Source organism: Adiantum capillus-veneris, chromosome 3, assembly GCF_014529385.1.
Source record: "Adiantum capillus-veneris isolate H3 chromosome 3, ASM1452938v2, whole genome shotgun sequence".
Lineage (NCBI taxonomy): Eukaryota > Viridiplantae > Streptophyta > Polypodiopsida > Polypodiales > Pteridaceae > Adiantum > Adiantum capillus-veneris.
In genome coordinates this window covers 99,611,099-99,683,187 of record NC_140933.1, presented here as the reverse complement: position 1 = coordinate 99,683,187, position 72,089 = coordinate 99,611,099, and the positions used below count along the sequence as shown (strand labels likewise).

Below are 72,089 nucleotides of genomic sequence, written 5' to 3'. Positions count from 1 at the left end.
GTGGAATCATCTATGAAAGTCACAAAATAACAAGCTCCCCGTAGAGACTTGGTTGGCATAGGATCAGAAATGCTGTTATGAATAAGTTTTAATGGCTGCAAACACTTTCTATTAATGGCATTGAAGTATTCTTAGTTTATTTTCCATAGATGCAATACTCACACACAGAAAAATCGGAATAACTTTACAGAAGGAAGTGACCAAAACATTTTAAGGTTTTAATTCTGTGTTTCTTCATATGGCCCAGCGAGCTATGCCACAACTCAATAGATGGCAACTCGGTTATGGACATACAATTCTCTTTTACACACAAGACAAACATAGAGTAAAGTGTTCCATACTTTTGACCTCTAAAAATCACAAGATTTCCCTTCTTGGTTGACCATGAACCATTCATGAAGTGGTTGTATAACCCAAGTTGTCAAGTTGACCAACAGATAACTCTTTGCTAACTTAGAGACACATCTAACATTGTTTTTAATGAATTCCAAGCAGTTATGCAAAACTAGTTTCATGTCTCCAACACCATGTATCTCAAGCTCATAGGAATTGCCGAGCTTCACTTTACCATGATTTTGTGCATACATATAGAACCATTCTCTACGAGGTGTCACATGGAAACTAGCTACATAATCTATGACCCAATTCTGATCAAAGTTAGCATCTTGTGCAACAAGAGCATTTGGACTAAGATCTAGTGTAAAGAATAGAATATCTAAGGAAGTTTGGACCTCAAGCATATATGCAACCTTAGGAGACTCTAGCACATTGAGCTCCCCAATATTAGCTTTGTCCTTTCCATTGTTGTCAGAGAACAGCAAATCTCCTGGCCATCAAACGAAATAGGACAACACCAATGAGGATACTCATTTATCTCTTTTCACAATCATTGCAAAGAGAATAGCAACACGGGTTTAAATGGGGACAATAGGAGCTAGTATTAGTGGAAGCTTTGAACCCCCTAAGAAGAACCAAAAGACAACGGCCCTATTGAATTAATTTTGATCAAAACAAAAAAACGCAAGAAAAGTCAACGGAGGGACAAGGCCAAGGGGCATCAATAGATAAACCCATCGATCTACCCCAAACTCCACCAAATACTTAACAATAGACCACTCAGACACAGTAGGCCCCACTAGTGGACACAAGGGGCAAAGATGCCTCTCAGACCCAATTAGCTCTTCCAATGCCCCTAGTTCAGCAAAGGCAACTGGATCACGTCCAATGCCTTCAAAAGAATCCGCTACATGGAAGGATTGTGGTGCAACAAGCAGATAAAGCACTTGTGCCTTGCCCCACTCCTTTCTTTGCTTATGAAACCCCCATAGACAGACCTAGAGGCCATAACTGATGGCTATGTTGCCACCATAATGTTAAGGTGGAGCACAATAATCAACACCATGGGACTATTGGTTGAGGAATCTTAGCAGAAGGCTCTTGGCTTAGCAGTAGTAGCCCTTCAAACAGAACTCCAAGAGACTAAGGCTGAGCTAGAGAAGGCTAAGAGTGACCTGGTTGAACTCAGATCAAAGATGCTAGAGATAGCCATTGAGCACAACAACGATGCCAGAATCATGGCTGCTCGGCAAAAAGCTATAATAACACTCAAGAACAAAAATCAACGATCACTGAATGAAAATCAATTTGTTGAAGAAGAAAAAGAGGAGTTTTAGGGTAGGCTAGAGGAGAAGAAAGATGTTTTGAAGTCACTAATAGCCAACCATCACATCCTTTGACAAGTTGTAACTAAAAAATATATCTATCTGGCTCTAGTAGATATTATCAATCCTGAGGGTAACTTGACCTTGAACATGGAAGACCTGCAAAACTTGCTTGAGTCCATGAAGTCTGACTTAGAGGAGAAGTCTGAGCAATATACAGGAGCACTTGTCAATCATGTCCTAGTTGAGTACATCAAGATTTAGGACGTTGATGAGGAAGAAGAAGACCAAGAGGAGGGACCAGACTAGGGTGAGGATATAAGAGCTAGTCATGATGATGATGATGATGATGAGAATGATGATCCATCACCTCCTAATTCAGCAATTGGGGGAAATTGGTCTACTCATAGCACTGGTCCCACTAGCCACACTGAACAGCCTGATCACCAGACTCAACAACAGGATTAGAGTCAGTTTGGACAGGGTGAGAATAAAAGAGAAATCTCACACAAAAGGCATTGTTGGTTCTCAAAAGCCAGTGACACAGTAGACCATTGTTATACATACCTCAAGGAAGCAGACTATTGGTCAGAGTCTTCTAGTGGAGTCAAGCTTTGACTCAGAATTTGAACAAGGTTGCTCCACTAAAGTGTTAGCATTGAGTAAGACAACGAGAAGACAGAAAGTAGTTTAAATTTAAAAATTCCTTCATGATGAAACAACCTATTCTAATCTGGAGCGCTTCAAATGTTGTTTGTGGGAGCCAGACGTATTGTCAACAACTAGAAATCACGCAACTACCACAATCAACAACTTTGTCAGTTTAACACCGCATCCTAATACGTTCAAGTGTTGGAAAGAGTCCCTGAATGATTCATTACAAAAGATCTTATGGTTAATCCTCATTTGCAGAATCCCTCCACAGTAAACTTGAAAAGCCTTGGCTTAGAATTGGAGATGCTATTAGCCAGCATATAAGTGGATGAAGTATATCAAAGTGCAAATCAAAGAAGTGTTGATAGAGCTTCAGAGTACCAGAAAAAACTTGGATTATAAGATTCAGCTACTTCTAGAAAATAATGCCACCAATGGTAGAGGGTTACGAACAAGAATGAGCCTGGGAGAACAGGAGAGTAATCTCAAGAGCCTCTTCCACCTAGTACAAATAAATTAAAAAATGATGCGATAAAAGAACCAGACGGTGATGAATTTTATAAAATTTGTCTTAGATTCTCCTGCATTGATATATGCCCTTCCTACTAAAGAATCTGAGCTACCAAGGTTCTTTCCAACCTTGTATCCAATCTACCCAAAGCTAGATGACCAACAAAGCTACATCAAAATAGTAGATGAACTCAAAAATTGGTATGACGGAGCAACAATTGAGTAGACACAGACTCGAACCAAGCATTGAATGAAGCTTTGAAGATGGAGGCCGGACCAAGCTAACTATCTAATTAGAGCCCTTCATAATTTCAAGCTAAAGATGGGCCAGTGGAGAGTACAAATTTGTAGGCTCATTAAGATTACCAATCAGCTATTGCAATTCATAGTAGAGACGTCCAAGATACCTAAAAAGGAGCTAGCTAACAAGACATCCTTTAAGCCTCGGTTCGGAGAAATGGCTGAAATACTCTTTGAAGCTTGAATCAATTGCAACCATCCTTTACCACAAGAATGGATACACACTGCTTCATACTACCATAAGCTGGAGAGAGCTCACCTAAGCAAAGGCAAAAGAACCTTGTACGACCCTAATACAAAGACCTGGAATGCCCTCACTCCGTATGAGTTTGAAATGAAGACAGTTCGGAAGGATCGACTAGAACAAGATGTTGGTCCTAGCAAGCCAGAATCTCCTAGAGTCTTGTACCGACCCCCAAAGAAGAAGTCTCTAAATAAGAAGAAGCAGGATTGATGGGCAGATAATGGGATGACTGATTCATGGTTGCTGAGAAATTTTGATATACACCAAAATTCAAGAAAAGGGAGCAAGATGGTGGATGGCAGGAATAGCTGCGTAGCTATGGTAGCCATGGTAATTTCCAGAGACTAGTAACTGGTACATTGCACAGTCGTCTAGAGTCCAATTGGGAGTCTATAAATAGGGGCAACTACTTCATTTTAGGGATGAATATTCTTGGATCCTAATCCTTATATCTTGTACCTTGGAGCGGTTATGCTCTTGTAATCTTAATTACACATTGAGAATGCTTAACTCATCATTGTATTTGTCTCTTGATTTGAATAAACTATTCCAGTTTTAGTTCCCAGTTCCAATCTTCATTCTCTTTTCTAGTTCCAGTGTTCATTGTCATTCATAGTTCCAATATTGTGTTTCATTTCCAGTGTCTTCTGATCTAAAGTCTCACGCTGATCTAAACTAACTCTAACTACCAACCTAGAATAGCTATCTAAAAGTGTGCAACTCATTCCATGTATTAACCTTACATGTGGACAAATAACTAATCGTGAAAATCTCACTCTTTGTATGGATTTCAAATGGGCACCAAAGTATATTGAAATGGTTGAGCAAAAGTTATGGATGACAAAGCTTCAATATGATGCACAATTGAAAATTAAATGGGAAGTTTTCAAGAAAGTTATTTGTTCTTATGCCAAAGAGTCCATAAAGCATGTCCATAGTCTCAAGGAAAGTAGTTCACACAAAAGGTGATTTGATGAAGTGTTAAGATGCTCAAAAGTCCTTGAAAAGTTAGATGTAACTATGGACAAAGATAACTATCAAGTCATTTCCATACATGCAAGGCATTGATTTAAAAGAAGAGAAGAACATGGGAAGTCAGGCATCAATTGTTTCAAGTCCAAGAAAAGGCACGTGCATGTGGAAGATTTTGGAGAAACTTGAAGGGCAAGCAGGTTGAGAGTTTTGATAAGTTGAGTTTTATGGATATGTGCACTCATTGTAGGCAACTATATTAGCAACCAAATGCTGGAAAGATGCCATTTTATAGTTCTCTCCCATGTATACCCTCTTTTTTTTACTATTAAGGATATGTGCAGTGGGCTTGAAAAGTTTTCCACTCACAAAGCGAGACATGTTCAAGGTATCAAGCAAGAAATGATTAAATGGACAAGAGATTTTGCACATGATTGGATGTGTGATATGTTCAACCTTTCAGTTCAATATGGTATGCCTTGTGATTGGAGCACTAATTGGGTGGAGCCTTCACATAAAAGAGGGGATGTAAAGAATATAAATAACTACCATACTATAATGATCTTGTCTCTTATGGCAAAGTTGTTTGGGTGCATAATGGATATAAAATTTATTGATTGGATTGAAAAGAATGGCAAACGTGCAAAAGGAACATTGGTGATATCATAGCGTCATTGACCATATTTTCACTCCTCATGTTCTCATGGATGAAAGCTGCTTGACATGCAAGGGATTGTATTGTTGCTTTGTGGACTTCAAGAAATCCTTTGATATGATTCTATGTAACAATTTGTGGAGAAAGATGGAAGAACTCTACGTGCCAAGTGAGTTTATGCTTGCGGTTTCTCGAATCTATGAGAAGGTGATATGTCAATTCTGCATGGAAATAGGAATTTTAGAATTTTTTGCAAGCACTGTTGGGGTAAACAAGGATGTTCATTGTCACCAACTCTCTTTGTCTATGCTTGATCAATTGGAACAAATGGTACTTGACTTCATGCAACAAGAAGGCATTGAAGAGGTTACTATTTGCAATGCAGTAATCATGCTTTTGTTGCATGCAAATGATGTAGTGATTCTATCACGCTGTCACGGCTAGGGACTTGCTACGCGCCGTGTGCGAGCCACAAAGGCTCCTAGCACACAGTCATACAACAGACAAGCTCACAAGGAAGAATGGTGTGTCACTCACCTTCCTGCGTAGTTGCGAATGAAGGATTCCCGCGCCGCGAAGAAGAGGGAGACGCCGCTACGTCGCGCTCAACCGCCTCGCCGCCGTCGTGCCGCCACAACGCTCGATCACACACACACTCTCGCACTCTCTCTCACACGTACACACACACACACACACACACACACACACACAAGGAGATGGTGAAGGAGAAGGTGGAGATGGAGCAAGAGCGGCTTCTATTGCACAATGAGAGAATGAGTAAAAATTAGGTTTAGTGGCTTTTATATGAGCTCACCCCATTCACACTTGGGCGCCCATACTTAGCCAACTAACTCCTTGAATATTCCAGTTAGAGTGCGCCTGTCATCGGCGATCACCCTTACCCTGTTCCTATTGGTCCGACAAGCCCGGTACCTGACTCTAAATAATACAACGTTTATAGATCATAGGGTGTCCGTGTGCCGTGAGGGTTAACATGCCCCCCTTCCTGATGTAGATTCCGTCCTCGGAAGCTATCCAGTTGAAGCTCGTTCGTCGAGATGGGAGAGCAGTCGACATGGATGTGCGTAGTCTTCTTCAATCACTGCAAAATCAAACAACATTGCCACAGTAATTGCATTCTTATATACAATTAAAAATCATATGCAATAGACAGACAAATTGATTGGTAACAGAATTTTAGACAATTTGTCAGCAATAAACATTAAATTGCAATATAATCAAATGCATAAACAGTTGTAAAGGTAAAAAATTAAACAAGTCCAGGGTCGCTAATTTAACGGTCAAAAGGCACTAGAGCTCGACTATTAATACCATGGGTAACTTCTCAATTTTTTCTGGTCAATTAAGTTGTTTAATCGCGAGAGCCAAGTATTTGATGTTCGAGGGCTGACTAGAGGCTATACCTAGAAGACCTTGTAGTCAAGCTACGATAAAAGGAATTTCTCATGAAATCATCGCCTGACTGATTACCTTTTCTTTGACTCCCCAAAGTCTTTTCACATTGATTCAATTTTGATGTGTGTGCTTATTTTGTATGCCTTGGGTTTTTTGCTTTTCAAGGAAAAGCGCCCACACTGGGAACCTCTAGGGCTCTAGTACCATAGGCGATACATGTGAGTGAAGTACCAATTTAAGCAGGGATTTCTCTTCCAGCTTAAAATTTTACATTGTGGCACTTTGATTTTTTGTTTGTTCATTTTTAGCATTTTAATTTTGTAACTTTGGGGGGTCATATAACATTGTTACCCTCCCTAAGCTCATCACATTAGTAAACTCCCTTTATAATACTTAAGCTAAAGGTCAATAGGGTTAAGCCCACTAGAAAGCCCTAGTACATTTCACACAATGCTGCCTAAATCGGATTAAGAACCTAAGTAACCATTGCTTATTAGGAAGGCATTCCCCATGGTATTAAGAGAAGATTTCTAATACCTAGCTTGGTCAAACTAGCTTAGTCGGACTGCTTGATTTTTAAACCTAGACAAGTGATTATGACAAAACATTACATTGAATTAAATGTTTGATACTAAGCAAATGCGCTGAATATTATGCTACCAATCACAATCAAAGCAGACAAACATGGATGCAAAAAGATAAGGGCAATGCTAATGGACATAAAACACCTGTTTGTGTTGATGGTCGCGCTTGATTTGAAGTGTGAACGAGAGAAAGGTTCCATGAAGGTCCAAATCCTATCAATAGCAACACGCTCCTGTACACACTAGGAAACAAAAGGAATACCTCCAGGAGGCACATTAGTGGGAAAAGGTACCAACACTTATTGAACACAACAAAAAACATAAGAAACCCTAACCTAATTATTTGCACTCCCCCTAAAGAGTCAAGGGAATAGGATATTGTAGAGGTTGGGGGGAAACCCTAAGGCTAAACCCCTATCCTCGTCGTCGAGATAAACAAAGTCATCATCCATGAGACCATATGTGCCATCCGTGTAGTCATGTAAATTTTCTTCTTCATCATAGGTGCCCATGTTTACTAAGAAGGTCACTAGACGTCTATAGTCATCTTGGTCAAAAGGGTAGGCTTGTGCAATGGGAGAAACGCTCTCTACTAAGTATGGATCAGACGTGGTCAAGAGACGTATCAGCCATTCTAACTCCTCAAAATTCCTCTCACATGCTAGCGTACCTATCAAATCCCATTCACATGCAAGCACTGGAAAGACCATGTGAAACATTTGTGAAAAGTAACGAGGGTACCTCTCACCCAAGGCAGGAGTGGATGACTCTAGCGTACTAGCCATATCTGTACATGCAAATAGATGATGGTTAGAGTGCAAATATTACAAGGGTCATGTTCTTCTGCATAATTTGTTTTTATGATTTGTGTGATGGCTCTTGCTCTTTTACTTTTTTATCTTGTTTTTGTGAGTATAAGGCTTTATATATACATTCCCTAAGATCGGAGATTAAGAGGTCAGGGAGAAAGGTTGAGAGGGAAGCAAGTGAATGATGGATGTCCACAAACACTCCCCCCTTCCTTGGGTAGATCATACCGTTTGAAATGAGCTTGTCACCCTTTGAAACCAATTGTTCCAGTTGGTAATAGGTGAGGATTTTTGCCAGTAGTTTTCTATTACCCTAGGTGCCTCGTCAAGTTGCAAGGGTGGTAAGGTACTCTCCCAGGATCAAACTTGAAGTGGTTTATCAGGTGATTCTTGAACACTAGGAGGTGTGGATTCTTTTGTAGCTTCATTGAGGTCCATTACTATAGATGGAGGCTTTGTAGAAGCTTTTACCTCTATGGATGTATTACATGAGGAGCTAGAAGCTTCATGGAACTCCCCCCTTCCTGAGCTAGGTGGAATAAATTGGGTTTGCCTTGGAGCCCAAACTAGCTCTGGACTAGGTGTGTAGCATTCTGTGATCTTTCCCTTCCCACGGTCTGCCATTGGCTTTAGCGTTACACTGTTTGACTCATATGGGTTTGTTGTCGATAGGGAAGGACACATCTTACGTTTAGGTACCCAAATTTGCTCATTTCCATCATAGTATCCTTGGGCTTTTAATAGTCGTTTAGGAATCCAGCGCCACGTTTTCTTACATTTCTTGGAGTGAGTGGGACGTTTCTTACGAGGCTTCCGTTTTTTTAGCATCAGCCATGGTTACTAAAGAAGCTTTAAGGACCCACTTGTATGCTTTCTTTGTTATATTAGGATGGTTCTTGTGTGTCTCAAGCTTTCTTTCAACTACATCAGTTGAAGATCTAGAGAGTTGGGCTATGGGGACGTATGGTTCAACCTCCTGGACATGCAATGTCTTGGGTTTTATTTCCTTAGGAAATATCTCAGGGACTATGGCTTGAGTGGTAGGGATAAGAGTTGGTTTTTGCGTTGTGACACCCCCAGTCCCCCAATAAATAGTGCATTTGGTGGCTATCATCCACGTGCGTCCTAGGTTTATATTACCCTCCATAGTTCCAGTAGGCATGACCAAAAAGTCTTGAGCTACAATTCCATTGTCATAACTGACAAAAGTGTGCCAGATTCCAAAAACCGTAGTTTTTTTCTTGTTGACACCCTTGACTTGGATAATACTCTCAGATAGAGGTGGCTTCCCTAACTGACACCACACCCCATAGGATAGCAGATTATATTTAGCACCCGTGTCCAATAAGGCGTTATATAGCACTTTTCCATAGGCACTATTTAACTCAATAAGGTATTGTAGAGGTGTGTCAGAGTCCAACCAATCCTCTTCGATTTCCACGTGGAATGCATTTGTGACTCCAAGGTTAGCCTCTCGTTTTTGTCTTATACGTTGTTGTCGCTCCTTAGCCTCAGCTTGAGCTTGTATCTTCTTTAACTCGGTTTGTGCTTTGGCGGCCTTCTTTTGATGAATGGCCTGTAGTTCTTCTTGGCTTAAAGGATCATAATATCTTTTGAATTTACTCCCATTGAGGAATCCAATGGTTTCAACTCCATCAAGAGTTTCCACACGAAGGGTACCTTGTGGGGTAATTTCACATACTCTATATGGTCCTTTACCAGCATATTTCAACTTTTTCTTCTCTTTACGTACTCCATACATAAGGACTTTATCACCAACTTTGATGTCCTTGTCCTTCACATGGCGATCAAACCACTTCTTTCTCCTATCCTTTTCCACAAGAGCATTTTGCACAGCCGACTGTCTCTCTTCGTCTAGTTTTTCTAAGATATACAAACGCTCGGTTAAGGGGTTACCATTCCATCCTTCTTGCGAAGCTACCCTAAGACTAGGAATGACAAACTCCCAAGGCATAACCGCTTCTTGGCCGTATACCATTTTGAATGGCGTACAATTAATAGCCACTTTATAAGCAGTACGATAAGCCCATAGAGCAGATGTCAACTTCAAATCCCAATCAGTGCGATGAGCTTCTACCGTCTTGGTTAAAATAGAGATTAGAGTCTTGTTGGTGCTCTCGGCTTGTCCATTAGCTTGCGGGTAATAAGGTGTAGACTTATGGTGGGATATCATAAAGGTCGTGGTAAGCTCTCTTATTACCTCATTTATAAAATGGGTACCATTATCACTAACAATTTCAAAAGGGCAACCAAATCTTGTGATAATGTTCTCAAAAAGAAACTTAGTTGTTGTCCTCGCGTCAGCTTTTTGTGAAGCCTTAGCTTCAGCCCACTTTGTTACATAGTCCGTAGCAACTAGAATATATCGAGATTGAGTGTTGCGAGCTGCGGGACTAATTGGACCTACAAAGTCTAAGCCCCATTTTTCAAATGGTTGGGTTACTTTAATAGGATGTAAGGGCATTCTGTCTTTGCGTTGTGTGGTCTTGTAACGTTGGCACTCATCACACCCTTTTGTAAAAAGTGATGCATCCTTAAATAAAGTTGGCCACCAATAGCCTGATTGCAGCACCTTTCTAACAGTCAGGTCTCCTGAAAAATGTCCTCCTGCTAAGCCCATATGTGCTTCTTGCAAGATATACAAATATTCATCCTCGCGGGCACAACGCCTAAGAATATAGTCCTTGCCTAGTCTATACAGAGTTCCGGCAATCAAACAATAGGGTTCACATTCTTTTACTAGCCTTCGAGCGATATCCTTACGAAGTTCCTTGGGTGGAAAACCATTAACTAAAAAGTTAACAATGTTCTCACTCCATTCAGGCATAGTCTCAACTATGAATAGGGAAGTATCGGGTAATTCATCATCAACTCCTGTAGGGGCTTCACCATTGGGTATGCGAGACAAATGATCAGCCATGACGTGCCTTTTACCGGGTCTCACTACAATCGTGAAATCAAACTCCAGAAGAATTAACAACCATCGTGTGATTCTTCCTGTGGAGCATGGCTTGTTTACCAGATACAGCAACGCTTGATGATCCACATAAAATACAAACTTGTTTGCCAGAAGGTAGTAGCGAAATTTCTTTACTGCATAAACCATTGCTAAACCTTCTCGCTCTGTAGTGGTGTAGTTCCTTTCAGCATCGTTCAATTGACGGCTTGCAAAGCTAATGGGATAGTCCAATTTATGTTCTCCTGGTTGAGTGAGAACACACCCAATAGCAAAGTTTGATGCATTAATATGCACATGGAAAATGACATCCCAGTTAGGTGTCCTTAAAATCGGAGCACTTGCTAGTGTTTTCTTCAATTGTTCATAGGCCTGGTCACACTCTTCAATCCATTTAAATTCAATGAGAAGCTTGTACAAAGGACATGCTATCTCAGCGAAAAATAAAATAAACCGTCGATAATAACCCACGTGTCCCATGAACCTTTGAACTCCCTTGTAATTGGTTGGTGGTGGTAACTCTAGAATCACTTTAATTTTGCTCTCATCGGTTGAGATACCATTCTTAGATACTATATGTCCTAAAATAACTCCATGCTTGACCCAAAATTGGCATTTGAACGGGTTCAATGAGATACGATATAACCTACACTTTTCAAATACCTTCCGCAAACATGATAGATGTTCTTTCCAAGAAGAGTAAACACAAAGGTCGTCTAAGAAAGCTTCACAAAACTCTCTCAAATATTCTTTAAAAGCAGTGTTTATTAATCGTTGGAATGTAGCAGGGGCATTTGTTAAGCCAAAAGCCATCACACGAAATGCAAACACGCCAAATTCTGTGATGAAGGCAGTTTTAGCTTGGTCCTCTTGCACTATCGTGATTTGGTTGTAGCCTGAGTACCCATCTAGAAAGCTATAAGCTTCCTTGCCTGCAACTCTTTCGAGTACATGTTCGGAATATGGTAGGGGGTAATGGTCTCTTCTAGTAGCTGCATTAACTTTTTTGAGGTCTACGCACACCCTGAGTTTCCCATTCTTTTTTGGCACGATAACTATTGGAGACACCCATTCAGAGTGTTCAATAGGATATATGAACCCACATTTGATAAGCTTTTCTAGTTCTTCTTGAATGATCCTTGCGTACTTAGGATTCATCGGGTAGGGTCTTTGTTGTATGGGCTTCGCAGTGCTAATCATAGGGATTGTATGTTGGACCACAGAAGGTGGAACACCTTTCATATCATGGTATGTCCAAGCGAATATGTCCTTGAATTCCTTGAGAAGCTCTTTGAGGACCGCCTCTTCAACTTCTGTGAGGTCTTGGGCAATAAAAACAGGTTTTGATTCTTCACCGGGGTCGGCTAATTCTATTTCTTTAACTATTGCCGGACCATCATAGATTCCATTATTCCCATCGATAGGTATTCTTTGGGCTTTTGTGTACACAACCTTTGCTTCCCCTGTGGTGTAAGATTTGAAATGTTCTAGTGCAGGATGCAAGTCTGTGGATTCTGGTTGTGCTTTGGTCTGTGCTTCCATTTCTGCTTTCTTGTGTTGTCGAGCTAACTCTTGGTTTTGACGCCTCCTTGCAGTGCGGCAACTTTGGCTTGTCTATGATCTCTAATTGGGCTATGTCATGGGGTCGTGGTCTACACCACATAACATTTTGGAGATATTCACCCCAATCGTCTACCAATTTTCGATGAGCATCACATGCTCCTATATAACTGAGCCATTCTGCTGAGGATCTCTTCTTTTTTATCCTAGCACGTACATTGGCTCGATATCGACGCCTCTTAAAGTTTTTCTTTTTCTTATTTGAGACCTGCTTTTGATTTGCATTTAGATCTGGCTCACTAAAGGAGTCCTCGTTGGTGTCCTCTTCACTCTCGGAGGAGCTATCATCGGTTGATGTGCTCGGTCCTTCCTAATGTTTTGACTCTGAACTTGCTCCACTCTTTAATTCATGAGATTCAGAATCCGTTTCACTCTGGGAGTCCGTGTCTGAGTCGTGTTGGTCAAAGTCTTCTATTGAGCTATCGGTGTCACTGTCAGATTGGTCTACAATTGCCTTGCCCTTAGAAGATGCATGTATGGCACTTATCATGTTCAGAGGTGCAATTTGTGGTACCTCTTCCCCCTCTGGTGTGACCCAAGTGTTTCCTCTATTTCCCCAGGTATCTATGGTTGCAGCTAGGTGTACCCAGTCTACGTTGTCTGATTCCGTCATACCCGGTAACACATCCATGTAAGGAGAATCTTGGCCAATGTCTGTATCCTTCTTACAAGTGTAACAATATTGTAGTGGGGCCGAGTGAACTGTGGTGTCAGAGCGATGATCAATAATGGTTTTACTCCCTAAGGGGTGTACCTTACCAGTCACCAAATCCACTCTAAGGACAGAGTCTTGGAATTGCAAATAGACATGATTTTTAGACCAATCATGAACCATTTGTGCTTCCCTCATGAATGGTCGTCCTAAAATCATTTCATATGACATAAGGTGTTTAGAGAAATCCATTACAATGAACGTATGTCGTACCTTGTGTCCTAGAACTTTGATCTTAAGATCCTTGAGCATCCCCATAGGTTTGGCTATGGTACCATTTGCCATCTTTACCACAATGTTAGTAACACTGAGGCGGGGTTTTCCCATGGATTCCCAACAATCTTTTGTAACGATGCTAACTCCCGCACCACCATCAAGAATTCCCTTTATAGTTAATCCCTTGGTAGTGATGGGTAGGGTCGCATTAGACTCGTCGCCTTCAAAATACTGCCCTAATTCGTTAATGGGTACCTCGATCACAGACTCGTGTCCATCTAAGTCAAGTGATTGCACATGATTTTCCTCATCAATCATAATCGAGTCAGGCCTATTTGGTTGCGCAAACTACGGTAATCCCGTTTGTAGCTCTCCGTTAAGGAATACTCGAAGTGCAAAGAATAACTCAGGATCTCCATACAGTTTTGCTATGATCGTGGTTCGGACCTCAGAAGACATGAAGTCCACTAGTTTGGCAACATTCATTGGCATTTTGCAGGGTGTAGGTCCTTGACTAGGAACTGGTGAGGATGGAATCTCATATTCCTCAATGGGATCAGGTATTCCTTCGTTAAACATCCTTTCCAACAAGAAAGGTGTATGCTCACTTTCTGATGTCCCGTCCTCACTCCCTTCTTGGATGATACTAGATATGGCTAACGGTCTATGGTTCATGTGGGGTGGATGAACTTGCGTGGGAAACACTGTGTCATGAATTTTGACATGCATGGGTTCTGGTTCTAGTTTCCTTTGAGTCTCCTCCACTAAACCTCTTAGATGTTTCACCTGCTCAATCTCGTCTACTGGGTTTGGGTACATCCCAATCTTCTTTTTACGATTCTTCCCTTTTTGCCCCTGCGGTTTATCTTGGGGGTCTTGGATTGGATTTGGAAACACTTGTGGTGTTTTCAAAGGCTCTTTATGGTTTTCTCTTATTCGGTTTTCATTTGGTTCCATGTTACGGTTTTCTTTGTCGGTCTTTCCCTTTGTGGTATTGGTTCTAGTCTCCATTGTCTCGATTGAATCTGAATCATCCTCGAGGTCATTCATATACACGGGGTCATCTCCTGTTCCTATGTTTGTTTTGGAACTTGGCTTTGAATTTCCCGTATTGTGCGACCTCTTCCTTCGTGTCTTCTTTTTCTTTGCTTGGATAACTGACGTGGTATCTCTCTCTTCGAGGATATGGCCTGGCCCTTGAAGCATGGACCGTGTAATCGCATAAGCGGGTGCGACGGGTGGTATTGGCGATGTCACACTAGCAATTTCGACCAAATTTAGGGGTGTGATTTTAGGCGCATTTGGGTTATAGGGGCATTGGGCAATCAAGTGATCTATGCCACAACGATTACATGTGAGTATTGGCATTGCAGACGTGCTCCCTTGATTCATTTGCATCTGTGCAGCATTCTTTTGCAGCCTAATAGGGCACTCCGCTGCCCGATGTGGTCCACCACACTCGTAGCATTGAAGAGGTGGCCTCCTAGCCTGGGTGTTGATATTTTGACCTCTGGATGCGAGAGCAGCAGCTTGATAAACCGGCTTGACTTGCCCCCAACAATCTTCCATGTAGTATATAGGACACTCTTCCAATGTATCAAGTCCGTAGGCAATACTAGTGTCTATTTCCTCCTCACAGCCATCTGCATAAGCATTAGATGGCTCGCAACCCACTTGATTCATAGGGGCGACTCTTGGATGCGGGGGCTACGGTCCTAGCACAGGAGGTGGTAGCGGTGTAGCTTGTACAACATTTTGAGATCTAGGGACCATGTGTTGCGGTAGTTGCTCAACAGGTGGAGCAGGCATCAATACAGGAGCTCAAGGTGCATCCGTCCAGGCTACAGGTGGTCTATTTGCCATCATACGTTTGATCATTAAACAATCCTTAGTTTGGTGACCATACCTACCACATGCGTTGCAAGTTCCATTAAATTTTACTCTAAACGTAGGGCACTCACTAGTGCTATGTGGACCTAAGCAAATGGAACACCATTGTTGCTCCCTTCTTGGATACATGTGACTATTTTGAGGGGGTCGATTATCCTTAAGAGACTCTTGGATTGCCTTGGTGAGGTCTATCAAGAATGTCTCAAATACCTTTGGCTCATTGGCAATGGGCTTTGCAGTCATGGGTTCATACTCAATGGCTTGTGAGCTAGTGGATCTCGTGTCAGTAGACACCCTCATGCCTACTATCATCAAGTTGTCCTCTAATTGGATTTCATTGGCAGTGACATCTTCCCAGGTTGTGATACCTCTAATCACTAGTCCATTATAGATTCCTTCATTCCTCAACCCTCGAATGAATAGATCAAGCAGTTGGTTATTGTTGAAGCGCTCATTTACAGGGCAGCGAGAGTTTAAGTGCTTTAGACGACTAATGAAGTCCCTTACTGACTCTCCTTCCTTACGTTCGGCCTTCTGTAGCTGAGATGCTACACCCCAAAGCACACCTTCTCGTATATACTCCTTTAGAAACAACCTTCGAAGGGTAGGGTAGATTGTTTTCTCGTCCACCCTTAGGGTTCTATACCAATCTCCAGCCTTCCCACTTAATGTCAAGCTTAAGGCATTGCACTTATGTAGTTCGTTGCGTTCCCCTAAGGAATCACATACTTGTTCAAACACTTCAATGTGTTTTCTAGCATCTTCGTCCCCATTGAATTTTTGCGTGAGTTTGGCAATTTGTACTGCCTTACTTCTAGGCTCTCTATCAGATGCATGACACATATTTTCCGCGATAGATCGACCTATGGTTTGAGCAAACGCTGCCAAGTCACCTATGTGAGGAGGCAGGGCCGGTGGAGGTACTCTTGGAATCATATGTGGGAGAGGGACGGGTACCGGTCTTGGCATATGTGTGGATGATGCAGGATATGGAACATAACTGGGCATAGGTCCACTCGGATAAGGGCTAGGGAACGGCACTCGAGGAGCATAAACAAGTGGTACAACTGGAGGTGTGGGGGCCATGTGTGCATAAGGGGCTAGAGGCACATACGGTCGAGGCCCCATATTAGGTACTACGACACTAGGTAGTGGCACTGCGCTAACCGTAGATGTCATCGGTACATTCTTTGTCAGGCCTATCCCTGGAGTGAGCACTGTGTTTTCCTTAATAGAGGGTTGAGCCAATTTAGGGAAGCTAAAGTTGTCGCTCGGAGGCTCAGATTGCATAGAGACCCCAGGTGAAATGACGTAAGATGGGTCCATGGGACTCATTAGAGGAGTCTCCATTTGTGATAAAGTAGGCTGTTGAGGCTTGCACGTATCCAGAAATCTCATGGGGCCAGTTGAGAGTATATTTACCCCTCGGTTTTGCCTTTCTGATTGAATAATGCCATGGATAACATTACATATCATTTTCTGTTGATCTTCGATGCTTGTGGCACTAGAGGTGGATTGTACAATCTCTATCCATCCTACATGGTAGGCGTGGCCAGAGTGTAGATCCGTCAACACCTCAGTGTGGAGGTCGTATGTCCAATGATCATTAATGAACAATCCTTCTAGAGTCGACGTGTTAACGGTTTCTTGTGAGGTAGAAGCAATGTTGCTCCCCGTGGTTTTACTTGTCACCAACGGTACTCTAGAGGGAACTTCTGAAGGAGGCAGCTCAACAGGGCCTTCTTGGTAAGAAGTTGGCAGGATATCCACATGGACACTCTTTGGTGGTGTGGGGTCCACGTGCGATGTGAAAGGAGAGTCCACTTCCCCACCCCCTTCGTGTGCTTCATTTGCATCAGGTTCCGAGCGAGTAGCTCTACCTAATGTTTCCATGAAACGGCTAAACATACTAGTACTAGGCTGTGGAGCTTCGGGAGGTGCATGGCCTTCTCTCTCAGTGTTTTGGGTAGGGTATGCTTCCATGATTTCTGAGTCGGAGGAGGAATCACTAGCGGCTATTTTAGGGTCTTGGGTGGTGCTACCTTGTGTCCCCGCTGAGGGTCTAGAGCCTATCATGGATGGGTAATGGGTGTCCGTATGAACAGAGGCACCCTCAATATGCTCGTGTTCTAGCACCCGCCCAGAGCGTAAGTGCATGTGCTTTTGATACCCTCAGGTGTCAAAAAGCTGCTCTAGGAGGCCTTGTGACTAGTTTTTTGCGTGTTTTTTGTTTTTTTTTTTGCTAGATTTTTTAGAGCGTGTCGTGGAATGGGCCGTGTGATAGCTCGAAAGGAGCGTATCGCTAGGAGGGACGCGTTGTGCTTTACAGCCCACCGTTTGGTTCTATTTTGCTCCAGAAAAGCCCGAAACAGTCTTTTCCTAGCTGGGGAACTAGGCTCCAAATAGCAAGTCTAAGGGTGCAAGTGGGAAGAGAAGGGAGGAGAGTGGAGGACTTGCCCCACGTGCTCTCATTCCCTCTTGAGGGGGTAGGGTATATATATAAGAGTGAGTCTAGTGTATATCATAAGACTGAGGACTGAGGCCTGGGCCTAGGCTTGGGCTTGGGGAAATGATCCTGATCCCGATCAAAATTTTAGTGATCCCCCTAGTCACTCACGCTTAAATATTTTCGATTTTTTCCCGTCCGTTTTTATAACCTCCCCCTCACTCACGTTTTTATTTTTAGTGATCCCCCCAGTCACTCACGCTTAAATATTTTCGATTTTTTCCCGTCCGTTTTTATAACCTCCCCCTCACTCACGTTTTTTTTTTCGTTTTTTTTTTAAAATAATTTTTTTAAAATTTTAAGTTTATTTATTTTTTGGATATTATTTGGTACGCGTTTTGGTGCGCGTTGACCTCACCTAACTATTTACTGTCTCACCTACCTACTGGCCTGCTAATCAGTGGTTCACCTAATTACTAACCTACTTAATTAACTAATTGTGCGCCTAACTGTGCACAAACCAGAAAACACAGAAAATGCAGAAAATTGAAACTTGACAGAACTGTGCAGTGCAAACCAGAAAATGCAAAAAACGCAGAAACGCCAGAAATGCTAACTGTGTAAGCTGAAATCTGAGCTTAATAGAACTAGCAAAACAGAGCTTAACAGAACACAGAAAACTTGAATGCAGTCAACAACATTGTGTCTTTCTCTACTGTTTTTGCATAACAACAATAATCAAACTTAAGCCGCGCCTTTCCTACATAAAAAATAGCTTCAATATAATTTACAGGTCGCCATTGGAGCTTCACGCGCAGCAGCTCCCCGGCAACGGCGCCAAAAATGTCACGGTTAGGGACTTGCTACGCGCGGTGTGCGTGCCACAAAGGCTCGTAGCACACAGTCATACAACAGACAAGCTCACAAGGAAGAATGGTGTGTCACTCACCTTCCTGCGTAGTTGCGAATGAAGGATTCCCGCGCCGCGAAGAAGAGGGAGACGCCGCTACGCCGCGCTCAACCGCCTCGCCGCCGTCGTGCCGCCGCAACGCTCGATCACACACACACTCTCACACTCTCTCTCACACGTACACACACACACACACACAAGGAGATGGTGAAGGAGAAGGTGGAGATGGAGCAAGAGCGGCTTCTATTGCACAATGAGAGAATGAGTAAAAATTAGGTTTAGTGGCTTTTATATGAGCTCACCCCATTCACACTTGGGCGCCCATACTTAGCCAACTAACTCCTTGAATATTCCAGTTAGAGTGCGCCTGTCATCGGCGATCACCCTTACCCTGTTCCTATTGGTCCGACAAGCCCGGTACCTGACTCTAAATAATACAACGTTTATAGATCATAGGGTGTCCGTGTGCCGTGAGGGTTAACACACGCACTTTAGAGGATGCACACAAGCTTATGGTTGTCCTTGAGAGAATTTGCTTGCATAGTGGGCTGATCGTGAATGAATCCAAAACAAAGGTTATGCTTGTGAAAATTGAGCATAAGAAGAAGCCATGCACTAAGTACAACAATGAGACAGTTGAAGTTACTGAGAGCTTTAAGTACCTTGGCCTTGAGGTTTTGGTCAATCACAAGTGGCATGAATGTGCTATGCATTGTTTGGAAGATGGGAAGGGAGCATACTATGCATTTAAGAACATGTGTAATGCGGGGGATGCGGGGGATGTGTAAGTACTGAGAGCTTTAAGTACCTTGGCCTTCAGGTTTTGGTCAATCACAAGTGGCATGAATGTGCTATGCATTGTTTCGAAGCTGGGAAGGGAGCATACTATGCATTTAAGAACATGTGTAATGCAGGGGATGCCAAATGTTGGGCTCTTAAGAAGTACCTGTTTGACACATTGGTGACACCAATTCTTTTTTATGGAGTTGAAGTGTGGGTCAGGATCATCTCAAATTCTACTTGGTACCTCAATACAATCCCAAGTAAATGAAGCACTTATAGAACACCAATGCATTACGGCTTGGGAGGATTCCGGTGGGTCGCGCTTCATACATTACACTATGGATATTTCCCCTAGCTGCAAAACCATGTTCTTTGCCAAAAGAGAAAACCGTACTCACTATCATATGATTGAGCCTATCCCCTTGTTGGTGATATGCACTATCATATTCATTGGCCTAGCTCCCTTTCCCTTTGATGTGAGACGTGGCATTGGGGCATTGGAGAAGAGTCAAATAGACTCTGCACATTATGCTCATTACAAGTTCAAGAGTCTGAGTACCACACACTATTTGAGTGCCGAAATTTTTCTCACATCCAAACTTGCTTCTCTCAAATTTTCAGCCATGACTTAGACCTACACACTTTCCTCTCCAAGCCAAAGTGTGGACTTCTCCATTATAACTCTCATCACCACAATTCTGGAGCATCTAGAATTGCTTATCAACCCCATACATACTACATCATAGATGTATCTTTGGTCCCATAAGTCATATTTGACCTCCGAGGATAATAATAAAATCTCTCTCTCTCTCTCTCTCTCTCCCCCCCCCCACAACCTCCCCCGAGGGCCACACACAGACACAATGTAAGAGCTTGTTATTACTATGGTGGTTTTATATTAGAGTTTTTATTTTATATTGTCATACTCCTCATTAGTACAAGATGTTTCTTAACGAGTCCACCAATAGTAAAATGAGAAGGTGGGAGTATGTGCTCCTCCCTTTCCACATCAAAGTCATTGTGATTAACACCTTCATGATCCCATATATCTCATTAGTGTCTCTGAATCTAAAAATGGGCAAATGGAATAGGAAAGAATCTAAAGAGAGGGCAATCCGCACTCAACGTACATCAATAGAGTGACCACGCATAAGCAAGCGCCAAAAGAGTTGCAATCTGGAAACTTGATCAATGCAAAAACAATGCTCTCAAGATTGCTCACCGGCACTTGAAAGTGCTCGCCAAAATGCATGTACAATGGACATCAACCATGTGCCATCACCATATGCAAACCATTCGCAAAGACCATGAATCCAAGCACAAAATCACTGCCAAAGTATCATGTGAAAACTTGTGAAAGAAGCTCCACATGTGTGCTCCTAAAACCGTGTCTCTCAAGAGACCACTTCGATGGTGTGTAAAAGCCTCCATAGTTCATTGCCCAAATCTACCAAAAACCCTCCAACCACAAGCTCTGTGCAAGCCGAAATTGCATCTTTGGCTCATCATTTCTGTACCTAACTTTGAGCACCTACCGTGCTTCCAAAAGTGCATCAAACTCGCACACTATGCGAAAACAGAAAACCTGCAATTTCTGTATATAGTCAGTCTGAGCTGAATATCAGCAAAAGGGTGAGGAATTTGCAAAAAGTTTCTTCTGCAAAGTTGGAGACCACATCGAAATGGACGGGCCTCACTTCCATTCTAAAAGGAGAAAAACGAATCTGAAAACAGTACTACTACGCACATGTTTTTTAGGGCAGCACCTTCACTTACACACAATCTTTCACACTCCTTTCTGAGCTTCCACAAGAGCATACATCACTCTCAATTGAGCTCACAAGCTCCCATTTCATTCTCACAAAGCTTCCAAGCTTTCTTGATCTCTCTATCGCCACCAAGCTCAAGCTGCCATAGCCGAGCTCCATCGATTCCATCTCGTCGGAAAGCCGTTACGCACGTCGTTCGCCGCATCGCAGCTCTGGTACCATTTGTGAGTGCACGAATGCGGTGCGTGTGGAGAGTGAGAAGGGAGAGAGAGAGAGAGAGAGAGAGAGAGAGAGAGAGAGAGAGAGAGAGAGAGAGAGAGAGAGAGAGAGAGAGAGAACACAGGATGTGGGTGGAGCTCCCAAATCTCATTGTATGAGCACAGTGTGAGAATGAGTGAGAGCTCCTTATTCTAAGGAGATAAATGTAGGCGGCCAGACACTTCCCGGCGGACAAGGACAAAGCATGGTGAGGCACACCACCTTTACCTAACAGGTCAAGGCAAAGGTACTTCAACGGATAAGTACATTGAATTTTCTAAGACCCCCACCATCATCAACTGAGAAAAAGAAGACTATTGAAAGTGAGAAAATTCCATCAGCTGACACTAGAAAGAATGGTACATCGCAGTCTTAGTTAGCCTTAGTCGCTCCTCCTCCAGTACAACCAACTCTCTCTGCCACTCAGTTTGCTCTTTGTCCATCAGAACAATAGTCGGGTCTATTTTTGTCAAAGAAAAAATGTTCTTTGCAACTAACATCCTCTCAATTTTCTTTGTTCCATATTTCTTGTTGCAAAGCTCTTATGGACTTAGAGCCTTTTCCTAGCTTCTTGCATTATCTATCTTGATTTGAATTCTCCTGCTAGATCCTTGAATTCTCAGTGTTTGGTTGGCATAATCATACACTGCACCAACATTTCTAAGCCATGGTCTTCCTAAAAGAATCCCATATGCTCCGTGTACATCTAGAACTAAGAAGTTGGTCTTGAACTTCTCCTTTCCTATTATGATTTGCATGTTCTCAATTATTCATGTGGCTCGGACAACCATTCTCACTCTGAATGGTGCTGGTGTCAAATTGTGAATCGCTAGTTTTTGCCTCAAATTCTCTCCGTCGATGTTCACACCTGTAATGGTAATTGATAATCATCTATTTGACATGCATGTGGAAAAAGAGTGAGCATCTAATGGATTATGCAAAAGGATATTACAATTTATGTATATTTGATTATTCAAGTGTTCCTTATGAGCTTTGGTCATTTATGACCGGCCGGCCAGTTTGTACTCACTTTGAGCATTCAAGAAATCTATAAGTAAATACGTGCAAGACGGAAATGCTCATTCTTGCAGGGGGGAGATTACACCCATGTTTGCATTGTTCTTCTCTCCTCTCTTCTCTCTCGACGTGCCAGCATAGCACTCTGCTCTAGGAGGTGCGCTTGCACGTGCTCTCTCACTCTAGCTCGCTCTTTGTCTCTCTCTGTTCGCGTTTAACTCGATCATAATTTTGTGCGAGTCATCAAGTATGCATATTTGTTTGTTTATGGCTTGCAGTGTGCTATTTTGGGTATTTTGCAGGGCTCTTTGCGTCTCTGTTTGTAGCAGTGGTATCAGAGCCTAGGGTACACTCCAATGACTGAAGAGCTTTATAATCAAAAGCTAAGTACTTCATCTTTTTTTTCCCCTTTTAATTTCACATGTCTTTAATTAATTAAACTTCTAAAAATTAGTGTTGATCATACATGAGCACAACTGGGGTTTTTTTTTGGATTGATTAGAGTTCCTTTCCTTCTTGTGGTAGTATGGAAATTAGTGAGCGTAAGAAGTCCCTTATGCCTAAAGATATTCATGGTATGGCTGCAAGGGATTATAGAATAGATTAAACCAATCAAGCAGTCTTAAATGTGGTAGGGACAATCACGAGTGACCCTTAAAACAATGTCTAAGATCAAAGGGAGAGAAATAGATGAATTAGAAAGGTAAATGCTTAAAGCAATAAGAAAAAGATGGGAGTGGAGCCTCATTGAGATAAACCCAACATCGTTTTAACAAATATATCATAGACTCACAAATTTTTACTCAAGAGGTATCTAATCAAACCAACCTATTAAATCTTGGAACAAGGGTAGGGAGGAATCAAAATGTCTCTCTCTTATTGTGAGAAACCACCCCAAGAGACCGTAAAATCAAAGGAAATATCAAAACTCTTTGAAAGTAGCGTGAGCATGAAGACAAAAAGCTTCCAATTTTGACTTAAAAACTAAGAGAATTTTGAGTTTTCCCTTATTTTTAATGGTTAGGGAAAATGTAATTTTCTAGCCCTATATATATAATTTGTTTTGGTCTTGTCTTTGACTATCTACCATTGTTTTTATTGGGTCATTACATGGAAGTCTTATGCCAACCAAAACAACAAGTTGAACTTTTTGACTCGCATCAATTTAACAACTACGGCCTTGATTTTTTGTGGCATCACAATTAAAATTTTAAATACTACTTTACTTCAGAATACCCCCTATTGGTAAGAAGTTTCATCAAATGTAATTCGTTAGCACATAGCTATATTAAATATATGCACATTAATGCATATAATTTAGCATTACATTTATCCAGTTCTATGACACACCATGCCAATCACTCTCCCTAAGCACTTAGAAGAACCAACCAACCTCAAAGCTCCTCAAGTGATGGAATTATCTTGTCAAGAAACATTGTTCCTACCATAATCAACGATCAGCACAATAGTAGCACATACAAATCTGTTGATAGAAATCATGGTAGACAAAATCAACAACAACAAAGATAACAAAGAGGAAGAGACCTTGAAGACATCAGTCTTTAATATTCTAGCAATGATGACCATATGCGAACTTTGACCAATACACTTGTAGTAGCTACTTGCACCCAAACCAGACATGCTTTTGACCTATCCTCATATTTATACATTTAGTGTGGCATCACTTTATCAGAAGACCAATATCAACTAGTTATCCCAATCTTACAAACCACCATGTAAATTTAGATAATACCCCTATTATCCGCTCCTCTATACTTCAAGTTGTCTACTTTCATCAATTTTGTCCTTCATGGATTTTAAAATGTTAATGCATTTGATGTGTGGTCAGACTATTCTTGAATTTAAAAAGAAATTGTTTTTAGTGCTTCGTTTTTTTTTTCTTTCTTTTTTTTAAAAACACTTTTGTAGATAAAGCTAACCACTGTACTCTCATATCAACGAACCCCCAGGTAGCAATTTTTTTGCAATGTTCTCTGAATCATTTTAATTGTCCTTGCTTTAAGATCTCATCATTATACACCATCTCTCATATGCTCATACTGCAATGTACTTGATTAATATGCTACTCTACTAATATTCACCTTCTCGACTCTCTTGTAAGATGTTTTTTTGGGTATACATACGGGACAAGCTCAAGGAGTTTGCAACAAGGATCTTTTGCTTATTTGCATTCTTTTATGACATGTGAAAATTAACCATCCCTAACATTGTGTCTTCTACTTACACTGAATGCAATTTCTATCGAGATGAATTGTCATTAAGTTGTACAACTACCATGAGAGCCAAGGTGCTTTGGGATACTGGAAAAATAATTTGTAAGTACTTTGTCACCTAAGAATACTGCAATTTTGTGTCAACCAGGTAGTAAATATTTTTCTCTTTTATGTTTTGTCTAGTCCATTGGTCACAAGCACAAAGATTCGTCGTTTAGGCATTGTGTAAATGCTCATCCTGGTGTAGATTCACTGATTTAGGCAACACCAATTGTCCGTGCAGATTCGCCGATATAGGCAGCACAACAACAAAATATGGATTCACGATTTTTTTCAAACAATACCAAATGCAGATTCACCGATTTAGGCAGCATTAGTGCACATTCACCGATTTAGGCAGCACCTCTATTTGGTGTAGATTCGTCGATTTAAGCAACACCGATCACAAAATCATGTTGCAGTGGTCGGCCACCACTGTCTTTAATATGATTTTGTTACCCGAGTACACAAAATGAAGGATATTTGGATTTGGATTTAAAATGGGTATATGTTGGTTGATATTTGGACTTACATATATGTCGGATTTGGACTTGGTATATGACATTTTCATGTTGCGACAATAATTATGGAATTGGACTTGAGATTGATGAGAATTGATTATTGAATGATGAGTGTGACCAATGATATCTTGATTCATCAGAATATGACATATACTGCTTATTCTAGTGGTATGGGACACTAGAATCGGTAGTATGTGGATGATGACATGCATAAGCAATGTTGTTTAGTTTCATCAATTTTTTCTTTTACTATGCTATTTTTGACACAGATTTCTAATCACTATTTTTGACAAGTATGTTTTGCATATTCTTATATTTGCAACTGAGGACAGTTGCTTTCCCAACGAAGAGGTATGTAATGGTAATTGATAATCATCTATTTATTGCAGGTGACAGGCGGAAAAAGAGTTAACAGCTAATAAATAATGCAAAAGGAGATTACAATTTATGTATATTTGATTATTCAAGTGCTCCTTATGAGCTTTGGCCATTTATGAATGGCCGGCCAGTTTGTACTCACTTTGAGCATTCAAGAAATCTCTAAGTAAATACGTGCAAGAGGGAAATTCACACTCTTGCATGGAGGAGATTGCACCCAGGTGTTTGCGTTGTTCTACTCTCCTCTCCTCTCTTCTCTCCACGTGCCAACGTAGCAGTCTGCTCTAGGAGGATTTGTCTCTCTCTGTTTGCGTTTAACTCGATCATGGATTTATGCGAGTCGTCAGGTATGCAGATTTGTTCGTTTATGGCTTGCGGTGTGCTATTTTGGGTATTTTGCAGGGCTCTTTGTGTCTCTGTTTGTAGCAACACCAGCTCCTCCATCCAGTATTACTACGAATAATGGTTCCCACTGCTTCCTTAGCTAACAATCGACTTGAATGACTAGAACTTCATCATCTCTAATGGCTGCCAAGTCCATTGCTCTTCCTTCAGCTTCTGCTTTTCTCTTCTGTCTAATGTGTTGGAATTAGGGTTGCAGAGAAACGCACACAGCTTGGAGAAGACGAAGGAAGCTCAAGGCATACAATAGAGAGTATATTACTTAGTGTGCAATGGAAAGATAGATAGCCCTAGAGTGATGGGCGTATATACAATGCACGGGGGGAAAAACCTCCTAAAGAGGGAAAAAATCCCCCGACGATCCTAGTGTGTTCACACACATCACTACCACATGTATATGGTAACAAATCCCCCCTGGAGTGATGCGGTGAACAGGAGCTAGCACATGAGTAAAGGGAAGTGCCATGCCCTAAGGACATGATCAGTCCACAAAGGGGAGTAAGCCCAAAGCTTTGCGGAAAGCTTCAAGCTTCTCACGAGATAATGCCTTTGTGAAAAGATCTGCAAGGTTGTCCTGTGTTGGCACATAAGCCAAGCTGATCTCTCCTGCTAAGAGCCTCTCCCTGACATAGTGGTAATGCACCTCAATGCGCTTTGTGCGAGCATGAAAAACTGGGTTCCTCGCAACTGCCAATACGCTCTAACTGTCAGTGTAGATAGTGTTGGCAGTGTCCTATCCAACACCCAAATCATCCATAAGGCATCTAAGCCATACACACTCAACCGTAGCTGTGAAGACTGCCCTGTACTCAGCCTCACAGCTCGAAGTGGCCACAGTAGGTTGCTTCTTGCTCAACCATGATAAACATGAACTGCCAAGCATGAAACAAAAACCACTTGTGGACACTCGCGTGTCAAAACAACGAGCCCAATCTGAGTCCGAAAAAGCATGTAAGTCTGGCGGCAATGATCCCCCCTTGGGATAAAACAAGCCAAGATGTAAAGTGCCACTAAGGTAGCGGAAAATCCTCTTGACAGCCTGCCAATGCTTAGACCCTGGGCTATGCATAAATCTGTTGACCTGTGAGACTGCAAACTGAATGTCTGGCCACGTGTTGCATACATAAATGAGGTAGCCAACAGCAATTTGGTAAAGAGTGACATCAGCAGGATCGCCAACATCATGTAGACTGAACTTCAAACCTATTTCCATGGGAGTGGCAATAGGTTTGCAATCCTCAAGTCCAAACTTACATAGCAATGTCTCTATGTAACTTTTGTGGCACAAGGCAATACCACCATCACGCTGCTTAAACTGTACACCCAAATAATGATGCAGCAGCTCCAAATCTTTCATCTTGAAAGTAGCATTCAAATCAGCCTTAAATTCAACAATATGTCTCTCATTTGGTCCAGTGATCAACAAATCATCGACATAAAGAACCACAATGAGAAGTACATCATCCTCACGCTTTACATACAATGTGCTTTCTGTTGGACTGTTTCGAAAGCCTCGTTTAACCAAATGAGTGTCAGCCTTTTCATACCAAGCACGAGGAGATTGCTTCAACCCATACAAATCCTTCCTACATCTGCACACTTTGTCCTCTTGTCCTTTTACGACAAAACCGCGAGGCTGCGTTACATAAGCTTCCTCAAATATGTCACCATTCAAGAAAGCAGTAACAATGTCTGATTGATGTACATCCCAACCAAAATGAGCTGCCAATGCACATAGAAAATGCACAATAGTCATACGACAAGTGGGAGCAAAAGTCTCTTCATAATCTATGCCTTTTTGCTGTGCATAACCCTTTGCAACAAGTCGAGCCTTATGGCGATCGATCTTACCATCCGGCTTGCGTTTCAACTTGTAAACCCACTTCGTATCAATGGCCTTTTTGCCAGGAGGCAAATCACATAAAGTCCATGTGTCATTTTCTAGAAGTGCATCATATTTTGATTGCATGGCAGCCATCCAATTTTCTGAATTCTGTGCTTCATCAAAAGACAGAGACTCCTCAACATCATGTAAGCTAGACACAGCCAAAGCATAACAATCTGATGCATAAGATGCATGGCGAGAGCCTGAACGAGTACGACTAGACAAAGGTGCATCCAATTTACTTTCACGCAAAGTGTGCACCAGCCATTTTGGCATACCTCTAGCCTGCCCATTTTCAGCCCTTTCCCCATCAAGTACATCATGTACATCTGCATCAATAATAGGCTGATCTGTAACATTTTCAGAAATCCCCATAGGTTGTACAATTGCCTCATTGGAACTTACATTCGTATTTCCACCACTGAAAAGAGGCAATAAAGTGTCATAAATGTCCTGTGAGCTTACATTACTGTCTCTAGTACATGACAACAAGGACTGAACAGAATCTTCCACAAACACTACATCCCGTGAAACCAAAATACGTTTTGTTTGCGGATGATACAACCTGTAACCTTTGCTTTCAGCACTATAACCAACAAAAATATATTTGACAGCCTTATCATCCAATTTTTTGCGTTGTGTTTGTGGCACCAAAGCATATGCCAAACAACCAAAAACACGCATGTGCTCAATAGAAGGCTTTCTATCATGCCATGCTTCATATGGAGTAATAGACTGCAAAGCTTTCGTAGGACATCTGTTAAGTACATAAGTGGCACACATGATGGCCTCAAGCCAAAAAGAATGCGGTAAGGCTTGATTTTGACCATACATTGTGCCATTTCCGTTAGTGACCTGTTTTTCCTCTCAGCAACACCATTTTGCTGAGGTGTATAAGGCACTGTACATTGGTGTTTTATCCCACAACTAGCCAGAAATGCATTAAATTCATGAGACATATACTCCCCCCCTCGATCGGAACGGAGGGTGCCCATAGTACATTTCGAGACATTTTTAGCCATAGCCAGAAATTGTTTGAAGCACGTAAAAACTTCGAACTTCGCTTTAAGCAAAAATACCCATGCATGCCTGGAGTAATCATCAATGAAAGTCACGAAGTACAGGTAATTGCCCAAGGACGGAGTTTGCATGGACCCACAAACATCACTATGCACAAGTTGCAACCTGCATGTGGCCCGAACTGAACCATCCTTTGGAAACTTAGAACGCTGCATCTTACCCAAAATACAACCTTCACAAACATGTTTGACAGGTGCTTCAAGAGGCGGCAAAGAAGCAACCATATTAGATTTCTGCAATGCAGCCACTTCTTATGGTTCTGCTGCGAGTGGCAAAACTTCTGTTCCTAATGCTTCTGCTGGCGGCAATTATGGTGATAAGGGCAAAAAGAAGATGCGTTGCCATTATTGTAAAGCTAATGATCACTTGATCAAGTCGTGTCCTAAGTTGAACGCCAAAGAGGCAAAGAAGAAAGAGGGTGGTTCCACTCCGAATGCTGGTTTCACTACAAATGCAGCCATTGTTGATTCTTCTGTGAAAGGAGACTGTGATGCTGATGTTGATGCAGAATGGGCTTTTAGCGCAGAGTGCACTTACAATCCTGTTGTCCATGATGCATGCTTGTCAGTTGCTGCAGATACACATGTGTGGTATTTCGACAGTGGTGCTACAAAGCACATTACCTCACATCGTGAATTGTTCACCTCTCTCGAGTTTGTCCCTCATGGGAATTCTGTCACTTGTGCCAACAATGCCTCTTATCCAGTTCAGGGAGTTGGAAAGATTGTGCTTACTGCTGCAAATGGCAGTTCCTTCACACTTGTTGATGCACTTTATGTACTTGGGATCAAGAAGAATCTCTTGTCTATATCCGCACTTACTAGACTTGGACTTGTAGTCAAATTTGTGGATGACAGATGTAAAGCTCATGATCTTAGTTTTGGTGATGAAATTGTTGCATCTGGCCTTTTGTGTCGTGGGCTATATAAGCTCACTTTGTACGACAAGTGTGGACAAAATTTTGCAAATGCTGTTCAAGATTCAAGGGCTATTTCAGATGCAAAACTTTGGCATGCACATTTTTGTCATCTGAATTTTGCCAGTTTGCTGCGTTTGCCACCCTTTCTTTGAGAAGCAATAAAAGCCTGTTCAACTGCACACTGTCTAGTCCTTTTTTTTTTGGAAAGTGACTCTTGCAACAGTAATGTGCATAATGAATCAAACTTGACAACTTCAGGATTTCCGTGGGTCATCAATCTCCAAGTACTAGCAAAAGTCTGGTAAGAATCTGGCAAGGCATCAAGAACAGTCTGCACAAGGGAACTGTCTGAAATAATTTCACCTACAGAAATAAGTTGCTCATTGATATCCTTGACACTAGCAAGGAAAGTGTCCATATCATCTTCCTCATGCATAATCTTCGACTCTAGCTCTTTACGCAGCAAAGCAATTTTAGCCTCATTGCGACTTGCATAAAGACCAGCCAAAATATCTCAAGCCTGTTTTGCAGATTTTGCTGAACGGATGTGAGGAACAATGGTGCGCTTCACAGACAACGCAATCAATGCATGAGCGTGCGCATCCTTTACATCCCAACGAGCTTGTTCTGCCGTAGGCAAAACTACTCTAACAGCAGCAATCCTTGCAGCAAGACGTGCAACATCCTCAACATTGCCTACGTCCTCAGAACCAGGACGTACATCAATGCCCTGCACAATGTTCCAGACGCCCTTTGACACAAGAACATGTTGCATCATATAAGCCTACATAGGATAGTTGTCCCCATCCAATCTGTCCTCAGCAGCAAACATCTTGAACACATCTGTGTTGTTGTTGTCAGCCATGGTAAATGCTGCACCTGATGCGAAAACTGCCCGAAAATAGGAGAAACGAAGCGGGAACAACACGTGCTATACAACACAAACCGTAGAAGACTATAAGGCACATGTTATGCAGAAAATGGCACTGACAGAAACTCTGCACAAAATGATGAAATAGCTTGTGCAGCACTGCCTGTAGTGGAAACGGAGGTCGAAATGAGCCCAAATAAAAAATCTGAGCAGACCGAGCTTTTCGAGCGCGCCCGAAATATTTGTCGACCTGCGAACGCTCGCCAAACCTCACTGTAATCGGAGAAAGTGAGCAAGCGGGTGCTGAGCAGCTGGCGACTAAGCTCGAGAGGACGCAACTTGCTCTGATAATAATTGTTGGAATTAGGGTTGCATAGAAACACACACAGCTCGGAGAAGACGAAGGAAGCTCAAGGCACACAATAGAGAGTATATTACTTAGTGTGCAATGGAAAGATAGATAGCCCTAGAGTGATGGGTGTATGTACAATGCACGGGGAAAAAAACCTCCTCAAGAGGGAAAAAATGCCACGACGGTCCTAGTGTGTTCACACACATCACTACCACATGTATATGGTAACATAATGAACTTTGCAAGTTCTGGTAATGTGCGTCTGATATCATCCAACTCTACTGTCAACTTTTGGATTTTTCATAGACCTTCGCATATATTTCGTCTTATTCATTACCAAAGCTACAATGTGAACTCCAAGTTTTCTCCTCCACTTGGCAGTCTTTGCCATTCCGCTGGGCTGACCTCGCTTGTATGGCTAGTTGACCCTGTGATGGACTCTCTGACTGGTCCTTCATTAGTTAAGTACCTCCATCTTTGGTCAAGTCTGATCTAACTTCTTGTACTTCTTCAAACAGATTTTAGAGAGAGAGAGAGAGAGAGAGAGAGAGAGAGAGAGAGTCTGACTACATAAAAAGACTTTTATCAAGGTATAAAGGGATCCAAACTCAATTCAACTTCTTCAAACAGATTTTAGAGAGAGAGAGAGAGAGAGAGAGAGAGAGAGAGTGTCTGACTACATAAAATAAAAAGACTTTTATCAAGGTATAAAGGGATCCAAACTCAATTCAAAAGCAACAGGACCAGAAAGTGGGGAAGCGATCGTAAAAGGGAGGAGAGACCGGCTCTTCCTTGAAGTTCCACCTCTCTCTCGTCAAGGCCACTAGAGCGAAACCTATGAAACCATTATAATAGGTTCTGGTTTTACAGCATCGTAGTGCACAACTTCAGCTAGCCTAGCCATGGCATGCTCCTGCAGCAGCAGCTCCTTCAGAGCTTCTCTTCTTCCAGAGCGTCCTCGTTGCCTGCGTCTGCTTCTTCTCCTGCCTCATTCTCCTTTCGTCATCTTCAAACCCAGCTTTCTTCATTGTCGTCGTCGACCAACAAGCACGCCGGTCTGCGCTGGGACTGCGAGAAGATCACAAAGCAGGCCTCTTGTGTCGCTGTGACAGCTAGGCAAGGGAATTATGATGCCCCAAGGAAGAATACAAGCCAAAGAGGGGGTGGGGGTGGTCGCAATGCAAGTCTAGCCGCGAAGGAGGATAAGACTGGCAGGAAAGGAGGCAGTAGTGGTAACAGAAATTCTAAACAGTATAATGATTACTCAAACCCTAGGTCGAACAATAGCAGCTCGAACCCCAAGTTCCAGAACAACAGCTCTAGCTCGAACCCTAAGTTCCAGAGCAACAGCTCTAGCAATCGAAGAGGACAGAAGTTGGTTGTTGTCGAAGTAAAGGATGGAAGGGAGTATGAAGAAGAGGGTACCGTCAGAACGTCTAGGTCATACAACAAATCCAACTACAACAACAATGCAAACACTTTGCCATACAGTGCAAAAAAAGTGACTAGTAGATCATCCAAGTTTAGTGATGACGAGGAAGAGGGTGAAAGCGAAGGTGAATTTGATTTTGATGAAGATGCTGATCTTGCTTCTGAGGTTATCCTACTTTTACATGCTTGGAAAAGTCCCGTCATTTCACATATTCCAGCTTTTGTCAGATGTCATTTGTAAAGGAATGTTGATATACCACTATGATTAGTTATTTATTTGCAGTAGTATCTGTTGAGTGGATCGGGCAGATTCCTTTCAGGAAGTTTTCAAGAGTCATGATATTAACAATTTTGGTTATGATTAGGCTTGTTTGTAAGCAACTGGCCTTGTGGTTTTGAATACAAACTTTGAGTGCAAAACTCAGCTGAAGGTTAGTAGAAGAAGCCTCTCTGAGACTTAGTGATAAAATTGGATTTCGAGGTGCAAGTCGAGTAGAGGGTGGAAGTTTTTGTTTTTCTGATCTTTCCCAGTAAAATCCCGTTCAATGACTACTATTGACACCATATCGTAATGTATGTTATGTTGTCCATGTAAGTAGTTGTCGTTGCTAGTTGGGGATAGTCACATATATTCCTGGCAGTTATACGGATGAGTGTTTTAAAGGTTCTAGGGTGCACATTCACAATCAGCAATTGAGACTTATATTATTTGATATTTCAGGTAGACTCTCAAACTAAGCTGCCTCTGGATTGCTTGATACGGCGAGTTTTTTCTAGCTCAGAAGGCAATGCTTTATCCATGCCCCACAGTGCTGGCTCATTGTCATCTTTTCATTTAGGCTCTACTGTGTAATTTTCATAAATATTTATGTGCAGGCCGTTGCAACTCCTCAAGCTTGATGATGGCGAGGTTTTGAAGGAGGTGCACATTATTAGCTTTTACTGTTGAGTTTAATTGGTTTTAAAAAAGAGTATCAGAGTGTCTCTCTCTGTAAGGTACATTCTGTACCAGCTTTTGGGTAAGCTATTCAATCACGAACTAGGCTGAGTCTTATTTTGAGATTTTTTCATAGTTGCAGGTCTCAGATGAGGAGCTGGAGGATATTTGTTTGAGCTTGCAAAACAGCGTTTGCATCTTGTTCGCAGCGGGTATGTGTATTAAATTAAGTGATGTGGTGTTTCTCCCTAAGTAGCAGCTCCATTGATAGTTTCGGTTTTAATGTTTTTGTGGTGGTAGTACAAGGCTTCTAGTCATTGATACGTAGTGTGGGAAGATATGGGGTAGGCTCTTTGAGACTTGAGTGCTTTGTCTAACTCTGGCATGATACAAGATCAAACGATCACATGGACACACGGGTCTCCCGTAAATAGTGGTCGAGGTCAAGTAGGGCACAAAAGTGGCCTCGACTCTTGAAAACGCTGCAAATGTGTAAAGAAGTAAAGTGGCCCAAGTTGCAAAAAGTGGATCGAAGAGAGACCAAACATACGGCCCATCTAGCCAAGGTATAGGTCACCTAGCTCGAACATGAACGTTTTTGTGTACGTGTCACGTGCACATGGGCTCAATGTGCCTCACAAACGTTGAAACCGGCCCGTAGTGGGGCGGTGGGCTTTGGCTTTCACCCAAAATTCTTTACTTTACTTTAGACACACAGAGAAACTTCACGAATAAGCTTGTGACTGGAATTCAACACTTCAAGACAAACCACAGCCTCGCAGCTATAGCGCTACCAAGCAGACAACGACACCCTGTTGGCCCCAAAGACTGGCGCCCCTTTCGGTATTTCTTTATTCTTATTATACTTGAGAAAAACCTGGAAACTTCCACAAGATATCCCACTTTTATCGGGCTGAAATTCCTCTACTCCAACCCGATTTCGGCAACATAACCACAGTAGAAGTCTCCACGGACAAAATCCCAAGCAAACATAAACTTTCCATGCACTTTAGAGCTCTTTGCAAAACCTGGCGAGAAATTGCAGCTCGCTGAATTCTCTGTTTTGCGCTCCGATCCGCGTGCCGATCACTTTTGTGGGTAGCCCTCGAGCTCTCGCACCTGAAGGTCACTTGCCCCTTGAATTAGACGAGAATCCTCGCGGAAAATCTCTTTAAATTGTCCTGTACAAGAATCCAATGCTTTCCCGAGGCTCCCCTGACAAAATAAACGATCCGAACCCTTGCACCTACCCCTCACCAAGCTGTCCAAACCTGTCCATGGCTGTAATTGCAGGTTTTTGACCCAATTTCGCTAGCATAACGGCGCAAATATCCCTGTAGGTCAAAAGTACACATCAAGGACTCTTTCCCTTGTGGTAAGGAAGCTTTTCAGTGAGTTGCAGGTCAATTTCAGCATGCTGTAATTTTCTGTTTTGCCACTTTTAGGTGCCTACTGCCTTGTACATGCATCCCAAGGCCTTTCCGAGGCTCCCCTGACGATTCCCTACAGTTTAGGTGCGAAACCCTAAACCTGCAGAAAAACACAGCAGGCTGTAATTCTCTGTTTTGGACTGTTTCAAGCGGAGTGAGCAGGCCTACGCGTCTCAGGTGCTCCCGCACGCAATGGGACAGTTCCCCTGTAAATCAGACGAGTTTTCACGCGAGAAAACTCTCCGTTTTCGCATTCCTTCGCGATGGAACTGTGCGTACTTGAAGGGGATTAGCAATTAGCTAATCCGGTTCCTGTACAGAAGGCTCTTGCCTTGGCAAACGCGCATAAAACCCCCAGAACTATACATGGTCATCTGAGTAGCCCAACTAGTGGGGCATTACCATATGTGCAAAGGGGGGAGAGAGAGATGCGCGAGAGAAAATCACCACGCTACATAGAGCAAGGGAGAAGGAAAGCTTTCCATTAAAGCTGTGAGCATCTGCACCCACCACTCACACACTGTAGCACACACAATGAAGCAAAAATCAGCCCCCACTCTCAAATTGAGTGCCCCTTGCTCATGCAGATCTGCCAGATCAGCCTGGAGCCGCCATGTGTCCAATTTGCCTCTATTGAGTTAATTCCCTAGTACCCACCAACTTATAAGTGTCGCGAGGGCCTAAATGACTTTGAGCTGAGCCTAGACACCCTTTCACTGCTCGGAATCCCGATTAGCCCGACCAACTCGTGGTGACTTGCCTTCCCGACTGCGGGTGAAACTCTCGGCCATTAGCCGTTTCACACTGGCCACACAATGTCCGGTCATTTGCAACTTAAAAAAGAGGGTCCCAAAAATTAAACAAAAATCATCGGAAAGAAACCAACAACTCAAGTTAGCAATTGCCACGTCCTCGTGACAAACGTGCTACTCCTTCCAAAGCTAATTCTTAGACTAGGAAAACCCATTCATTTTTGTTTGGTACCTTATTCAACATGTTCGTTGCGAGATTTGCATAGCGAAAGAGATTGATTAGAGTAGCTACGACCTTGTGACAACCTACTAATGGGACATCCGCAGATGCGGCACTTTCTGACAAGGCAAGGTGTCCCTTCTCGAGCTGACAACCTTGGAGGCCCAGCGTGATTGCTATATCTTGGGGCTACCATCACTACTACAAGAACATTGTGTTCGGAATTTGTTTGAAATGCATGGTATTTGTTTTAAACATGGTATGTGTTTTAAACTTGTCTTGGTGGCGATTTGAATTGTTTGACTCCGGTTTTAATACTGGTTTCAATGATTGGTGATTTACTCTCGAGTGGAGTAGTGCGAAATGCTGTTTGATAGTGTTTGAACCTCGGAACGAGGTATACGGGATGTCTGGGGAGGGATTTGTTGTATGCTTGAAAACCTCGGAAAGGCGGAGATGAGATGTCTAGGGAGCGTTTTGTTGTACGTTGGAAAACCTCCGAACGATGGAGACAGGATGTCTGGGGAGCGTTTAGTTGTATGTTTGAATCCTCCAAGCGACGCAAGTTGCGATCTGGGTAGCGTTTGGTTGTACGAGTCTTCTGAGCTCATGGCTTGTACCTTTTTAGGTTATTTGCGTGGGGAGTGATGAGGTAATTGTTGAGTTTGTATCGGGGAAGTGCTTAGCGTCACTGTTCGTTGTTTCTTGTAACATGCTTATGTGAGCATTTGTGTTGCATTGTGATGTGCCAACCATTGAATATTCCTAATTGCCTTGTTATGTAGTTTTAGTGCATCGAGACAACCGTTCAAGATCAATGGGTTTGGGTGTGATGGCTAATTTTGCTACGTTGGAATATCAAGCGCTCCAATTTGGAATGAGAAAACTGATTGTCCCTCGGAAATTTTTGAGCAAACTTGAGTTTTGCGGATATACGGTAATTGCGGACGATTACTCTTCTCCAAAAAGGGAGGATGTCACAAATTGTTGATGTGTCAAGCCTCTAAAGACCCGAGCTGACTTGCAGTTCTTGAGACGCAGTAGCAGAGGAAGTAGAAGCAGGAGAAGAAGTTTTACCAACTAACTAAGTCTTGCCTAGTTGCCTAATTCTTAAAGAAAGAAGAGTTCCCACTAACTTATGGGACCTCGTGCGATAAGGCCCAAGTGACTAGGGTTAAAATAAAGCAAGAGACACACACACACAAAAAAAAACATTGCGTGGAGAATTGTGACGTGATACTTTGTTGTACGGATGCTCCGCAATTTGCACTGCTGGATTGATGATGTGGCAATTGTATGGGTGTCTGCGAATTTAGAGTTGGATGCTTTTCATGTAATTGCTTTTAGGCCAAGGGTCTTTAAATATGTGGCAAGGGTTCACTATCTGACATGCTTCTGCATGAAGGTGCAGATACGTGACGCCGCTGTTATACTGAGTCCAAACAATATAAAGAAATACCGAAAGGGGCGCCAAGGTATGGGGCTAGTGTTCTCTTGGGATGGAACTCCGCCTCTCCGCTTCTCTCGTGTCATGCATCTCTTTCAATTCAATTGTTATTGAAGTGCTTAAAAGTCTGCTCAATCTGTTCTTTTCCGTCGGCACGTGGTGTCCTCCCATTACAGATTCTACACACAGTGATCAACTAAATGAGAAATAGTGCCAGGGGTGTCATTCGGGGGTTAGGAATCTCTTAGAGGAATTGTCTCTCTCTAGCGTCTTTCACAATTCAAAAGTGAGCTTTTTTCGAATTCTATTTCGATTGTGTTTATGTCTTTGTCAGCATGTGTCCCATGGCACATGGTGCTGGCCGATTATAGTGGGATTAAGCTCAGTAATTTTCTTTTTTGTAAGCAAACCCTATTATAGATTCAAACCTTGGAAACAAAACCGTCATCTTGTAAAGAAAAGTAGAAGATAATAAAGCGACATGTGGATGCAGGGAAGGGGGAGGAATCTTTTTGTGACAATGTCAAAGAGAGAGAATGAGAAGAAGCGAGGGGTTGCTACAAAGAATTATATGTTCCTTTTAAAAAATATGTATGATAGTAGATGATGAGAGAAGCGGAGGTCATTCGACTCTTTTTTGATAGATTTGAGAAACGTGATGAAAGAGCTTTCTGGCCCTTGAAAGAGGGGCATATAAGCATTCTTGAAGGATATAAGGTCAACTTATATAGATTAGTCAATAAGTATTTGTATTGCAATAGGTTGAATAATTATTTGAGAATTTGTTTGTTTTCTTGTTTGAACTATCTTGGTTCATGACACATGGTCTATCGACCTGCCTTATATGGTCTCCGGACCCGCGAAAGTGGTCTAGAAGATAACTGTGGCCAAGTGGTCATGACTCAACGGGTTGATGCCATTTCTTGATCTGTTTCGATGGTTTAATGTCATTCCAAGTAGTGTCACATGCCTATTTTGTCCTGTTGAAACAAAACAAAACATGAAACACCTGTTTCGATGGTTGAATGTCATTCCAGGTAATGTCACATGTCAAGTCCGAGTCGAATTTTTCCATGCGCGCATGTGTGGCCGCCCTTGAGAAGACAAGTCCGATTTGAATTTAGCCAACCAGCCAACCGACCTGCCGTTTTTCGACCACTTTCCGGCCGCCGTCCGGCCATAAAATCCTGGCGAAAAGGGAATGATTTTTCTTCATGGACGATGGCTTCTCCTCATAACGGGGGCCTTACAAATGTGTGTTTTTAACACAAAAAATTACAAGGGGTAAATGAAGTGCCATACTTAACACTATCGATTTCTTTGATAAATGTGCATGTGTGTACTCTTCATGTCCGTCTATGAATTCTTGACAAGTTGCTTATGCTCCATATTAATTATGCTTGAAATATGGAGCCTTCAGAAAGACGAGAAGAGTGTATAAGAGGACTCAAATCTATTCTATCAAGTGTTGGTCTACATGGGGGTGTAGTTGAGTTATCAAAGGACAAGAAGGAATCTGGAAGTACATAGGATCGTCTTAATAAAACCCCTGAAACAAAACGAAACATGAAACATCTAAAACATTTCTAAGGATAAGGTGAAGAAACAATTATGTAAGGTTTTATTACAAACTTTTGGGTTTAGTTTTAGAATGCCTAACTTATTTCTTGAAAAAACACATGACGTCGTGTTTCCTTTCATTTCCACATGTGAGAGCTACAACAAAGGCATCAAGACTCGTGAGGACTCCTCTTTCTCTTACAGCTAGAGTAAACTTTCTAACATACCTGCTCACATATCTTAAAACTAAAAAGGACTTGTGGCTTGTTACAACTTTATTTATTGCACATTCACCGTCTGTTGCCTATAGCTTACCATTAAGCTGTATGGTTCTAACTTTAGAATGCAGTGATCTTTACAGTTAATGTTATTGGTTGTATCTTGTGATTGTATGGGTGTTTATGCCTAAGATGTAATAGACTTGGACACCCCAAGTCTGGATCTGGCACGACACATGAGAGAGAATCACCTTAAACAATTCCCACTTAAATCACAATTCAATTGAGTTGACATGGCCCGTCGTAGTTCCGCGCCTAGAGAGAGATGGGCCCCAAAGACTGGCGCCCGTTTTGGTATTTCTTTTTGTATTAATAATTGAGCAAAGTACAACTGTCCTTGGGTTGCCTTTGCTTACCGGCTCGTCAACACAAAAAGTGGGCCAAAGAGAGCACAAGGGGCCTTAGCCCATTGCATGTGCTTTTTCAAAAGCTGCTTCTGTGACAAGAAGTAGCGTATACTCTGGTTATCTATAAAGATTGTGAAATCGGCTCCGAGTAAATAATGTCGCCATTGTGTAAGAGAATGGATTACGCGTAGAAGCTGATGACGTGGCACCTGTAGGGAATTCCGCATTTTGCCCTGGCCTGTTGACGTGGCAGATTGTATGGATTTTTGCGTTTCACTCTGGTTGCTGACGTGACAGAGCTGTACGGATTCCTGCTTTTGCGCTGGCAACTTTTGATCGCTTGCTTTTGAAGACTAGTTGCTTTTGAGTTTGATGCTTTTTATGTTACTGCTTTTCAGGGCCAAGGGCCTTTAAATATGGCCAAGGGCTCATTCTCTGGCATGCTTTAGTATGAAGGTGCACAGGGGGAGTACTGGCATTGTATTGAGTTCAAGTAATATAAAGAAATACCGAAAGGGGCGCCAAGGTTTGGGGCCAATACTCTCTGGGGTAGAACTTCGCCACTCCCCGTGTCGTCTCTCTCTTTCGATTCAGTTGTTATTGAAGTGCTTAAAGTTGTTCAGTCTGTTTTTTTCTATTGGCACGAGGTGCCCATCTCGTGACAGTGGTATCAAAGTTTCAGGTGTGTGCTTCTCTGAAAGCATACCAATTCTACCAAAGAGCAGACAGAGTATACCGGCACTTCCAAAGTCTAGTGGAATTTTATTTGAAGTATCTTCGGGATTCGACCCGGACTTATTAGGCTCTCCCACCCTTTGTACATCGCGCATCGGGCACGCTTCCGTCTTCATCTCTCTGTCTTACCGGGCATAAGCCATAAAGATCACTTGTAAGAGAAGGATCCAAGGTTTGTTTGGAGTAGTAGTTTTTCTCACATGCAGTGCCATGCAATGGTGGAAGTCTATAGCTACCAAGCCGCACACTCCAAGGACTTGGCAAGCTTTCAAGAAAATTTTTGCCCGAAGTTATTTGGTTTCTCACATCTTCCTTCAGACTGCAACTTCTGGCAGAGTGGGGTATCTTGAAATGCTTGCCATGGAAACCCTAGCAGATTATAACTCGAGTTGTAGCTGTCTCTTCTCGAGTTGATAACCTTGGAGGTCCGGTGCGATTGCTATGTCTTGGGACTACCATCATCGTCAGAGGAACACTGTCTGTCCCAGAGTTGATGGACCATCCTGTGGTTGGCTACGACCTTATGGAAGGAACCTAACCCTAATTTTTGGTGCAGGTCTCAGGATAGAAAGTCAGTCGACTTTTCGAGCTCGAGTGATGTCGAGATTGCTTTTTATGTTTCAGTTCTGTTTGAGAACTTGTTTGGTGATCCTGTTTGGAATTTGTTTGAAATGGATGGCATCTGTTTAGAACCTGTCTTGGTGCCGATTTGAATTGTTTGACTCTGGTTTTAATACTGGTTTCAATGATTGGTCATTTTTACTCCCGGGTGGAGTACTGAGAAATGATGTTTGAGAATGCTTGTTCATACTCATGGCCCGGACCCTTGTGGTTATTTGCGGGGGGAGTATTGAAATGTTTGAAAAGTGCTAATTTTTTTACTCATGGCCCGGACCTGGATGGTTATTTACGGGGGGAGTATTAAGAGCAGTGGTTACTCTCAGCACCTCCAAACGACGCAGGTTGTGGTATGGGGGGCGTCTGGTTGTTAAAGGCCTCTGTCTCTCCCGGCCTGGACCTTTTTAGGTTATGCGGGAGGAGTGATGAGGGAGTCATTGAATATCTCCCGGCCCGGGCCTGTTAGGTTACGCGAGAGGAGTGTTTATCGACGGCTTTATGTTTCTATGTCTTGTAACATGCATATGTGAGTACTTGTGTTGCATTGTGATGTGCCAACCACTGAATATTTCTTATTGGATGAGATACTTCTGGGAAACTTTTTTTGTATGTGTGTGTGTGTGGGTTGCTTTACTTTAGGCCCATCAGACGGGAACCTTAAGTTGGTTGGAACTTCTTCAGCTGCGTCTGTTGCTTCTCTTAGGGTTTAGGCCCCTCTGCCAGGATTTGCAAGTTGGCTCCTTTCTTCAGGGGTTTGACATGTTAGCAATTTGTGACATCTGATGCTTTTAGGACCTGGGGTGTCACAAGTTTGTGATGTGGCAATACTCAACTTGTGAAGAATGGCCGAATGAACCATAGGGTTAAAGTTTAAAAAAACTCCCTAGAGAACTTGTAGGACATGATTGAGGGGCCTAAACCCTATGAAATGAAGACTTAAAAGTGATTGGCCAGCAACATAAAAGGCGGGCAAGTGTTGACGTGGTAGTCAACAGCGTTAAACATGGGCCCAATGCTGACATGGCAGCCATGAGCGCAAAACGCGGAGTTGCCAGTCAAATTTTACGCCAAGCTTTTGGGGCCAATAGCCTTTGAGGCAATAGCTTTCGGATATAGTGCTTTTGGGGGTCTATTTTTGGCAACCCTTGTATTGTTTATAAGGGCCCCTTGGGCCATCTTCAAAGAGCATTTGCACGCACAGTCTCGGAGAGTTGGACCCTCGGGGAGTTTAGCTTTGTGAAGCAATAATAAAGAAATGCTGAAAGGGGCATCAACCTTTGGGGCCAGTGCATTTGGGGACGGAACTCCTCCGTTTTTTGTCGTCTCTTCTCTTTTCTCTTCCTCTAGTCAAGTTTAGTTCAGTTATTTGCAATTTTTGCTTGTGTGTTGCTCTTGATTAGAGCTTCAAGCGTGTGCTTTTCTAAGCATAGCGGTCCTACCAAAGAGCAGACAAAGCAAACTGGCATTGTCAAAGTCTATTTGAAGTATCTTCGTGTCTTGGCCTTGGACTTATTAGCCACTACCACCCTTACTTCATTGCGCATCGGGCGCGCTCCTGTGTCATCGCTCTGTCTTACAGGGCATAAAGCCATAAAGATCACTTGTAGAGAAGGATCAATTTTTTTTTTCGAGCTGCAGATTTTCTTAGAGGCAGTGCCATGTAATTGTGGATGTCTATAGCTACCAAGCTGCACACTCCAAGGACTTGGCAAGCTTTTAAGAAAATTTTTGCTCAATGTTGTATGGTTTTTGGTAGCTTCTGGCAGAGTAGGATACCCCGAAATGCTCTTGTTTCATCGCTCTGTCTTACAGGGCATAAAGCTATAAAGATCACTTGCAGAGAAGGATAATTTTTTTTTCCGAGTTGCCGATTTTCTCAGAGGCAGTGCCATGTAATTGTGGATGTCTATAACTACCAAGCCGTACACTCCAAGGACTTGGCAAGCTTTTAAGAAAATTTTTACCCGAAGTTATATGGTTTTTGGTAGCTTCTAGCAGAGTAGGGTATCCTGAAATGCTTGCCACAGAAACCCTAGCAGAATACGACTTCAAATTTTGGACACCTCGCAACAGGTATCTCTTCTCAAGTTGATAACCTTGGAGGTCCAATGTGATTGGTATATCTTGCAGCTACCATCACCGCCATAGGAACACTGTCTGTCAAGGTTTGTTTCGACTATTCAAGCGCCTATGGACCATGTTGCTGTCGGCTACGACCTTATGGAATGAACCTAACCCTAAATTTTGGTGTAGGTTTCAAGATGGAAAGTCAGTCGACTTTTCGAGCTCGACTGATGTTGAGATTGCTTTTTAAGTTTGAGTTCTGTTTGAGAACTTGCTTGGTGATTCCGTTTGGAATTTGTTTGAAATGGATGGTATCTGCTTTGAAGCAGATTTGAATTGTTTGCCTCTGGTTTTAATATTAGTTTCAATGATTGGTCATTTTTACTCTCGTGTGGAGTACTGAGAAATGATGTTTGAGAATACTTGTTTATACTCATTGCCCAGACCCTTGTCGTTATCTGCGGGGGGAGTATTGAAATGTTTGAAAAGTGTTGTTTTTTTACTCATGGCTCAGACTTGGATGATTATTTACGGGGGGAGTATTAAGAAGTATGAGCAATGGTTACTCTCAGAACCTCCTAACGACCAAGGTTGCGGTCTAGAGGGCGTTTGGTTGTATAAGGCCTCTATATTTCCCGGCTTGGACCTTTTTAGGTTATGCGGGAGGAGTGTTCATTGGTGGCTTTATGTTTCTATGTCTTGTAACATGCATATGTGAGCATTTGTGTTGCATTGTGATGTGTCAACCACTGATTATTCTACTTTGGATGAGATACTTCTGGGAAGTCAATGACCCAGGATATTAAGAGTTCCGATCTGGAATGAGACTCCTTATTGGATGAGATTCTTTTGGGAAGCCACGGACCCAAGAAATCAAGAGTTCTGATTTGAAATGAGAAAATCGATTGTCCCTTGCATTTTCCCTCGGAATGACCCTGGGAAATTTTTGAGCTAACTTGAGTAGTTTTGCAGGTATGCTGTAATCGCGGACGATTACTTTCTTTCAAGAAGGGGGATGTCACAAACTGCTGACGTGTCAAGTCACTGAAGAACGAAGCCAACGTTCAAATCCCGGCCGGGGGGCTTGAACCCTAAGAGAAGCAACGGAAGCAATAGACGAAGTTCCAACCACCTTAAGGTTCCCATGGGATGGGTCCTAAAGTAAAGCAACCCACACATACAGACACAAAAAAAGTGTAGAAGCTGATAATGTGGCATCTTGCATGGAATTCCGCATTTTTGTGTTGGCTTGTTGACGTGGCAGATTGTACGAGTTTTCACGTTTTACGTTGGCTGCTGACGTGGCAGAGCTGTACGGATTCTTGCTTTTGTAATGGCAGCTTTTGAGCACCTGCTTTTGGATCAGTTGCTTTTGAGTTTTAAAGATTTTCATGTAAGTGCTTGTTATGGCCAAGGGCCTTTAAATATGAGCCAAGGGCTCATTCTCTGACACCTTCAGTGTGAAGGTGCAGGGATTGGAGTACCGGCGTTGTATTGAGTTCAAGCAATATAAAGAAATAGCAAAAGGGGCACCAACGTTTGATGCCAACACTCTTTGGGGTGGAATTTCGCCACTCTGTGTCGCGTGTGCTCTCTCTCTTTCAGTTCAGTTGTTATTTGAAGTGCTTAAAGTTGTTGAGTCTATTCTTTCTCGTTGGCACGTGGTGCCCATCCTGTGACATGATGACTGACCGGCCTCCTTGAGTGGCTCGCTCTTCGTGGAGAGTACCTGTAGGACAACTCCTGCATGCGTTGGTGCCTCAACGCCTCTTGCTCTAACTCCATAGCTGCCCGCTTTTCTTCGGCCGCTATGCCTTGAGCCTTGGGTGCTTGCTTACGCTCGAGCTCCATAGCTGCCCTTCTTTCTTTAGCCCCTATGCGATGAGCTTCACGTGCTTGCTCACACTCAAGCTCCATAGCTGCCCTTCGTTCTTCACGATCTCTATCCATGGACACGTTGAGCCTCTTGTTGTAGCATCATCTCCATCATTGACTTGACCAAAGTCTCCATAGGGCTTGGTACAATCCATGGCGTAGATGGGGATGGGGGAGGCATAGTCACAAAGGGACGGGTCTCAGGGACGTGACGGGTCTCAAGGACGGAGATGTGGATGTGGCAAAACAAGGAACGTGTCAAGGGACGCATTGTAAAAAATACTTGTTCTATACTAGACAACACTAAGAGCACAAGATTGCAAAGAAAAAGTAAGGTTTGCACTCATAAATACCAAAATATGACATGCGGTAAGAAACACGACGAACACGCGCTGCACATGTTGACATGATGATCAATCATCATACTCCAAGGGAAAAAAATTCTTTAAGGGTGATTCTGGGCTTATCTTGGATTCATCTAGGTATACTCAAAGAGAAAAAATAATGATGTACAATGAAGAGTGGATTAGTAGAGTCTAGTGGGCAACTTTGGCATATAGCTCAAGACTTTGAAAAGCCTAGAGAAAAGGTGTGCGTTCCCATGTCCGTGTCCCACCTCTATGTGTCACCGGGGACCCGCGTCCCCTCTGTGTCTCATGTGAGGGACCCGTCTGCGTCGCGTCGTCCTCCCGTCCCATCCCGTGGCTACGCGTCCTCGTTCCGTCCCTACCAAAAAGGGCCACATCCTCGGGTCCCCTTTTTCTATGGGGGGAGGATCGGGGAACAATGCTCCTGGTGTAGGGACTTCTGTTTCTCCAATTCCACTCTCATCACCTTCACGCAAAGTATCCATTCCGCTTTTGGTGATGACCATGCACTGAGTTCTTGGGTTCTTTGCTTGCAATCTGCGTTTAAGAAGGCTTTTCTCTTACCCAAGCTCAACTCCTTCCTGCGGGTACCTCTCGGCGGCCTTGCCCTCACACCAAGGTTTCTTTTTCCCACCTCACGTCGATTGGCCTATGGCGAAGTGCAAGGTCCGCTCTCAATTAGTGGAAAAGAGGAACGAGCGGAGGCTGGGCAAGCCCTTCTTTTTCTGGGCTACCTGCCATTCTTAAAAAACACAGATTAGGGATCGATATTTGACAGGCCCAAGTGGTTTTGGGGTATGTACGATCACAATAAGCAAAGAAATTTCCTGTGGTTCAAACACTGCCAAAGAGCTCTGATGTAATGTGCAGCGGAAGTGAATGATGGTGTAAGCTTAGGATGAGTGATCAATGGGTGCTCAAGGTTCCTTTTACTTAGAGTGAAAACGCTGGCTGATCTGAGGACTGAAAGCTGAAAACGCTGTCTTGGCCGTGATGGAAAGGTGACGGCGAGGAGGGTAAGGCTGATCTGCTAGGCTACTGCGGCGGGAAGCCGAGGGAATCAAAAGTGCTGCTACTGGCTGAAAATGCTGAAGCCAAAAACGTTGATGCTCATGGGAAAAACGCTGATGCTGCTGATGATCCTAGGTACTTGGTACTGCTTAGTTCTTGAGAGGCTCCTTCACTGCTCCTCTGCCTTCTACTCGTGCCCAAAAGAATTCTTTATTGGTCCCTTAGCCATTTGCCCTACCTACATTCCAACAAGGGTAAATGAATAGTCACTTATTAATAAAATGCCTTCTAAGAGGTGGTTCACATGCAGTTTGGGAAAATGAGTTCGTGCGTTTGAAAATGCTTATGCTAGGTATTGGGTACTGATTGTAAGGTGCAGCGGAAGTGAATGTTGAACTTTGCTGAAGATGAGTACTCCGAACTGTGCTCAAGGGTTTCTTTTACTTACGGAAGGGAGAGCCTTCCGTTCCTTTAGTGAGAGAGTGCAATGGACACAAACAAAGTTGTGAGCACTGTGAATGAAGGTACTGAGATTGAGAGAGAGAGAGAGAGAGAGAGAGAGAGAGAGAGAGAGAGAGAGAGAGAGAGAGAAGAATACGACACCAAACCCTCCTCCGAAGGCCCCACTCTCTATGGCGAGAGCGGTCTACTATTGATTGCACAAATCTCTACAATGCTTGGACTTGCCGACTTCCAACACAAAAACATGAACATACCGATTCCATGTGAAGTGACTGGAAAAATTCTAGTCTTCTGTAAAGACTGTACATGCAATGTAGATGAACATAGAGACGGAGTGTCAAACCGTTCATCAAACACACGCAAACAATGGGATCGAATCTTGACTTTCTAATCTAAATCAATCAAGTGTGGCAAATCACAATGGAAATGCTGATACTTGATGCTCAATCTTTCTTGTGCTCTTTTTGAGAGTGTGCCATACCAAGGAAGAGACATGGAATGTGAATTCCTTGGGTGCAAACATTTCATCTTTTCATGAACAATCCGCATACATCCGTGCTCATTCATGAGTGAATCGTGCTCATTGTACAATATGTTTGCTTATGAAAAGGGATCACATAAAGACGGTGACTAAAATACAGGAAAGCATCACGAATGAAACACTTGAACAATACGTGCTGACTAATCATTCGTACACAGAATACTTCCTGTGGGGGATCTTTGGAACTCGACTCAAGAGCCAAGATCGGTTCTTTGTGATCGAGGTTCGTCGTGATCGATCAAATCTGCAATGAGGTTAGCTTCACTAGAAAAAGTATCAACTAAACCATCTTTCTTGTAAACAATCACATCGTGATCATACAAATCATCATGCTCGTGAGAACTCACATCTTGATCATGCAAATCATCATGCTTATCCTTATCATGCAAAGCATTATCATGCAAATCATCATGCTTATCATTATCATTCAAATCATCATGCAATTCTTCATGTGTGTCATGCTTTGGAGAAGAAGAGACGGAGAGAGGCTCCTTCTCTTGATTCTGTTCAAATTGTGCCTGCACAATAGAAAAGAGTTGCAAGAACTCTTTCATGTGTTGGTCGCTCTTTTCTTTTCTTGCTTTGTTCTCGCGATCAAATTCTGGTTGTCTTGCTTTGTTCTCTCGATCAAATTTGGCTTGTCTTTCTTTGGCTTCCAAGCGTGCTTGCTCGTGCTCATGCTTTATATGGCTGCCATTCTTTCTTCGTATTCACGATCTATGGTTGCCCTTCTTTCTTCAGCCGCCAAGCGCGCTTGCTCACGCTCACGCTCAACAGCTGCCTATCTTTCTTCGCGTTATAACTTCCTGTCCATAAACAACTACTTCAACTCCTCCATAGGAGCTAGTGCAATCCTTGGCGTAGATGGGGAAGGGGGAGGGTTGGAAAAACCTCCTGGTGGGGAAAATTCTTCTTCACCACCCTCATGCTCATCACCTCCATGCGAAGTATCCATGTCGCCTTGGGTAATGACCATCCACTGAAGTCTTGGGTTCTTAAGTTCACGAGGAACTTGGGTTCTTGTGGGTTTGGGGTTCTTGAGGGTCTTGGGGGTCTTGAGGGTCTTGGCTTCTTGGGTTCTTGAGTCCTTGAGGTTTTTCTTTAGCTTGCAATCTGTGTTAGAGAAGGATCTTCTCTTCACTTGAGTTCTTCTCTTTCCCGCGGGCGCACCCCTTGGCGGCCTTGCGCTCACACCAAGGTTGCTTTTTCCCACCTCACGTCGATTGGCCAGTCGCAAAGTGCACGGTCCGCTCTCAATGAGTGAAAAGAGGCACAAGGGGAGACTGGACAAGTCCTTCTTTCTTGGGTTTCCTGTCACTCTTCAAAAACACGATTAGGAATCGACACGCCCAAGAGGACTTGGGTTACGTGCGACCGCAACAAGTAATTTTTTTTTTTTGTGGTTCTTGTGGTTCTTTCCTCGAGTGATACAGAACACTGCCAAAGCTCTGATACCAATGTAAGGTGCAACGGAATTGAATGTTGAACTTTGCTCAAGATGAGTGCTCCGAACTGTGCTCAAGGGTTCCTTTTACTTATGGAAGGGAGAGCCTTCCGTTCCTTTAGTGAGAGAGTGCAATGGACACAAACAAAGTGGTGAACACTGTGAATGAAGGTAGTGAGACTGAGAGATAGAGAGACAAGAATACGACACCAGAATGTTGTCAAACCCTCCTCCGAAGGCCCCCCTCTCTAGAGCGGTCTACTATTGATTGCACAAATCTCTGCAATGCTTGGACTTGCTGACGATGTCGACAATGATGAGACAGACTGAAATCTGAAAATGCTAAGGGCTGAAATCTGCAAATCTTTATTTGCTGAATTCTGACTCTATGTCGGTGACGATGTGGATGGCGACGATGTGACGACGACGCGCTGAAAACGCAGATGCTGAAATCTGCGTTTTCCGGGCTGAATCTGCGAACTTCTATGGATCTGACCGTGCGGCGAGGATCTGCTGCGGGAAGGTGAGATCTGCGAGGTTCGGGGGTTCTACTGCGGAGTCTATGCTGAAAACTGAAAATGTTGGTCTTCTTGTTGATTCTGTCGCGATGGAATTGCAAAACGCCGAGGCTAATCTACAAACCAAAAACGCTAGGGCTGAAAGCTGTCTGCTGCAAGGACTCTGCTAACGCTAGGGCTGATCTGTTGTCTGTTGTGGAATTTGCTAACGCTAGGGCTGATCTGCTGTGTCGTGTTGTCGACGGGCTGATCTGCTGTGCAAAAACGCCAGGCTGTTGTCTTGTTGAAAAACGCTAGGCATGCATCTGCAAAACGCTAGGTCTTCCGTCTTGGGGGTCTTGTTGAGAAGTTGCCTGATGAACATAGGCTTCTTGCTGCCTCTTCTGCCAAAAAGTGCTTGCGCTGGGTTTTCTTATATACTTGCATGCTAAATTTGCCCTACGTAATTCCCAACAAAACTCACTTAAAATTAATAAGTGAAAAATGTCAAAAATAGGTCTATGCACTGTAAAAATGCTCCTAATGGGTTCTGATGGAAATCTGATAATCATGCTGTGTGCAACTAGAGGATATGCATCTAATCTAAGTGTCTAGACATGCACGGTCTGCGAACAGACTCACAAAAGTGCCAGATCAATTCCTATTCTAGACTTGACTGGACTGAAGTGAACCCTTGTCATGAAGTAGCTTGTCCGCGTACACATAGGGTTAGATGTGTCACGTGACACTGATGCTAGTGATCGTGGGTTGTGCAATCAGAGGGTATGGAGCTACTCTTAAGTGCTTGGACATGCAGGTCTTGCGTACATGCTCACAAAGGTGCCATAGCACTTCCTAGGCTACCTAAACCCTAGAAGGAGTTACAGCTTGTCCACATGCACATAGGGTTGGATGTGCACATGACATCCACTCAGGAGAAGATATTTTTAGCGGTTATTCATGCCTTGGAGCCTGAAGGTTTGGCACCATTACCTCTTTGGTGTCCACTTCGCGGTATGGATGAACCACCATTCTTTGAAATATCTTTATGATCAGCCTTACCTTCGTGATCAATAGGCAATGTGGGCCGAACTCATGCAAGAGTTCGATTTCAAGACACGCTACCGTAAGGGTTCCTACCAATATGGTAGCGGATGCCCTTAGTAGGACCTTTGAGGTAAATACTCTTTTCATTTGTTGAAATTTCGACTGACTTCTATCTTTCTCTCACGGGGCGTTGCCAAAACGTCACTTTGGTGCAATCTGGCAAGGAATCCAAGAGGGAATACGTAACCCCGGAAAGCTATGGCAGTCCGGATGCCCTTGAGTGGCTATGGAGAGAAAGGTAGCAGAGAAGTATTCCATTGGTAATGGACTACTTTTCAAGCAATGCAAAGTGTGTGCGCTCGTCGGTGAGGATATTCACAAACAAATTTTGTTCGAGTGTCGTATTGCACCAAGTGCAAGACACCCGGGCATACACCGTACTCCGGAAAGCTATGGCGGTCCGGACGCCCCTGAGTGGCTACGGAGAGAAAGGTAGCAGAGAAGTATTCCATTCGTAATGGACTACTTTTCAAGCAATGCAAAGTGTGTGCTCGTCGATGAGGATATTCGCAAACAAATTTTGTTAGAGTGTCGTATTGCACCAAGTTTAAGACACCCTGGCATACAATGTACTTTGGCCTTGGTAGGCGGGTATTTCTATTGGCCGCACATGAAAGCTTTCATTAAAAAGTATGTGCGAGAATGTCCGCAATGTCAACTCAACAAAGCTGAACATAAAAAACGTGCTAGGTTGCTACATCCTTTGCAAATTCTGGATAGCAAGTGGACAAGCATTTGTATAGATTTGTAGTTGGATTACCCCGAACCAATCGTGGTCACGTTGCCTTTTGGGTCGTCGTCGATGGACTCACAAAGATGGTGCGATTTATTTCTACACCTTCCACCGTAAAGAGCCATAAGTTAGCTGTCACAAACTGGTGACGTGGTTGCTCAGTACACACACACACCCGCCCTGTTGGTCCCGGGAAATGACGTGGCTTGCTGTACGGACTGAATGCTGATGTGGCTTGCTGTACCGAACTGTTGACGTGGCTTGCTGTACGGACAACTCTAGAAAACGCGGTGCCATTCGCGGGCAGGTAACCACGAAGCAGGGCGTACGGACAACAGACTTGGGACAACTTTTGGCTACGCAAAATGGAAGGTTGAAATCTACGCAAAAAGGCCTGCTTTATTTCACGCAAGGCAATAGAGAGAGAGCCTTTGCTTTAATTCTGTGAGAGGCTAGCGTTTAAAAATTTACAGCTTTTGATTTTTAAAGCTTTTGGGCTCTGCTTTTGGCATCCCTTGTAAACCCTTTAAATAAGTGGGCAGACCTCCCACTCCTCAGAGCATTTGGATGCAGAGTCTGAGAGTGAGAGCCTCCCACTCTCTTGTACTTTTGCAACAGATTACTACAAAAAGAAATACCGAAAGGGGCGCCAGTCTTTGGGGCCAATATCTCTAGGCACGGAACTCCGCCGGGTCAGTGCCGAATCAATTATGAACTGTGAACTGTTTTGAAGTGTATTCTTGTGGTGTCGCGGTAGAATCTTGACTTGGAGTGTCCAAGTCTGTTACAGCGGTATCAGAGCACGATTGATTTCTCTTCCACGGGAAATCCGATCCTTTTTACGCGGCACTTATGGCTTCAGACAGAGATCAATTGACTTCCTCTGCATCCGGAGATGCGGGAAGAGATCACAACGAGGATTCACGCAAGGAGTACGGCTCGCCTCGGTCTACTCAGGTGGAGATCGAAGAGATGGAGCGTCAATGATTGATCGGCGATGCAAGAAAGATGATGCTAAATTTTGCGAAAGACCCGAAATTTGCAAAATTTATGAGTCAGTCCTCCTTCGACGAGGTGCATGAATAGTGGCGGCAGACCACAGAACCGCCCCTCGAACCGACACTGAAGAAACCTCCTTCTCCAAGGATGTACACAGAGCAAGAATTAGAAGAGGTGGTTGATGCACGAATTGCTCAGCTTTTTGACGTGCAAAACAAAGCAAAAAAGCACGACAAAAAGTAGAATAAAGGCATTGACTTCCCGGGTTATTTGGGTCGTCACTCTACATTTGCATCGGCAAGAAAGCAAAAGAAGCGTGTTCGATTGAAGGAGTACCAATTCTTTTTCTTCTTCTTCTTCTGAGAGTTCTTCTAGCTCCTCTGACTGGAAGAAGACAAAAAAGGCAAAAAGTGAAGCAAAAAGAAAAGCTTTGGAAAGAGCAAGACATAGCTTTCTCAGGAGGGCGTTACTCAGAGCACTCCAAGATTCAGAGGGCTGTCTCTTACTTCAAGGGAAATGCTCGAACCTGGTGGTCCACGCTTTTATTAAACAAGACAGCGCCAGTCAAATGGCTGAAATTTAAAAGGCTTTTTATTTCTTCTTGGCTGACTCGAGAGTATGAACGCGACATATGAACTGCTTGGAACCATCTTCGGATGACCAAGAAGGATACAATGGACGCTTATTGCGAGAGATTCTGTGTAAGGTGCAGCGGAATGAATGTTGAACTTTGCTAAAGATGAGTGCTCCGAACTGTGCTCAAGGTTCCTTTTTTTCTTATGGAAGGAAGAGCCTTCCATTCTTTAATGAGAGAGTGCAATGGACACAAACAAAAGTGAATGGACACTGTGTGTGATAGTGTATGAGACTGAGAGATAGAGAGAGAAGAGAATACGACACTAGAGACGTAAAACCTTCCTCCGAAGGCCCCACTCTCGATGGCGAGAGTGGTCTACTATTGATTGCACAATCTGGTACAAGTGTAGGTGGATGCTTAACCGATGCAAGTCTAATGGGCTGTGTTGATGTCGACGGTGGTGACGACGGGACTGAGTCGATGGCTGAAAACTGTGACTGCTGAATGCTGGCCTTGCCGCTGTTTTATGGCTGAATAAAAACGCTGCCTGCTGCTGTAGGAAACGCTGCCTTACTGCTGTAAATTATCGCCCTCTGCTGCCTTGAAAAACGCTGAAGATGCTGGCCCTCTTGAACTCCAAAAACGCTGATGCTTCTGGTCTTCAAAGCGCTACTCCGCTGCTCCTTTATCGCTGACTGTAGGCCTGAAAACCCACCAGGTCGAAGGGCTGAAAAACGCTGGCTTTAAATGCTGAAAACGCTGGACTCTCCTTGGGGAAAACGCCAGGCTGAAGTAAAACGTTGAAGTGATGGTGGTTCTTGCTTGAGAGGGGGGAAGAGACGCCTGCTGCAATGCTTTGCCTGTTGCACTTCTTCCTGCTCTGCTAGAAAAGCTAGCGCTAGGTTTTCCTTATATATTATCTTACCCAACTTGCCCTACTCAGTTCCCAACAAAAGTCAAATAAAATCATAAGCGAAAATTGTCAAAAATAGAAAAAATAGGTTTAATACACTGGAAAATACTCCTGATGGATTCTGATGGTAATGCTGATGATCATGTTGTGTGCAACCAGAGGATTTACATCTACTCTTAAGTGCCTAGGCATGCACGGTCTGCGAACAGACTCACAAAAGTGCCACAACACTTCCTAAGCTAGACTAACTGGATTGATTGAACCCTTGTCATGTTGTAGCTTGTCCACGGACACATAGGGTTGGATGTGTCACGTGACATCCTCTCCTTTTTAAAGCGAGGTACTGGTACCAAGCTGTATGGCGTCGAGGGAGATCGCCAACAGGGTCTGGAATCTTGGAAAGGACTCTTTGCCGGCCCACTCTGATGTGTGGGTTGTGCGATACTTGAACTCTAAAGACAACAAGCAATTTCAACAATGGCAATGATCGTATTTTCCTTCAAGAAGCTCCTCTCTAACAGCATGGAAGTCGAAGAGCAGAACCGTTCAGGCAAGTGAAGTCTACCTAAAGTAAATACCAACTAGATCTATAAACATCAAAAGGTATTTACCCTATTTGCTCATACTTTGTTCCATGAAACCCATGGAAAATTAACTGTAAAAGACCGTGACGTTGACAATCATGTCATACATCGTTCCAAGAACTTGAAGAGTTTCGAGCAAAGGTTCTTAGTAAAGGACATCAATTTGTACATATAGGTTATATAGCTATTGGTATAGTACCCTTGTTTAGACAAGGATTAAGTGTATCTTGTATCGGTGCTCTCTTAGATACTGGACATAGAAACCTACAAGATCAAACCATTAGCATAATTCAGGATAGTCTATCTAATGTCCCATTTACATCGAGTGTTATCCTAACTTTCTTGTTAGCCTAGCAAATTGTTATTTCAGTGAGATAGTATCTCTGTTAATTAAAACCAATGGGCTAGATTTGAAATATCAATCTGATCATTTACAAATAGCCTATCAAATGATAGTTAGAACTGTCAATACATGTCTCCTGTCAGTCTATAATTCTGGATGAAAGCATGTCCGATTAGAAACAACCGAAAAGCTAATATAATATTGATACCAGCAAGTAGTTCCTTTTGAATAGAGTGATACCTTGTTTCTGTATCACTAAATCTTTCTGATACCCATCGGCAAATAATAGTATCGTCATTTTGAATTTCACAAAGGATTCCTTCCCAAGCTTCTTCGGAAGCATCTGAATAAACAACTAGGGGCTTATCTGTTAGGATCTTCAGTGGGGGCAGATTTAAACAAACGTGCTTGATTGTTTGCACTGCAAGGGTTAGCCGGTCATGCCAGAAGAAATTCTTGGAGCTGTCCAACTCTTTGAAAATTAGTAAGTCTTTAGCGAGTTGAGGATATTGCGGAGGAATCCACTGTAAGCAACCCATAAAAGATTGCAATTCTTTTCGATTGGACAACTGATCAGGATATTGACTTATTTTCTGCAATACATGCTCTTGCATCTTAATTTTGTCTGCAAAAAATTCGACTCCTAAAAAGGATACTTTTACTTGACAGATTTCTATTTTCTTCAAGCTAAGTACCAATCCTGTATTCTTTAATTTTGCAATAAAATCTGTCAAATGCTAGACATGACTTTTAAAATCTTTTGAATATATCAAGATGTGCTCAATGTAAAGTAACATAAATTGCGTGCAATCTGCAAAAATACGTTCGATCCTTCCCTGACATAGAGAAGGGGCTGTCTTGAGTCCCATTGGCAAGACATTCCATTGGAACATACTTTGGGGAACTACAAAACTTGTCTTTGCCCTATATTCTGGTCGAATCTTGAACTGCCAGAAACCACTTTTTAGATTAAACTTAGAAAACATTTGGCAATCCTTGATTCTGTGTAACAGATCATCTTTCAGAGGTAAAGGGAATCTTTTGTGTTCCAGCCAATCATTGATAGGTTTGTAATTGATTACAAGCCTCTTTTTACCTCTTTTTTGCTCAGCATGATTGTTGAGGTAAAATGCTTAGCAGGCATAAGGATTGTTTGATGGTGAGATCAATTCATCCTGCATCATTTGATCTATTTTCTGTTTTGCATAAATGTGAATCTTCTAAAGATATGCCAAGACGAGTGGCTTTCAAATCTTTAGGCTTTGGTTCACCTGGTAGTGAATTCCAGTATTCTTCGCGATCCCAGAAAGCCAGTGGATTGTCGCTGGTATGCTTTATTAACTGTTCTTCACATTTCTGCAGCTCTAAACACCATTTCTTCTTCTCTTGCTCAAACCAGCTTAAGGTACTTGAGGTCTTTGGCGGGATTTGGTAATTTCGGCATAACTCTTCCACAAGAAAATTTCCGCGTTGTTTTGTTGGAATAGTATAGGGAAGAGAGTGCCAAGTAAAGAAAATGGCACATGTTGGTTGAATAGCCCACAGAGTGAGCTTCGAAATTACATCAGCCCCAATAGACAAGTCAGTATTGGGATGCGGGTGTAAGTACAATGTAACCTCGGCTTTAAGGTTAGCCATCTCTATTCTACAATGGACAATCTGATTGATTTGTCCTCGAGAATTATTAGCATAGGAAACTGGGATACCATGTTGTAACTTTTGTTGGAGATATGGAGGCACGAGTTCTTGATTGAGGTAAGACAATGCTGAACCTATATCCCAAAGAGCATCTACCCGAAAGGAGGGATAGTTGGGCAATTTAATCCGAATCTCTGAAAAATAAGAGACATTTTCTGTCTCATTGAAAGGGATTATCTGACAGGCATTTGCTGTTTGCTCTGGCTTGCATTCTGATAGTGGTTCTGTAGCTCATTCATAGCTGCTTTGTCTATTAGATATTGAATTTCTTCGTGATATTGATCCACTTTAGCTTCAATAGCAGCTAATTGTGATTGAGTATTAAGCACTTATATGTGCAGTTGCTCAATACGATTGTTAACCTGATCCAATGCTGAGAACATGGCTTGGATTGCTTTTGCTTGGTGTTCCTCAACACAATGTCTATCCTGTTTTCCTGTTGCTGACTTACTCGGTTTCTGAGAAGTAATAGGAGTCTGCAATGTAGTAGACTCAGGTTGACGACTAGCAGGAGTTAGAGGTGTCCCTGAACTCTGTCTAAGTCCAGGATGGGCCATTCTTCTCCATTCCTCTGTTTTAGCCAAGGCTTCAGTATGCTCTATCATGTTGCTAAACAATGGAAGTGGTTTATAATCTTTTTGTTCTTTCTTGGACAAATTTAATGTAGAAGGTCTTCTTTTTCTCATCCACGAGGGTTCTGAATCTTCTGTATCTGTACTAGGAGTTTGAGAAGAAGAGGAAGATTCTGATTGTACCTTTGCCTTCTTTGGAAATGCACATGGTTTTCTGACCATATTAAATATTACAGAAGAGTTGTCGTCAGAGAAGGCTGAAGCTACTTCAGTGACCGACTCAGAGGTCGTAGAGTCAGAGGTTTCTTCGACATTTGAATCAAAGTCTATGTATTCAAATTGATAGGAATATCATGTTTCTGAAACCTGCTACAGTAGACAACTTCATACTCATATTTTTCTTTGAGTAAAGCATTTCCAAACCTTTTTTTACGCTTGGGGCATTCTGGGGCAATATGCCCTTCTTTTTGGCAGATGTAGCACCGGATTGTCTTTCTTCTCCATTCCTCTGTTTTAGCCAAGGCTTCAACATGTTCTATCATGTTGCTAAACAGTGGAAGTGGTTTATAATCTTTCTGTTCTTTCTTGGACATATTTAATGTAGAAGGTCTTCTTTTTCTCATCCACGAGGGTTCTGAATCTTCTGTATCTGTACTAGGAGTTTGAGAAGAAGAGGAAGATTCTGATTGTACCTTTGTCTTCTTTGGAAATGCATATGGTTTTCTGACCATATTAAATATTACAGAAGAGTTGTCGTCAGAGAACGTTGAAGCTACTTCAGTGACTGACTGAGAGGTCGTAGAGTCAGAGGTTTCTTCGTCATCTGAATCAAAGTCTATGTATTTAAATTGATAAGAATATCATGTTTCTGAAACCTGTTATAGTAGAAAACTTCATACTCATATTTTTCTTTGAGTAAAGCATTTCCAAACCTTTTTTTACGCTTGGGGCATTCTGGGGCAATATGCCCTTCTTTTTGGCAGATGTAGCACCGAATTGTCTTTCTTTCTTGTTTGGACAGCTTTCTGGTCCTGCGAGCTACTTTGTATTTCTTTTCAAATCTGTTTCTGCGGTTTTTTATTTTGCATGAGCATTTCTTTTCAACCGCAGCACATCCAAAGTCTTTGACCTTCGTTTCTTTGTTGCAGAAACTTGAATTTAAACCCTTGACCTGTTTAAATTCTTTCTTCATTCTGAGTCGAGCACATTCAAGATCTGTGACTTCGTCAATAAAAGAATTTATCTGTGCTAGTGTGATTTGGTCGTCAAGCTGTAAGCCAGATGCTTTAAAACGTTCTTTGACCAAATTTGAGAACGAGGGAGAAAACGAATTTACATAATATTGCTTATACTCTGCTTTAAAGTAACCTACAGGGAACTGATACATCAGGTGAGTTATGTGTTGTTGATAGGCTTTGATCTTTGTAAGATTACACAGCTTACCACGAAAAAAAGCTTCCCTGTACCTGTCCTTTATCTTTTGTTGTGATCCTAGGAATTGCATTACTATTGCAACAAAAACAGAGTAATAACATTATCAAAGTTTTCAGGAATTCCTCCTTGCAAACTGAACACTTTGCTTTGTTCATTTAAGTCATCTCACCAATATCGCAACATTGCTTGGAATCCTGCTGTTAGCATTGTGATAGCTTGACGTTGGGTCAAGCTACCTTCTATTACACTCCATAGTGTGCTGAATTATGGATGAACTCGAATGCTCTCTATACCTGCTCTTGATGAAGTCCTTCTATGCCGATTATGGTCATATCTCCAATCTTGGAGACTCCTTTGAGTGATGAAGATGCTGAAGTAGAGGTAGAAGGTTCTTCTATCTTTGCTTCATCTGTTTCCATTTTAACAGGGTTTAGTCTTCTGACTTCTGCTTCTTCTTCAATTACTTCTGGTTCTGATTCTGAAGTAGAATCAGGTTCTGGAAAAGCATTAGCTAGGTTGAAGTCTAGCTTCTCTACTATGAGGAATTTAGGCGGGAGCATAAAATGAAGGAGACAGCATACAAATTTAGACGGAAGCATAAAACGAAGCAGACAACATACCAAAGCTTAAACACGATGAACAGTTAGCGCAGAGATAGCATACAGAAGCTTAAACACGATGAACAGTTAGCGCAGAGATAGCATACAGAAGCTTAAACACGATGAACAGTTAGCGTAGAGACAATATGCTAGTCACAAAACTAGTAGTATATTGATACTCAAGAAATTACAAAAAAGGCTTAAGCTCAGTGGTAAAGAACCCCCCTTTCCGGGAATGCAAGGCTTCACTTATAAAGGCGATTGAGCACTTGCGTGAAGAATACAAAAGCATCTAGTAAGTGCGTCTCAAAGTGTGATGGAGACATAAAGGAGTGAGTGCGCGAAAAAGTAGAAATACGTTATTCGTTTGCTTTTCTCAATGCATATGTCACAGGTTATTCCTCTATGTGGTGTCATTACTGATGTCATCTTTTTGTCCTCTTTTTTCATCTCCTTTGATACTTGACAAAAGGTCGGCAATGTTATTTTTTATTCCTGGGACATATTGGTAAGTGATGTCAAAATGACTTAACTTATAATCTCAGCGATAGGTCCTGGCATTGCCCTCCAATTGGCATACCAATGCATTAAAAGAAATTGCAGAACTACAATATGATATTCTTAGCAGGATGAAAGCACTGGTGAAAGCAAAACACTCTGCTACTCCATCAACTAGTAAGGTTAGTAAATCTGAAGTGACTCAGTTATTACCTCGGAGCTACACTACCACAGGAAGTAGCTCTATCTTGCCTCGCATGTTTTCGGCATTACAATCCTCTACGTCGACTTGCAATGCAAACCACCCTCAGTCTTCGGAATCGCCATTTGTTGCTGATGATCTCGTCGACGCCTTCGATCCTTTTTAAAGGTGGGGGAGTCGGGCACAAATTATTTCAGACCCACATGACAGGTATGAGCAGGATGAAATGCTATGCCAATTGCATAACCCTGAAGATTATCTTTGGCAAGGATTTATCGATCATCACTGCATGACATATGAGGAACATAGTAGAGGAGCTAGACTTCAACCTAGCTAATTTGCTTGCATATAGGCTTTGATGCTCTATTGACAAAAACATTGACTACTTCGATATATAAGAATATTGATACAAGTATTTATTAACTTGCTTTATGCTAGAAATTTACTTTTTGAATTCATACGTCAAGCATATTGATAGATATCTTTATTATCTTGATAAAAGACAACAATTTTGTATATTTAAAGACTTTTATTTACTATAAATAGAAAAGTGGATTGCTTTTATTTGTCATAGAATTTTGCTTTGCATACATGTTTACTTTTTTATTCATTTATGCCAATCATTTGCAATAAAAGTTTTGGATGCATTGAGACTTTTACATATTATAATATCTTTTGATTTAAGCCTTGATTTGTATGTTTGTATTCTTTTTTATTTGATCAAAGAGAAAAATATCATCGTTCCATAAAAATAACGTTGATATCAAGATGATTTTTTGTCGCATACAAGTGTAATAAATGTGGAATTTTCTTTTGCATGAAGTTACTTACCTCATGAGGTTGATAATTCATGAGAATTTATTGCTACTGAAGTTAGTTATTCCATGAAGGTTTTTGGAATTATTTTCTATCTTTAACTTTATTGTTTTATAATATCATGGTGTTGTAGGGTCTCCACTAGACGGTTCCTCACCCAACATCTATATGAGATGTGTTAGAAAGCATTAGAACGTAAACTCTCCCTAGACCTAGCCTAGATACCTAGCATGCATGCATACAAACATAGTTAATGCTTACGCTCATGTATATACACAATTACACAGTCGCACAAATACATGTATTTACCTCTCTTGCAAGCTCTATTGTATATTTAACATACATGTACACACACACACACACACACACACACACACACACATTCCCAAATACATAAATTTACACATACACTATTAGACTTAAGTAGAAGCTAGTAGTGCCAATAGTTTGTTGGTACTTCTTTGAATATCATGTCAATTTCTAACGTGGTAAAATCAAGGGTATGTTGCCTTAATCCATACGTGCGTGGATTAGAAACCACAATGCCACGTTTAAAAAGGAATTATACCCAAGAGAAGGCCGTTGATTATTAGGTGCTATGCTCCTTTGCTTATGTTCACATATTGCATGTACACATATACAAATATTTATACAGAACTATATATGCATACATATACATATGTATACATACATACATACATACATACATACATGCATGCATATACATCTATACGAATGCATGTATACATACATACATACATGCATGCATACACATCTATATGAATGCATACATACAGACATACATGCATGCATACACACATACACATGTATATACATAATTTGCATTAGGCTAGGCTAGAGGTTAGCTTAGAGTTGACCTCACCGTCATACTTTACACTAATTTCTTTAATGTAAACCTAGAGCTCTTTAACGTAACCCGAACCTCTCTAACCTAATCCTAATATCACTAACATAAATCTAGAACTCTCTAACCTAACCCTACATCTCTCTAGCATAAACTTAGAGATCTCTAACCTCTCTAACATGTCTAATCTAACCATAGAACTCTTTAACCTAATTCTAAAGCTTTGTAACATAAACGTAGAGCTCTCTAACTTAGCGCTAAACATAAATCACTCTCTAATTACCTAACCTGAAGGCTCTCTAACTTAACCTAGAACTCTCTAGCCTAACCCTAAAGCTTTTTAACGTAAACCTATAGCTCTCTATCCTCTCTAACCTAACCATAGAGCTCTCTAACCTAACCCTTAACATAAGCTTATAGCTCTCTAGCTTAACCCTAACCTCTCTAACATAAACTTAGAGCTCTCTAACCTAGCTTAAAAGCTCTCTAGTCTACCGCTAATGGAAATCGCTCTCGTACCTAACTTTTAAGTTGTTTGACCTAACCCTAACCTCTCTAACCTAACCATAGAGCTCTCTAACGTAAACCTAGAGCTCTGTAATCTAACTCTAAATGTAAATCGCCCTCTACCCTAATCTAACCTAACTTATAAACTTAATCTAGCCTCTAATTTTCCTAACCTCCCTAACCCTAAACCTTGCTAACCTAAGCCTAAAGCGGTTGATGTAAATTGCATTGACTTAGAGCTCTCTAACCTAACCCTAACTTCTCTAACCAAACCTAGAGCTCTCTAACGTAAACCTAGAGCTCTCTAACCTAACCATAAAGCTCTCTAATGTAAACCTATAGCTTTTTAATTTAACTAACGTCTCTAACTTAACATAAATCTTAGAGCTCTCTAACATAAACCCTAGAGCTCTCTTACATAAGCTTAGAGCTCTTCAACTTAACCATACAGATCTCTGATTAGACTTAGAGCTCTCTAAAAACCTAAAACACTCTTAACATAAACCTCGAGCTCTCTAACTTAACCCTAGAGCCCACTCTCTCTCTCTCTCTCTCTCTCTCTCTCTCTCTCTCACCAAATTTCATTTTTGTTCTAGTTAAATGCATTTTCTCTCCTAGAATTGGCCATGTCGGAGAAAGTAAAAATAGTAATACAATGGGCAAGATGATGCATCTATGAACTAGAGAGTTCTAGGAAATTTATGCATTTTTCAAATCTGCCATTAGAGTTCGTTAAGGGTTCCAACGAGAATATTTGGACTAAAAGTATTTATTAAATATTGTCCAAGATGGTCTTGAAAGCCTCCAAAATTAAGCTAAAATGTTGCTCAACTGCATCATGTACAAGGAATATGGTTAGGGTTGGTGGGCCAAGGGAGTGGAGGGGGGTCCAAGGCAAGAGGAGGAGCAATTAGTGAGCGGTCAAATAAGTGTGCAACCTCAAAACTAGTGCACATGCTACCTCTTCTTCACCCTTTATCTCAATTGATCCAGACCCTCCCTTTCCCCCCAAAGCTAGGGCAAAAAGACCAACTTTGTGTTTGCTTGCCTCCCAAGTCAGAGGATGATTTGGAGATGATTTGGGGCTGACTTGGCTGAGTTTTCTCATGCTTAAGCTCTCATGGAAGCTCTACATCATCTCTCGTTTATGCATGCTTCTACATACTATGCTTGATTATTCTTAATTAACCACATGCAAGCTACTATTTCCTACACTTTAGTACTTCTTCCAACATGTATCTTACTTGTTCCTTGCAGATGTTATCACCCGCAAGGTGTTCAACATTTTGGTAATGAGTTCTACGACTATTGCGGAGCAAAAAATGCCTAATCACAAAACTGACAGATTCTAGAGCAATTATCACTTGAATTCCATCAATTAGAAGTGTGATCAGCATAGTATTAGCATGAAACTTCTCTCTTTTGTGGAGTTAATTAAGAGACAGTCTTTTTGGAGGGGGGTCGGCTCCAAAAAGTTCGGCTCTCAATTGGTGTCGCTTGTCTCTTCCTCTCTATCTCTCTCCTTTGCAATTTTTAGTGCATGCAAGTGTGAAGTGTGATGAATCTAATTTGGAATATGTGCCTTGGAAATTTTTATTCCTAAACATGCTCATAGTTACTCAATCGATTAATTATCTTAATTAATCTACAATTTTTGTTGCATAGTTAACCCAATTCTCTCTCTCTCTCTCTCTCTCTCTCTCTCTCTCTTGTGTGTGTGTGTGTGTGTGTGTGTGTGTGTGTGTGTGTGTATATATATATATATATATCGATATCCATATATCTATTGTGGTTTGCTGTTAAGATTTCTTTGTACTCTATTGATGTTCTTCTTGCTGACCCCCCATGTCTCCATCATCTCCATGACCATCATCATCACTGACATGAGTGGTATCTTGCAGTTTGCAATCCAACTTAGCTTGAAGAGATGTCACCATAACTTTTAGATCTTCACTTTCTTTCCTCAAAAGTTTTATTCTCTTGTTCTATAGCCCCTCCTTGGGCTATGTAGCAACCATGGCATCCCTTCTGATTTTCTCTTCTACCTTAATTTCTCTTTCTTGCTCGTTGATTTTGCTATTCGTATCTGAGAAGGTAGTGGCTCCCTTTGACAACCTTGCCTACTTGTGGGTTGGCTTTGATCTTTTCTAGCAATCTTTTTTGTGAGACCAACTCCGCTTCTTAGTTTTCCAGCTCTACTTTGGCAATGGCAAGCTTTTCTTCCACCAAATTTGCATGTGCTACCAAGTCTTGGATGATCTCATCCAGGTTTGCAAGGTGTTCTCAGAGCAAGCCCTTATCTCCTTAAGCTTTTGGAAGATCACTTTTGGATTTGTTCAGGGCGTTTTATGGTGGCTTCACAACTTCTTTGAGCTTTGGCGTCTCTAGCTTAGCCAGCTAAGCATCCACTAATGAGACTTTATATTAATTTTCCAAGGCATGTTGCAGTGCATAAGTCTCCATCAAATCATGTTGTAGTGTGGAGATTGCTTTCATATCCTAAGAATGACTTTGCATAGAAATTTGGTACATATCAGTGCCATTCTTTGTATCTGTTGATAGCAATCATCCAATATTGGCCATTGGCCTGTTGATGTGCTTAGCATGGAAACTAGTCTCTTGAACTCTTCTTGTAGTTTTGTAGCAACTTGTTCTTTAGGCTTTGAAGATTTTCCTTCTATAGGTTGGACCTCCTCTTTCTTCTCACATTGTGGAACCTCTTCATCTGTCTCTAGTTGTTTTGGCTCACTTGAAATTCCATCATCACTAGGTTGGGAAGATGAGCTTGTCTCAAAACTTTTAGAGTCCGACTTGTCTACCTTTTCTTTCTCTTCCTTTTTAGTCATTTGTTCATTCTCTTTGCCATCACATCTGAGCTTGCCTTAGAGAAATTTTTTGACTCATCCTACGATTCCATAACTAGTTGCTTCTTTATCTCCCTTTCTTGCTCATATTCCACGTATAACTGATCTAAAGCCTCCTGAGTAGTGACCGAGAGGACTGTATATTTGGTGCGGATACATCGTTTGAGGTGCTCTTAGAACCAGTTCTCGTCAAAATCCCTTGAATCCACTCTTTGTTTCTTGAACTCTTCAGCCAGTCTCTCAAGCCTAGCTTCCCAGTGTGCTTTCCTCTTCACAAGCTTGCTGTTTGAAAGTGGCTTGTCTTTTCCCTTTATTTTTGTCTTCCTCCTCCATTGGATGATCTTCCACCTAAAGGTTTCTTTTTCCCCACCCTTGGGTAGTGGGTTCAATCTTTACTATCTCTACATGACTGTCTACTTCTAAGTATGCCAACCCGATATTTAGTGCAAGAGCTTTAGGTAACTTTAGGGCTACTCCAATTGCTTTTGGTAGGAAATGCGTGTGAGTACTTTTGGAGCACCAAGGTAACTTGTTTGTTCTTAGTTGTTAGCTATTCCAAGATGTACTAGCCATGGTTTATTGTCACTAGATCCCTCTGTTTGTAAGCCCATGTGAGTGCAATTGCTATGGTGTGGTTGGGGCAAGTGACACATGGTGACCTCTTTTTTTTTTGGGCAGTAGGAACTACATAGACATTCTCGTAGGCAACTCCACCTCTCTCTACAACATGTTCGAGAATGTGATTGTTGCTCCCTTCCTCGAAAAAACCTCCACTTCATCCTTATTGCCTCTCATCTGAAGTCCGTTAGTAGGGTTGTGCATAGTTCACATAAGGATGCTTCTCACACTAGCCTCTCTCCTCTCCTTAGGAAGTGATACATCTACAACGGAGATGCCTCTCCATAGCTACTCCAATTCTTCGATGAGAGGCGTGAGGTACACATAAATATTTGACACTTTGTACTTCCCTGGTACAAGCAAAGGTAGAAGTCCGTTGCCCTTCTTGGTTGTCTCCCATGGTGGAAGATTGTAGTTGATGATCACCACATGCCAAGTGCTCCATGACGTAGGTTGGGTGCCAAAGGGATTGACACCATCGCTTGCCAACCCAAGCCTCAAGTGTCGGGGCTCAAGTCCAAACTCTAGCCACTGAGTCTCTATGTGCCTCCATGCAGGTGAGTCGGCAGGAACATACATCACTCCATCCTTTGAGGGATGATTTGCGTGCCATGTGAGAAGCTCCAATGTAGTCTTGCTTTTAGACATATGCTGAATCCGAGGAATAAGTGGAAAATACCTTAATACCTTACGTGGGACTTGAGTCCCAATCATACTTCCCTTGTAGCGTGGCTCCTTGCATACGAAGAAAATCGTGGCATATGCATGTTGATTACAGTAATCATTGACGCATGCATGGATACACTCATACTCCATGCCAATCACAGTGACATACGATCTCGCTTGTCATCCAAAGGCATGCCGTGGGCTCTCGGTAACATTTTGCCTATCAACCTACAATCACAAAAGCTACCATGTGGTCAGTACAATGTCACGATGCCAAAAAAAAAACTATAAACAAGAGATAGAACTTACATGAGGAGTGCATCTACACTCACATTGCTCCAACAAATTTTTGTTTGAAGGTTGAGCACTTCCAACGATGCTCTAAGCATTGAGTATTGTGCACCGTCGTAGAAAGGTGTCTTTGCACTCGCTAACAGCTTATCCTCTATTGCTTGTGCCCATGTAGTGCATGGCATACCTCTCATCGCACATGTTCGTCTCTCGAGCCAATAGCTCATCAACCATGTCGAACATGTGGTCATCCTCGAAATCAAAGTGACTATGAGATGTACCTACAAGATCGGCCAACTTAGAGCTAGTACCGCTCGGGGTGTCCGTGCGTTCACTGACCCGCTCTTCTCATTGCTTTTTGTTTTGTTGGGCTCTTCCACCTCCTCGAACAACTGACCAATGAGGTGCGTCAACAAGAGAGGGTGGAACAATATTGATGTTTTTGTCTCCATGCGCGTTTCCGAGGGTCTTCCCAAAGTTCTTCAGTCTCAATATGCTCTAGAGAAATACGTCGCAAACAAGGGATTGCACCTTTGCACTTGGCACAGATAACGTAGTTTGTCTTTAAGCCAATGCTCAAGCTTTGGACCGCTCGGAGGACCACAATATATCCTAGGCTGTGTCTAGGCAGAATCATTCTGTTTATATCTCTGTACAATAATACACTTGATGGCTATGAGATCACTGTTTCAATCATTAAATCGTTAGCAGTTCCAGAAAGACTTTACAATGACTTTAAACACAATTATGCTTGCGGTTTCCCATTAGTGTATTCAATTTGAGTTCTGATAGCTTATATACTTTCTTTGATTTGTTTTGCTATCTAGACACCTTGTTATAGTCTTTGGACAAGTTTCACTTAATTTGGACAAGATTTGTCCCAGTTATCAATTGTTTAGTGTCCACAGACTCAGTTTTCAAACTTTTGACTTAGGACTCACTTTTGTGATCCAAATTTCACCTAACTTGGAAATAGTAGTTCTAGATGTGCTTCATTCTTTGGTATACTCACTTGTGCAAAAAACCTCAGTTTTGGAGCAAAAGTAAATAATCGCGATTCTAGGACTTTTTAGCACTTTTTTACCAAGTTCATGATACACAGAGGTAAAGCAACTCAATTTAAGCTCCCTAGCCAAGTTTCACTAAATTTGGATAAACCCTGCTTAGTTATTTCAGTTCTTTTGTGTCTGTAGACTGTCAGTACAAAAATGGTCACAATTTTAACTTCAGAGTTCCAAATTTCACCAAATTTGATATGAGTGCTTAGTACAACATGCTTAAGCTTGTGGTATGCTTGCTTTATCAAAATCACTTCAAAACTTGTCAAAAGTAAATAATCGTGATTATTTACTTCTGGCAATTTCTAGCATATTTTTGGTCATATGATTATACACACATATTTAACACATCAAGATAAGCCTCTGGATCAAGTTTCACTGAATTTGGACAACATTCATAAAGTTTAGTTCAATTTTTGACGATCAGTACAGAATTCAATTTTTACCAAGTTGTTGGCCAGTTTTGTGCTCTAAACTCTTTGGGCCTTTACAAAAGTTGTTCACAATTTTACAGAGACTCTTTGGTAGCAATCTTGACTAATTTGAGCTTAAAGTAAATAATCGCGATTATTAACTTTTGGCATAAAATGGATTGTTTTTGCAATTTTTTCATTGATCAGTCTTTTTATGATTTATTCTAAGCCTCCGAGTTAAGTCAAAACTTAGTTTGGCCAAAGCCTCAAGAAATTGTTAATAGTTTGAGCTTTTGCCAACTTCTGAAATCTTACCTCAAACGCATCCTTATGCTTACCCATTGGTTTTCAAAGCATTTACAGGTATAATCTCTAGCTGGAATCCCTGAATGATGGTCTTTGGAGGTTAATTTGTACTTATAGACTTGAAACTTTGAAACTTCACAAAACAACTCACAAAATGATTCTTTTGGAGTGAGCAATGCTTCGAGATCCCCCCTTGGATTCTACTTACCCTACTCCTAAGTTCTGTTGCAATTAGGTTGTGGAGAATGTCCACAAACACTTGTTTTCTTGTTTTTATTAATGGTTTTTTGAGCTATGATCTCAAGACTTGTCTTGTCCATCAATCATTCTCAAAATCCTCATCTAATCCTACATTCTACAATCCTACAAGGTACTCAGTAAGTACAGTTTACTTCCAAACTACCTCTACACAATCAAAGACGACACTCTTAAGCTATCTGGTTTTAAAGAGAAAGTTTGTACTCTATGTGATCTTAGAGGAAGTTAAAGGACAACTACACTCAACGTGCTTGTTTTCCCTAGTTTAGGTCTTTTAAAGTCCTCGACAACGGCGCCAAATGTGGGTGGGCTGCCAAGCTTCACTGTTATCTTATTGCAGACATAGCAAGAACCATGAACATAATTGGCAATCCATGGGACGAAGTTGACTACACTAGTGCATGGAGGTTACAAGAGGGTGTCAATCTCCTGGAAAACAATAGACAAGTTGCATCTAGCTCAAGCTGAACTCAAATGACCTAAGTCACCAAAAGCTAGTCGCTAATCGGCAAGCAAACCATGATTGTTACAGCATCAAACAACATCCTAACGTCACAAATCTTTAGGACAAGTATATAAGACTTAAGTACACATGTCTATGGTCTCAAAATCTCACTTTTAATAAGGTGCAAAAATGCAATTATTAACAGTAATGAGATTTTGACTAAGGTGCAAAAAATGTAATTATTAACAGTAGAGATTTTGACTTAGTTGTTTCGGATCCAGAATGCTGAGCAATGACGCCCTGATACCCCACCTATGCTTAATTTATGATTTCCTAGCCTAAATCCGTACTTATGACAAGATTAAGGTCGCGGGTAGGCAGAGTCAAACACTACGATGCATTATGATTAGCTTATGTCAATGCGTAGAGCTCTTTCCTGTGGTTGCAATGCGCAGAGCTCTTTTTTGTGGTTTCAATGCAACAGACGACACGACAATGTGATAATCGACGAAGGAGATATGAGTTGAAGAAGGAGAGAGGAGAGCGCCATAAGCTTACGCTGTGTATTTCTTATCCAAAAACTTAATAAAATCTTTACAAAAGTGGCTTTATCTTAGCCAAGGTTTCTTATGTCAAAAACTAATAATCTGGGAGCTCTACTCAAGAGTTGGCTGATACAACCTAGAAGTTTATAGTCCCGGCTCATAGATCACAATATTTACTTGTCAATAAGGAGTTACATTATTCTAGATTTATCAAAAGAATAAGTGTTTTACAACAAAAGCCCCCGAAACATGTGACCTAGGTTAGCTTGAAGCTAACATCCTTTGAAGATGTAGTGTCCTTGGCAAGTATTCATAAACTATGTGTAGAATTAGATACAAAACAGTCACGGCCTTTTTTGCATTCTGCTGATCTATTCTCCATGTTTGCTTGTCCATGTCCTTATTTGCACTATATAACATGTCTAATGATATATCCTAGTACTTCACCCTTATATTAACACCCACAAACCTTCAAAGACATGCAAACATGTCTTATTATAATCATTCTAAACATGCAAACTGGGTGGCTATCCTAGCCTTCTTGAAAAATAACTACTTATATCCAAATTGGGTTTGTATGCTTAGATATGGATCTAAGCTAGAAGTTGGCAAAGCTCATTGAATGTAATGACCAATATTGAGCATAATACATTTTTAATCCAAAATGAGTGCAATTTTGGTAAGGTTGAATTTTCTTTCTGACTTTGCATCTTTAGCTCTTTGGGGTCTTAGGTTCCCCAAAACTCATGAAAGAAGCCTTACATAGTTATGAGACTGTATGCACAATCAAAACTACCTTTTTATAGCTTATACATATCCAAAAAATTCATGAAAGTGTAAAATTTCTCCCTAAATTTGCATGGCAATGTTTTGATAATCAAGCCATATATTTGAATATACACACTTGCCATGCCTTAGAAGCTTTTAAAAACCTTAAGAATGGCAAAGACAAATTATGTAGCACCCTGGAAGCCATTTAGAGGCATTTTAGGGTGGCCTATGGCCAATTTTATGAAAAATGGTAAAAAATAGTGCACATTTGTTTTTGGGACAGTTTAGGTTGAAAATATTTGTCAAACACAACGCTAGAGCTAGAATGAATAGCCCAAAATAATTCCAAGTTTTTTTTAGTTCATAGGCTATCTTTGTGGCTATCAAACATTGAAAAACCAAAATAGCATCTCCTATAATAATTCTAGGAAAGTGCTTGGTTAACAGGACATAAAAGGGTCCAAGGACATAAAAGTGTCCTGTTACTAAACTAGTGTTAAAGCTTTTCTCACTAGTTGATTACCTTGAATCTTCTCAAGATGCTTAGGACACTCACATGTCTTCGAAAGTACAAGATATCTTCTACAGTCTCTTGTCCTTCAAATAGTGGTTCTTTGAACTCGATTGCTTCACACTGAGTTTTGCCAAATTATTAGCCTCTTTGTTGTGTTGGCGTGCGATGTGCTAAATTTGGATATCTTCAAAGTCCTTAATAAGCATCTTTATTTCATGCAACCATTGTAGAAGCTCAGAGTTGTTGCATACCCAAGTTCCCTGCACTTGTCTCACAATCAACATTGCATCTCCTTTTACCATTAGTCTCTTTATTCCCATGCTCTTGCATTCTTCAAGACCAGTCTTAAGGGTTGCATACTCTACTTCATTGTTGGAGTGTGCAAGATGGAGTTGTATACCCTTCTTTAGAACCTCATTCTTCTCTTCATTGAGGACGACGAATCCGTGAGCCGCGTTGTTCCTTTGTCTATGATAGGCTCCATCAAACAGTAAGAGTATATGCGTCTTCAAGCTCACCTTGGGTTGAGAAATCAACTTACCTTGAGCCTTTGGAGTTATTTTCTTCTCTTTACCTTGTAAGTGAGGACATCCGCTAAGCTACCTCTTGTGTTGTCTTCCATAAAAATGTGTAGTCATACTCTTGAAGCTCTAAAACCCACTTAGAGATTTTTGATGAGATGCTCATGTGTTGTATGGCATATGGTGGATTGTGCTCTAGAGTGATAATGATAAAGGGTTTAGGCAAGAGGTAAGACCTAAACTTTCTTATGGCTACAATCAATGAGAAGAACAATTGCTCAATGTCGGTGTAGCCCTTTTGTCCTTGTGTCATAACCTTGCTAGTAGAGTAAATTGGCCGCATGTAAGCTGTCTTTTTTCTTTGGCATCAAAACAACCCCAAATGCATCCAAACCAACACTTGGACATAGATAGTAGGTCTCTTGAGGATTAGGAGGCATGATGGTGGGTAGGGATCCCAAAACCTCCTTCACTTCATTGAAGCAATCTAAATGCTCTTGCTCCCATGAGAAAACCTCTTGATTTGCTAATTATTTGAAAGGAGAGATGATTTGAGACAAGAGGTGGATAAACCAAGACACGTACCTTACCTTTTGTACACAAGTGATGACTTGTTGTGCACTATTGGGTGGTGGAAAATCCAAAATGGCTTAAACATGAGAAGGATCCACCTTTATACCCTCGAAATCACATGTCCTAAGAGAACAACTTCTTTCTCAGCTACATGACACTTGTTTAGATTTAGTTGTCCTCTATATTGATAGAGTCTTTGAAGACCTTCCTCAACTCTTTGACAATGCAAGGCTCTATCACTATAAGTGCAAAAACCATCCAAGAACACCCTAATAAATTTTCCAAAGAAGGGTTGAGAGATGAAGCTTGTGAACCTAGTGAAAGTTTTTGGGCATTTGTTAAACCAAATGGCATTACTCAAAAGGCAAAATATCCCCATGGAGTGATACAGGTAGTTTTGTGTCAGTCCTCTTCTACAATGCAGATTTAATAGTAGCCAAAATAACCATCACACACTATGTAGCGCTCATTTCCTGCTACTTCATTCAAGATTTCATCTTGAAAAGGTAAAGAAAAATGGTCCCTCTTGATTGTTGCATTCAATGGCTTGTAATCTACACATACTCTCCAATTACCATTATTCTTTGGGGCTACTACAACTAGAGAGACCCATTCAAAATTTTTTACGGGGTAGATGAAACTAGATTTTAGAAGCTTGTTTACCTCAGCAAGAAGAGCTTCTTGTTGCACCACCCCAA

General features: G+C 41.9%; 1 protein-coding gene across 2 annotated transcripts; it reads left to right on the top strand.

The window, feature by feature from the left end:
* Positions 1-31,862: 31,862 nt before the first annotated feature.
* On the top strand, positions 31,863-63,070 carry LOC147461385 (uncharacterized). 2 transcript variants are annotated; one of them, XR_015187587.1, is made up of 5 exons: positions 31,863-32,681; positions 33,237-33,300; positions 33,392-33,437; positions 33,589-33,664; positions 62,806-63,070. XR_015187587.1 is itself a non-coding variant. In XM_086508955.1 (4 exons), the coding sequence occupies exons 1-4, from the start codon at positions 31,992-31,994 to the stop codon at positions 33,706-33,708; spliced, it is 864 nt and encodes a 287-aa protein (XP_086365081.1). In that variant the 5' UTR covers positions 31,863-31,991; the 3' UTR covers positions 33,709-33,723. The 2 variants fall into 2 exon arrangements, 1 of the variants encoding a protein (XP_086365081.1); XM_086508955.1 differs by lacking the exon at positions 62,806-63,070 and having other exon boundaries at positions 33,293-33,300; positions 33,589-33,723.
* Positions 63,071-72,089: the final 9,019 nt, after the last annotated feature.

What these genes read in the sequence shown, in the direction of transcription:
- LOC147461385 (XM_086508955.1), top strand. Translation starts at nt 31,992, where the DNA reads ATGCTCCTGCAGCAGCAGCTCCTTCAGAGCTTCTCTTCTTCCAGAGCG. An exon ending in ATGGCGAGGTTTTGAAGGAG is followed by an intron (nt 33,438 to 33,588) that starts GTGCACATTATT and finishes ATTTTTTCATAG; the next exon opens with TTGCAGGTCTCAGATGAGGA.